This window comes from Rhamphochromis longiceps, linkage group LG10, assembly GCF_057381845.1.
Source record: "Rhamphochromis longiceps isolate RC_006_pf linkage group LG10, R_longiceps_female_GT1.1, whole genome shotgun sequence".
NCBI lineage: Eukaryota > Metazoa > Chordata > Actinopteri > Cichliformes > Cichlidae > Rhamphochromis > Rhamphochromis longiceps.
The window spans coordinates 1,792,233-1,864,321 of record NC_140566.1 but is presented as its reverse complement, the minus strand read 5'-3'; the positions used below and the strand labels follow the sequence as shown (position 1 = coordinate 1,864,321).

At 44.8% G+C, this 72,089-nt stretch overlaps 2 protein-coding genes across 3 annotated transcripts in view; both read right to left on the bottom strand.

Annotated features, from left to right (window-relative positions):
• Positions 1-10,971, bottom strand: part of camkk1a (calcium/calmodulin-dependent protein kinase kinase 1, alpha a) — a 54,172-nt gene extending 43,201 nt beyond the window's left edge. Inside the window, exon 1 of one of the 2 annotated variants that reach the window (XM_085419821.1) lies at positions 10,318-10,971. The gene's annotated coding sequence lies outside the window, so the exon portion shown is untranslated. The remainder of the gene's footprint in view (positions 1-10,317) is intronic. The other variant, XM_085419822.1, reaches the window with a different exon arrangement.
• An 8,078-nt stretch (positions 10,972-19,049) lies between these two features.
• atp2a3 (ATPase sarcoplasmic/endoplasmic reticulum Ca2+ transporting 3) lies at positions 19,050-66,080 on the bottom strand. The gene is made up of 21 exons (XM_085419819.1): positions 65,717-66,080; positions 56,012-56,029; positions 55,627-55,709; positions 49,732-49,836; positions 47,830-47,968; positions 43,751-43,831; positions 43,505-43,590; positions 42,772-43,236; positions 37,770-37,858; positions 36,793-36,895; positions 35,637-35,768; positions 28,659-28,775; positions 28,340-28,558; positions 27,723-28,058; positions 26,787-27,007; positions 26,491-26,693; positions 24,751-24,836; positions 24,299-24,432; positions 23,705-23,822; positions 23,145-23,262; positions 19,050-22,894 (listed from the first exon to the last, which is right to left on the bottom strand). Exons 1-21 carry the CDS (start codon positions 65,832-65,834, stop codon positions 22,851-22,853), a joined length of 3,015 nt encoding a protein of 1,004 aa, XP_085275945.1. The 5' UTR covers positions 65,835-66,080; the 3' UTR covers positions 19,050-22,850.
• Positions 66,081-72,089: the final 6,009 nt, after the last annotated feature.

Genomic DNA, 72,089 nt, shown 5'->3' with positions numbered 1-72,089 from the left:
TGACACTGCAGCAGCTTAAGGGCCTCTGGAAACAGCAAGAGTACTTTGTAGTCAGCCAACAACTGGGGGAACATTTAAGGGATATTCTCATCTCTATGACTGATGAATGTATTTGATGTCAAACACGACTTATTCTTGGGGGACAACAGCTAATGATGACAGTTTCCTACACGTCTCAGAGTCAGCAGTACTCTGCAAACCACAGCTCCAAATGCTGCAATGAGCCACCCCACTCCCCCCTGAGAAACTGTGACCTGATGAAAACTTCAATGATTACAGTTTGTAAATAAAAAAATAAAGTGTACATTTAGGCATGAATTAAAACCAGTGAAAGCACCAAAGGGCTGTGAGGTTTGTGTGTGGGGACTGAAATTGTTCAGTATGTAGATGAAAAAACATGATGGGAAAATGACAAAAAATAAACAAACATCATCTATAGGATGTAACTTATTACACAAAACAAAGACCTTTGAGACCACGTCCTCCCAAACAAAGACTCACAGGTTCATATTTCTGATATCCAGTTCAGCACAGGAAGTTCAGATGTGTGAACTAAAGTCACAGACTCGAGCTGCACACAGGTGCTGACACTTGCTGCACACTTTGCAGTGTGTTTGCCCGGCACAGACTAATCCCCGGAACTCTTTCATTCAATCCACAGGATTATCTGGCACCTGTACGAGACACAATTAGCTGGAACCATAAACCTGTTAAACACGTTCTTGTCCACCCATGCGATGGGCAGGAAGCTCCGCCCCTGGGATCCACGGGCGACGATCAATGTGAGTGGACAGAAATACACCGGGGGACAGTCCCAAACAAATCCAGGACACCCTCTCCAGTGTTGGTTACCTCAGGCATTATAAGTCCAGGATTACACGGGATATGAAACTCCAAACAGGGAAGTTGGATGAGCCAATTATTTCTCCTGTGCTCACACTCATGAGTCGGCACCCTGCAACAAGCCTGACCTTCCTGGAATCTTGAAAATGTTACCCGACAGGGGTTTCTCTAATAAGGACAGACGGGAATGGGACCACCCCGCCCTCCTGATCTGCAGAGTTGTGTTGTAGAGGACTTTTCAGGTGAGGCCGGCTCCACCCTCTGTCCTCGTGACACTGCTCAGGCTGACCAGTGGCACAACCTACGAGCTGGTGACCTACTTTTAGAAAGCGTTAGCACAGGCTTGAGTCCAGCGGAGACGGCAGGTTAATACAGAAGACAAACCGAGTGTTATCCATCTCTTGCAGACTCTTAAAATTCCCACTTACGGCTCTCAAGAGGATCCTGGTAATCTGTGATGATTTGAACCCGCAGAGGATTAATGTGTTGCTGCAGAATGAGAAGCCATCCATCCTTCCCATTGAGAGTGATACACTAAATCCCCCAAAGAGCCACAATATCCCGGTGATCTCTATCCATTCTCATTGCTGCTGGAACCCTGTGGTCAGGTGGAAGGGACGCTGCTGTGTCAGCTCTGATGCACAGTGGCTGGTGAGGCTGCAGCTTACAGTCAATAACGCATAAGACATGAGCAAGAGATAACCTAAATTCAGAAGTGTATATTGCCACCTCTGCCTGATATGCTTTTACTCCTTCACCTGCTGCTAAAACGGCTTCAGACCATTCAAGTCATGGACTGCTACAGCCTGGAAGGACCCGAACCCAAATCCCCAGTGCCAGGACGATCACAGGAAAACCCTTCCTGACAGCAGGTCGGCTGTTTCGGGGACAGCAGTGATCATATGACCTGTATCACTATGAGATAATCAGCAGTTACAATATACGACAACGTTATTCACTTACTTTTATCAGTTTATGCACTCTGTAATACAATGTTAGACTGCCCAACAGCAATGTCCAGCAAGACTAGCAGCAGTATGTCTGAAAGTAAGAAAGGTTTCTGTTCACAAGTTTATTTTGTTTTCCCAAAAAATTCAGGAAGCTTGTAAATGAATTATGCAACGTGTAAATACGTCTATTAGGTGGATGCAAAGCAAACTCACAAGAATCGTAGTTTCTGGGTTACAAAGCTTTTAATAAAATAAATCATCGAGTTAACCTCGAAGACCACATTTGAATGGATTCTTAACACGAGCCCACTCTGCACCATTGTAACAGGAATCATTCAACATTTTTAAGCTTTCGTGTTTGCAGACAGAATGTCACACACACACACACGCAGGTGAAAAGGAAACTGTTAGTCCACGTTTAACCAAAGTCAGGGAAGGGAGACTCGCATGCACCGACACGCACACTTGGTTGGACAGGCTACCAAAACAACACAAAAGCTGAAATTAGAAACACAATAAACACAAACAAAATGCTATTTGATTCTCAGCTAATAAAACTTTGCTGGATGTTTTCGTAGACTTACATGATGTCAGTCTGGCCGTGTCTGGCTACGCTGCTAGCAAGGCCAAAAATGTGCATTAAAATGATGACAGTAATCTGATTCACCCACAACTACAGGCTCCTGTTCCCTTAGAGCAAAGCATATATCTAGACGCTGACATTTCCATTTGGCAGAAAGGTTATCGTGCTTGTGCTGTGAATGGCTGTCAGGTGTGTAAATTTCATATGCGGCAGCCTGTAAGAGGTCTTGTGCAGGCTTGATGTTCTGAGATGAGACAGCGGCGCATTAAGTGAAGACAGTGTTCTCCTTACACGGCACACGGTCGCATCGATACGGTTTCACGCGCACGTGTGTCTTTACGGTCTAATGAGCATGACAGTGTGAACGGGTGGAGATTACAGGCGTCTCAGTGACAACATGACTTAACGTTCATGGCCTCCAACTGTGGATAATGATCTAATAAATGCAATTAGCTGCACATTACACTTGACATGTAACGGAGAGTAACGGTCGTTCCAGCCTGTGACCAGGTTTGGCTTTCTCTGCCAATAAGCTCCTTTGTGAAATGCATTTCAGAGAATTCTCGCTGGGGGAAAAAAGACATTTTTCCAAGCTTATATGGCCTTCACAGGATTGTAAGCATCGTAACAAAGGCAATTGTTCAGCTGTTATCTCTTTGGAACAGATTTCTTAATGTGCATTTGATGTGTGAAGAAAAAAAAGACGACCCCAGCTGGCCTGAAGATCCTTACAGGAACAAGTGGGTATGTTCTTTGTGTGGGGAAAGGTCACAGGCAGAGGCCTGCGACGGCAGCGCCACGAGCAAGCTGCTGATATCAGACAGGAAGCAAATGTTTAGCCCTCGATGACTTAATCATGGCGCGCCCAGAGAGGGTCTTTACAACATTTTTCAGTCTTTGTGGAAAACTGGCAGATAACACACATTATTTAAAAGACAAGAAATGACAAATCAAAGTCACCAAAGACACAGTTGTATGGTATGAACTCGAAACCTAGAAGAACCATCTGCAACGATTTCAACAATGAATCCTTTAAGTGGTAGTTTTGGGCAAACATACCTGAAGTGTTTCAGCTTCATATCTTTATAAACTGAATCTGTCAGCAGGTTACAGCTGCCACTGAAACACACACAGCCACTGTAATTAGGAAACCTCGCAGTGGAAAAAAGGAACTGGCAATATACATAAAAACAACATTTTAGAAGACTTTCTTTTTTACATTTGCTGATGGCAATCAGTGATGACTCCATCGTGCCAGCCACATCCTTCATCCCACTGATATCAGAGCCAGTTTATTCTCGAGAAATGTAAGAAACCCTATGGGTTGTAAGCCTTTCTCTTCCTTTTTAAGTAACGTTAGCAGCAGCATTGAAAAGTCTGCTATTCTCTACCCTTATGCCAGCTACAAAGAGAAATTTTGATGCAGTAGTCTGGAGAGAGGAGCTGAGGTTGGTCAATTCTCTGCAACTCTCACAAAAATAGGCTTCCCTCTGCCGGTGTCAGCTGGCCCAGGGTTACATGCTGCTCCTCCTCCAGGTTTTCATCAAAAGATTACCAGCTCTTTCATGTAGGTCCATCGTTCCTGCAGAATTATATTTATACAGCAGTACAGCAAAAGCACCAGAGCAGGAAAAAGTAGAGAGCATCATATAGAGAAGTTGAAGAGCAGCGTACTGTCAGAGGAGATCTTAAGCTGCCTTGTTAGAACTCGGCTGAAATCACAACTGTGATGGCCATGGGAATCGATTCCTCCACCTGCAATGCCCCCACCTCCACTGCTGTCTGCACAGATAATTTACAGCAGCAGGAAAGGTGTATACTTCTTCTGTAATGTGTTCATTTGTGATTTTGATGTTGTCATGCTGTGAGATACATTACAATATTTTCCACACTATAAGACGCACTTAAAATCCTTTATTTTTCTCAAAAATCGTCAGTGCGCCTTATGTGTGAATTCTGGTTGTGCTCACTGACCTCGAACCGGTTTTATGTGCTACACGGCGCTCAAAGATCTGACAAAAATGTTTTAGTACGACTTTGCTAAGCTATGAAGCCGCACCGCGTGATGGATTGTTGGAACATCACGGCTGTAGTCAGGAGCCTCGCAGAGGAATCTGGGTCCTAAACTCAGTCTGTTTCAGGTCCCAAAGTCAAACGAACACTGCAGCATCACTGAGAGTTAAAAACTGTCTAAATCCTTTCATCTTTAATAAAATCATCAGTGTTGCTGCTTTACCAGGTGTAACAATTAAGTTTAACATCCAGGCATCCATGAAAACAGGATTTATTACACTTAACAGAGTTGGAAGTTAGCAGGAAGTTAGCTCGCTAGCTTCCACCTAAACATGATATAGCATGTTCTGACTGAGAGGTTTCTGAAACAAATTCAAACGTACAGCTCTGCTATCACTTCCAACATAAATGAAGACAGGAAACTAAACAGCAGTGACGTTTGTAGGGTTACTGAAGTTGGGCTAGCTGGTATATAATGATGTGCTACGTGATCGCTAGCGACACAGCTATGTTAGCATAAACACAGTGAAGCTGGAGGATGAACGCTAACTTTTTTTCCACTCGATAAAAGTTAACGTGAAGGTTCCCGATGGTTAGAGACAAATGCAATCGCATGGCAGGATGCTGTAAACCATAGGTGTCAAACTCTGGCCCGCAGCCTAATTACATTTGGCCCCTGCAAAACGTATTTGAGTCCATAAGGAAAGATTCATTCTTATATCTGGAGGAAGATTTTTTTTTCAATAAATATTAATGTTAGCCCGCGACTTTGTTCCAGTTTTGAATTTTGGCCCACTGTGTATTTGAGTTTGACACCCCTGCTGTAAACGGACCAAACTTCAGTCAGGAGAACAACTGAGATAATCCATCCACAATACGAGGTTAGTCATTCATATACTGCAACAACATGGGAATAGAGCAGCTGCAGAGGATTCAGCATTAATGAATCAATGGTACAGAAGTGGAGGAAGCAAGAAGAATGAGTTGAGGAAAGTTTGACTTATCTGACTGTTTGGTTTTGTTTAATGCGCCTTATGGTCCGAAAAATACGGTAACTGTAAACCAAGTACTGCATCTTGGTGGAAGGGAGAATTACAGTATACAATTTATCTCACGGTGGATATGAATGTCTGAACCAAACTTCTGTGCAACCGTCGATTAGCAAACACTCGAATCCTCAGCAAGGCAGGAATAATTAAAGGAATGAATACAGCCCAGTCTTCACTGGTGTGGTGGACGGACTGACTGACATTGCTATCCCACGAGCCACAGTGATAGCATGACCAGAAGCATGTGCAAATGACACTATTACTTAATTTGAAAGATTGAAAATCAGATTACAGTTACTACACATTGGGACCGTGTATCTTAATATACTGTGCTATCGCTAATGATCAGGGACTGCAAAGCAGGCACTTCCATCTATATCGACATGGAACCAATCCATTTATTTAGGAGCTGAAGCATGCCAAACACCCCCTGTTTAGTGCAAAACATACCTGGTCCCAAGTCCACCCATGTATCACTTGAAAATTGATGTAAACAAAGACAATACCATCTGTTTAAGCCCGTCTCATTACTACTACATGTTTCACATAGCTGCCACATGTAGGTTGGGTGACAGAACCTTCTGCCAGTGTGTGGGCATTCACTTGAAATAACTTGAGATATGCATTAACTATTTTTATCTTTGTACCATTTCACTTTAAACGAGTATCTCCCTGTGTACTGTCAGGCCCTCTTTAAGGAAATGAAGTGAGCTAAAAATATGGAACAGGTGGTGAGTGCTCAGAGCAGGTAAGGCTAAACCCAAAGGTGTTCGCTGTGACCAGTGCTGCAGAGGGAAAGCCGATGTCGGGGTTTGCAGGGGAGTTTTCAGCATAGATCAGCGTCTCCAGAGGGCAGGCACACACTCAACCACACATTTATTTCAGTTAGCTCCCCGGCCCTGGGACCGTGCGAGAGAACGACGTTAGCAGGACATGAATACAGACACAACTTACAGGGATTTAAGAGCTACTTGTGTTATTTTTCTAGGAAACAAATTTATTGCATTGCTGTCATACTGCCAGTCTGACAACAACGTGTCTTTCTAAGAGTACTACTATATCGAACCGTATGGATTTCTGTAAAATCACAATGTGGTTACGCAGCCAAAGCTTCAGGAAAGCCACAGAAACATACTAATCAATACTTTAATTTTGGCCGTCTTAAGATGTGCCGCTGTCTCTCATACACAGACTAATGAGAACGAGCGAGAAGTGCAAGTGGGGTGGAGTACAGGCTAGCACTTGGATGAGGTTAACTGAGAGATCTGAGGACCCCCGGAGTCCTTACTGATCGTGCTTTGAATGATAAAGGCCAATATGCAGATATAGCTGCGTGCCAGGTGCAGAATGAACTAATGAGGATTCACTTTCTACACCTCTCGCCTCTAAAAAGTAAAATAACACAACTTGCTACCTGCACCTAAAGTTTCACAATTATCTTTCTGTTAGGTTGGCTGACATTTAAAATGTCATCTGGAGGATAAAGCAAAAAAAAGGGGGGGGGGGGGGGGGTGTCTCTTTACCTCACCCACCCTTTTATTCAGTGTTAGCTGTGTTTGGTTCTCTGACTGACTCTGTGCAGACCATCATGATCTGAGCAGCCCAGCTCGGCACACAAGAATGTAGCTCAGGCTGCCTGTAAGTTTGTGCTTGATGTCATCATTCACTGATTTTGAGCACTTATCCTAAATATGGAGATTCCTCGTTTTTAATCTAATTAGTTTGTGTGACAAACTGCAAACCCAGCAAGTACCAAGCTGTGGGCTGGAGCTACTCTGTTTTAGCATATAAAGATGCATATGGAACGATTTGTTTTTCAATATGATTGAATACTTCAATTTGACCAAACCAAACAATACTGCAGCATACACAGTTAGGTATAGAGAGTAAAAGTAAAGATGTTTTTCACTGCTAGTTTAGCCTAAACATGGAGTCTGAGAGCACTGACTTACTTTTTGTGGAGGAACTGCAGTCATTAGTGTTTCCATGTTGGCTTCATTGTTCAGACTTGTAAGTTGAATCTTCAATATATGAATTAGCAGGATATAGACCACGCCCTGCGTTGTACCGCGCTGATAAGTGACCAATATCCAGAAAGCACCATCAACAGGAACAGGAAACAATACATAAAACAGAGCGGGACACAGACTCGTCTTAACCTGCTTTAACTCGGTCATCTCAGCCCTGTTGGAGAGCTCACCTGTTACAATTACTTCATGCGTCTATTCATCCTACACCGCTAGAGTCGTTCTGACAGAGTGAAACTCTGCAACATTACACCGGGAGCTTCTACAAAGGAGGCAGAATCACTACAGCGAGTACAGCTGCTGCTCGCTCCTCACAGCTGTAACATGAAAGCCTGCGAGACATCAAATAAAGCGCTCTTTGGCGTGGATACAAATAGGCCTGAGCGTCACTCTCCAGACTGGAAAACACACTTGAGATGCACGTAATGAGTTGTCTTATATCTCTGGTGAGGAAGACTACTGTCACTATCTGTGACAGTATTTATACAGCTCCATCTCCTGCAAAATGACTCATTATGGCTGATGTCTCCTAAAAGACCCAACAACCCAAGAACAAAGGCTGTGTGTAACTGAACTTCTTCGTGTATTACATAGAGGCTTTATTTGAATATCAAAGCATCAAATCCCAAGAATAATGTCTCACCAGTCCAGGTCAAAGGTCAGGCACAGATTTCCAATTGGATCCAAATCTGTGAACCTTCATGGCTGACACACACAAACATGTAGAGGTGTAGCTCATCTCCACCTGATGATGATCACCGGGCTCTCTTACAGTGAGCAGCAGACACACCACCATGCAAACAAACAGAAAGGCCTTGATTTGATCAAACGATGCTACAGACACTTAATGACCACAAATGATCCAAAATGACGAGCTGCAGGGTCAAGTGGTCGTCATCTCCAACCAGCTGCGAGCAGTCACAGAGCGACGCAGAACGATGTTCAGGCCTTTATGTAAATCTTTTTAAGATTTATTTAAAACACTAATGGTAACACACACACACACACACACAAAAAATACATATTTCTTTCTCCTCCCAGCCTCATGCAAGTAATTTCCCAGAGGGGCTGAAGGAGCTGGGAGCTGTTGACATGTCCTCCTTTTTAGTCACTGAGCTGTGTCTCTGCTATGGTTCCAGTTTAAGCCATCGGCACCTTCAGTGGGGAAAAAAGCAGGGTGCAAGGAAAACCGAAGCAATCCATGCAAAAGCAAATAATGAAATAAGATCTTGTTTTAATCAAAGTATATCTGCAATATGCTTCTAAACAAACAACTCTTGGCAATGCATGGCTCATTTTTGGGCACATCACTTGACAAAGACCAAAATGCAGCCATCACCTGTGCACATGTTTTGTTCAAACTGGAGAACCATTTAAAAAGCTGTTTCCAGCTTCCATTCCTGGGATCCAGTGCAAAAAGTGCTGCATAGAAAAACAAACACTAAATAAGCCCAAAAGAGGGAAGCTGAGCTGCTCAGGAACCAAACTCGCAATACGTCAGCACCGCTGCAACAGAGCCTCCGGCCAGTTCAGCTGAAGTCACTTTAGTTACTGTGCCTGCGGGGATTCAAGTCATCATAGTGTCGACCAAGCCAAACAGAAACTGGTTTTCTCTGCGCTGAGTAAACACCATGCCTGACTAATTGTTTAGGCTGGGGTTAGGAAGGAAGTCAGAGACGACTCTGCAACTATTTGTGTGTCATTCAGCCACTCGCTGATTGTTTTTCCAAGGTGTACCACCGAATGAGTCTGTTCATTTGGAAGCTATCCTTCAAGCGACTTCAAAAATTCAGGTGCGTGCCTCAAAGCGTGAGAGCAAACAGTCCTTCTCCGGGCAAGCCGAGTGGCTCCCTGCTGTTAGGGATAAGATCTCAGAACAAGCCTTATGAGCTGGTACGACAGTCACACCGAGTGCAGGCAGGTCAAAATGAATGTGTCTAGAAAGCCCAGTCTCTGTGTAGCTCAAAGTTCCTCAGCTCTGGTTGAGTAGATGATTTCCCACCTCATAATTTGTCAATGCAAAGTGTTCTGCGCTCCAGTTGGAAGCTCCTTCAATCACACCCAACAAAACTGGGAGAAGTTTAACTCTGAGCTACAGGTGAGATTGAAATCTTTTAATGATCTTAAAATGAGATCTTCTGACAGTGGGGTCCTGTCTCATCCACGCAGACGTGCCCTGCTGAGCACCGTTCGTTGCAACTATATCATTAACCGCAGGACAAAGTTCACATTTAGTCAGCTTGTCCTTTCAATGACATTTGAATTCTAACATATGATCCTCGTATTTGAGAGGCTGCAAGCAGTGAAATTTAGTCCTTAAATTCCACAAATGAGGACTTCAAACTCACACGTGTTCATTTCGAGGATTCATCTTCTGCTGGCTCTCTAATCAATAAATAATTACAGCTTGTGGCTCACAGAGGGAAATCTGTGATCGCATGAGACATACCAGTGTGGAACTGGGCTAAAACCGGGCCCTCCACAGTAACCCTGGAATCTAAGTTTCTGGTTTGCACAGTTAGATTCTTGACAAACGTCGTGTGTCTGGTGCAAGGCCACATCATGTTCTGCCAGGTGCGTGACATAAATAAGCGGCACGTCACGCAACGTTGCGTTTCGGTGCAGCTTCCAGCTCGAGGGCGCAAAAGCGCTTAAAATTCAGTGCAACAAACTGCAGTGACCCACGCGAGCGATCCACTGAACATCATTAAAACACGGTCAGAAAGCACGTGCGGGGAGCTCCATCTGCATTGCACAACAACACCAGCGTACCTGTGTTACACCACGGCGACTGCCCTGAAACCCGACGGGAACACACCACGCGAGGATTTAGAGGAAAAAGTTTCACTTACCCACAAAACAGAAAAAGAGCGCTGGTGCGTGCTCGAGCCCCGGATTCAGAGGGTTGTCCCGTTCGGACGCGCGGTGCCTGTTCGAGTCGCTCTCTTCGCTGCCTTTTGTTCACAGACGGGCACCTCGTCGGGCTTCTGCGTGTGGCTGCTGACCCGAGGTGTGTCCCGTGTTTTGCACCATCGTTTCCGGAAAGCACGGGCGGACCAGCCTACACTCGCCTCGGTTTGTTTACAGTGCAGCCACAGAGTAGTGAAGACACCCCGCGGCAGATCGCGCACACAAACACACACGCAGCCCTGCAGCTGACTGCTGCTGCACCACTGCAATGGGAGCACAGCAGCAGCAAAGGGGCTGACCACAGACACTTTGACACACTCTGACTGCTGTGTAGCACGTCCACAGCACGCCGAGCGCCCCCCTAACTTTTTGTTATTCGACGAGGAATGAAAGCGCGGGTCCTAAGATCCGCCCTGTTCCCGCAGCGTGGCCAGTCGGTGCCGACGGCCGTGGAAAACTCCGATACTGGCGCTACTGGTCACTATTCACCTCACACAAAGCAGCCAGACTCCTGGCGTTATAGAATAAAGCGTCATGTGTGTCCCGGATTAGATCACCGGGTTTATAAGCACAGATGTGGAGCTGCCATAATCATCCATCCATCTAACACTGTGTGTACAGCAGTGTGATTAGCGCCTCTGCTGGCCATCCTGCTTCGTTTCCCCAGAAACAAAATTCAGGGAAGGTCTGACTCATTAGTGGAGATAAGAGAAGCAGTCGGTGAAACAGTCTAATTGCTGGCCCACATTTTCCACCGGATGCTGGTAAAACATCCAGCTCTTCTCATTTCTTTGGCTGATTCTATGAAATAAATGCCTCCCTATCACTAAGAGCACTTCAGTGAACAGCAGGTGATCAGCTGAAGGACTGGATGCTCTCAGGCTCTGTGTCCGGGTTTTTACCGGATGTTTTCCCCATTTCTTAAGGACGTGGCTTGCAGACACTGTTAAAGAGGGTTTTTTAAGGTTTGCCACTTCTTCTTTTTCTTCCTCTACTTGTCCAGTTTCCTCAACTAAAAAAAAAGACGCACTGCACACAGTGGTGAACTATGTCAAGTTTTCAGTTAATATAGGCTGACCAACCGTCCTCTTTCCCCCGGACATGTCCTCTTTTCACGTTCTGTCCGTGGGGATTTTCGAGACTGATAAAAATGTCCAGAGGACCCGTGTGTGACGTCATCCCCAAACTTGCTTTGTGGGCGCGTGCTCTGCGCTCACAGACAGCGCACAGGAACGCGCCAAATGATGTTTAAACGACCCCAAAGCGCAAGTCCTTCTTTCACTGCAAAAGAAATTTCCCTCCTAACGACCATAGCTGACATGGCCATCGGGCATACCGGTATAAACGGTATAAACAATGAAAGGTGGTGGATTGGCCAGATGCTCGCCGATGTATAAAAATAACTCAGAAATACTTTTCTTTATTCTCATTTAAAATGTTTCACTTTTGATAAATAATCATCTGAAAGTTTTTATCTGATGTAAAATGTATAGAAATCACACATATACCAACAAGACTGTACATCACTGTCACCACAGCGGGTTAGGGTTATGGCTTTCATACCTGGGGGGCCGGTCTCTAGTCAAAATGCCCGGAACGATTTTATGTTTCTTTAAGAAAGTTCTTCATGAGTGAGCCAAGTTTTCTCTTTTTTGGAAATCAAAATATGGCCGCCCTACGTTAATAGCTGTTAGAAATGATCTTGTTTATGCAAACATACTATTCGTGCCTGTTAACTGTGATGGTTGGCATTATCACTGGTTCATCCACTGAGTCTTACGCCTTTTGTACAATTCTGAAGTCAGTGTTAAGTGGATTAACAAACAACAGTAAGAACAACTGAAGAGCTTCAGCTCAGCATTAAAGAACTTACACGTCTGGCTCCTTGGAAGCAAAATATTAAAAAATGAGTTGGCTCAGTACCGCAATAGCATCGAATGGTCTCAAGGAGGTCAGGTGGCCAGTGGAAGAAGAGAGAGATGGTGTGTGATGTAGCACAATGCAGCTACCAGTAGGGAAATATTAGAAAGAAATAGTAAAATGCCATATGTGCATTTTATGTCCCATAAGATACTCCATATAATTGTTATGTAATGTCAAAAATAGTAGGGGTGAAGTATTAGTGCAGTAATAAAATCATTCCTAATATTTTGGTAAAAATTATATGGAGCATGTTATGAGGCATGAAATGTGCATCTGGCATAAGCACTCAGAGCCCAGCTGACCTTCCTGTTGAGACTCAAGGTGTTTAGAAAGCTTAGCATCACTGTGTAATACAGACTTTGAAAAGGTTTATTAAATGAAACACTTTGCAGTTGCTTCCTATGTGCACCCAGTGATCCTCCTAGTCACAGATAACGCCATAATCAATATATCTAATTATGTGCACTGCTGGCAGGGCAAAGCTCAGCCTTCCATCGAATTGGTATCAGGCCTTTTGCTGCAGTGGATCCATCATGTCCTCTAAGACACGTTTAAGCTGACGTAAGTCTTCATTTAATAGCAGTACTGGTAGGGAAATGCACAAGAGGGTTCAACTCAGCAGGAAACATTATTTTTGTGTTTGCTCGCGTTCATCTTTTTGTCGTTGTACCTCCAAAGGAAACACTAACAGGCAGCTTTTTTAGAGCATTTACAAACCAGGTCAGGTCCGACAAGGAACTAAACACAGCTGAAACTAATCAAGGACAGCAAGAAAGGGGGAAGTAAAACAAGGAACAAGACACAGGCGACGACTGCTAACAAAATAAAACAGGAAGTAACACAACAAAAGAAAACTAACATAGAGACAGGGACTTAACAAGAAGACACACGGGGGAGCAGGACAAAGTGAAACTCACGGAGTTAAAACAAAAACAGAAGCTAGACTGTAATACGTAGCAAAACTACACTGACAAAGTAACCATAAAGAAACCAGTCGAGAAATCTCTGCTACACAAAGAGAGTACACAGGAAACGCTTACAAAAACCCAGGATCCACGACACAGACTGCAGAAAACACAATTAAAAAATACATGACGTTAACAATTCTAAATAATCTTTAGTCCTGTCTTTGCAGTTGTGATGCAGATGTGCGCGTGGCTACAGTGCTGTGTGAACTTGAACCAGCAGGACTTTATCGTAAACCTGTCACACATCTGCTGTTGGTGATATCAAACGAGTACGCTCCACAGCAAAGAGGAACATTTCTGGATGGCTTATGAATTAATATGTTTAAGTCTAATGCCAAATACTGCACATACTGTGTGCCATATGCGTGCCGTACACCCTATATTACAGTCAAAGAGTCTGAATGTAAGAACATCTGTTTTTGAAGAACCTTTGATTACATGATCATAAAAGAGCTGTGGTGAGTGTCAGCGTGCCTGAGCTCACGGAGCTGGATTGGAGCATGGAATAAACAACATTTACACCTTTCTCCTTCTTAAAAAGCCCAGAGTGATGACACACGTATTTAAAAGACAAAGTGAAACTTTTGCACATCCGTCATTCAAGCGAGACATCAAAGTGGTGTAGCACAAAGTCAAACACACGTTTGAGGAGGACTTTAAATATTTATTATCTCAGTCGAGACACCTCGCTCAGGCTGAAACGTGTCAGTCTGATGAATGGATGTTTAGTTTACTGCAGTCTGCAGTAGGAATCTGTGTGACGTAGTTTGGCATCAGGAGGTGCGATTTCAAACAAGTGCTGGCGCCAACTTCACACTTTCATTTCATATCATCACTAAAATTCTTCATGAAGACACTCCATCAGGCAGCTTAAAGTCAGCTGTTTCTGCTAACTACCTACTAATAGATGAACACACAGTACAAACATCACCTCTGTGTTTGTCTTCACACATCACCAGATGTGTCCGAGTTGTGTGACAGCAGCGATGGAAGACGCTGCACGCCGTCATGGCTGACTACAGTCTCACGAGATGTGCACGGCACAATTAATGATTGTGATTTAAACATCTGCAGCAAGCATGAAGATGGATCACAGCAGATTAACAACATGCAGGCCCGGGTGGATGCGAGTCATTCTTTGGGATCGCAATCCTCATGATGGACTTTCTGGGCGTATCCCATCTCTCTCCAGTGTCAGTGGCAATAATCCCAGGGTTAACTGAGCTCACATGTAGCAGAGTCACATGTCCTGAATTTGCAAAATCTGTATTTGCAGTCGGCACATACATTTGACCAGGCTCTTCGTTTTGATAAAGATATTTTAATAGTTGTTTCATTTAGGAAATGTTACCCGCCTCAGTCGAATGCTGGCCTTTGTTTCACACAGTCAGACTACTGTAAGTCACTGTAAGGCGTTTTTGGTCCAAGTTACAGCTGTGGGGCTGCTTACTAAGTGTTCTCATCTGACACCTTTTTTGTCATCTTTGCACATCTGTTCCCATGAAGTTCAGACTTCAGTTTAACATCTTGGTGATCACTTTCAGGGCTCTGATCGGTCAAACACCTGCTTACACTATAGCAAACTCTTAGACCGGGGGTGTCCAACTCCAGGCCTCGAGGGCCGGTGTCCTGCAGGTTTTAGATCTCACCCTGGGTCAACACACCTGAATCAAATGATTAGTTTATTACCAGGCCTCTGGAGAACTTCAAGACATGTTGAGGAGGCAATTTAGCCATTTAAATCAGCTGTGTTGGATCAAGGACACGTCTAAAACCTGCAGGACTCTGGCCCTCGAGGCCTGCAGTTGGACACCTGTGTCTTAGAGCCACAGCTAACATGCAGGTCACTGAAATCTTTTGACCAAACCAGCTGTTGTTCTCTGTTCACTGGCTGAAAACTAAAGGAGAAAGTGTGTGTGATGATGGTGTCCGCACTATGAGACCTGTGAGCAGCTCAAGCTTTATTCGCACAGGCTCACTTTTGACTAGTGGATACTGTTTCCTTTTAATATTTGTGTTTTTATTGGTCGACTGTGGTGAAGCACTTTGTGAGCCTCATCTAGAAAATTGCTATAAAAATAAATGTTACTTACATGTATAAGATAGTAAATGCTAAACCTAAATAAAATCCACACTATAAATATGAACGTCACACTAGCACAGAAGCTTAACGTGTAGTTAAGAATTCATTTTTGCACGATGAGAATAAATCAAAACTTTTAGCTATTTTATACATGAATTGGTTAGTTCTTGGTTAGTTCAGTGATTGATGGGATTTACTGCAGGTAATATAAATGCATGGAGTCAGACAGTGTTAGAGGGCTAAAGTAAAATCAACACCATATGTTTTTCATCATCATCATCTTTATTTATAAAGCACTTTAAAAACAAACAGCTGACACACAGTACTGTACATAAATAATACTATCACATAAGACATAAATAAAAGCCAAATAAAAATAATTATTATTAATTCGTTAGTTAATAAATGATTAAATTATTATTATTTTAAAATAGTTTCAATTAAAAGCCACAAATTGTTACACCTGAGAAGCTGGAACTATTAAAACTAAACAGATATTAATTGTCAGTTCATTTTCCAATCTCTTATGTTTTCAGTGCAGAATCTTAAACGATCTTTAAACTGCAGCCGGCTGTATCGTACAGTACATTGGAGGCTTCTGAGTTGTAAAGCTGCAGTAAGTGGTGCACATGTGCCACAGCCTCTGAGCTCTTCACTTCTCTGTCACAGCCGCGTGGAAGTTCACAGCAAGTTAATTTGGTTTCTTGGCAACAGCTCCAGCCTCACAGCACAACACGGGCTGACACCATGGGATAAGGGGCACAATGTCCTCGCAGCGCAATCGCTCCTCAAATTTCAAGTCTTTCCCAGCCATTCCTGTTTTTTAGAGCCTGCTGGACTGTGAGCAGCATCTGCTTGTTTTCAAATGAGTCATGGTGCAAATCGGCCGCAGCACAGCCTTGTATGTGCATAACAGGACTGAGCGTATGAAACGAGTTCAAAGAAGGCATGTGGCATGACCAGATCATTATCAAAGGTCAGGGATCCCTGCTTGAGTCGGAGCTTGTTTAGCCTTAGCGATTTATTTATTTTTTCTTGTCTTGCATGGTTGCATTTTAACAAATATGGTCTTTTTCACAAAGACATAATCGTTGGAAACAGCTTCACACAAAAAAGAAAAAAGTGTGTGAGTCAGTTGGACATTGAAGTAGAATAATATTTAATTTCATCCTTCTTTCTGCTGATGCTTTACAAGTTAGCCTCAGGGGTGCTGTTATTTCACCTGCTTTTTCTTTCATAGACATTCATTTTATTCAGTTTTCATGCCGACATGTAGAATGAAAGCAGAGGTGTGTGTTTTCAGAGCAATAACGCTGTGGTCTCGTCTCACAGGACGTCTTAAACCACAGTTCGGACATTCTCTTCCTGCTGATATGAAAGCAACAGGATCCTGGCAGGATTCACTTTAAGCAAACGCAACAATTCTCCTCAAACACCTTTTGCTATCAGCTCTAAAAATTTGCAGTCTTTCCATTAGTTTTCCCAACTCCTATCTTTGGCCTGTGTGTTTACTTGCCTTTCACTGGGACAGCGTCTCTGCTGAATGCTGTCTTGCATCTGTCCTGCTGGAAAAAACAACCTAATACTAATGAGATCCTCCTCTGCGGCCCTTGAGAGGAACTTCCCCCTCTGGAGACAATGTGCGTGCATGTGTGCCATTCTCACATGGGAGGTCTGAGAAAGCATATCTGGCACGTGTGTGCAGGTGATTAGGTTTCCTGGAGAAGTGGAAAGTGCTGCTAGGCTGTAGTGTGATGGAGAAACTTAATTTCATCCTGTTGGGTCTTTTTTCTCCCTTGGTGTTATAGGACACAATCAGTGCAGCTGCTGCAGAATAAAAGCTACATATAGCATCTTGACAGGCCCACTTAGTAAACAGCACAGATGCACTAGGAATGCGATGCAACATCTCCCCCTGCTGGTCCCATAGCTGTCCTTCAGTTTTATTCCACTGATTTAAATTCAATAATAATAAAATCAGTGGATTTGACTGCATTTGAAATCATGGCCACTACATCTGTATCTTTGCAGAGTTGAACTGAACAAGAGCTTTCGGTTCACGGCAAAGAGAAAGCCGCTCCTGCTGGCAGAGCTCCTTCACTGTGTGAGAATGTGAAGCATGTGAAGGGCACACACGGGTTTATCAGAGCAGTGTTTCCAGTGTCATTGAAGCAGCATTCTGCTGTTGTCCTTATGTTCCTAGATTATGATAAGAAATGACCTGATAGAAATAAATACTTTTTGTTTCCTTTTTTAATTTTGTGACACGTTTAAAAGTAAACTGTAATAAATCACGACTCTTGTAAAGAGCTGCTCGTAAACTCAGAGGATTGACCGTACGGGTCCATCCAGGTCACGGTGCTCTTGACGTTCTTGAATGAAGGCAACTGGATTTGTTTTAGGTTTGTGAAGACATTTCACCCCCGTCCAAGAGGCTTCTTCGTTTCTGAACACTGGCAGAGGCCCAAGTATTTAAACTCGTTGTTGACCCATCCTGTTATAATGTGGCTGATTAAGGATTCTTCACACTGCATTTAATCATTAGTTGTTATTAATCTCTTTCACAGAGTGTCTTTTGTCCCATGTCCCTCAGCCAATGGCCGCCCCTCCCTGATCCTGGTTCTGCGGCAGGTCCCCCCCACAGTCACCGGGTGCTTGCTGATAGGGGGTCGTCTCATGGTTGGGATATTCTCCGCACGTCCGAGTGGTTAATTTGTCTGAAATGCACCTGTTGGCCTCAAACTATGTTGTCTTTACTATTTTGAAAATAAACATAGGCTGTGTCTCAATTCAGGGGCCGCCTTTGAAGGCTGATTACGTCACAGCGATGCGCCGAAGGCTGTCCCAATTCGAAGACAAATGCGTCCTCCCTTTCCCCAGATTTGGAGGATGGGTGGGGTGTGTCCTTCGTGGACCACCATATCCCAGAATTCATAGCACAGCAGCCAATTCCAGTTTCCAACAATGGCGGCCGCTACTTAGTTGTAATATTACTCTTTTCAATACTTTGAATAATAATTTAATTACTATAGTATTTTTATAATAATATAAAAATACTTTTCAAACAATGGCTGAGGAGCGTGGCTAAAAAGTTTGAAATATTATTCTTTCTGGGCCACAAAATAAACTTTTAAGATATTTTCAGGCGAGTATGTAGCTGTGCAAACTTCAAATATCTGCTCAGTTTATCAAGACATCGCACATTTGCAAAAGCGCTCCGATGTTTTCGGAGACGTCTGTTACCCACCAGCTCGATAGCTGACTGGGGTTCAAGGCTCACTGGAGCCGGCGAGAACAGCGACCTCCCGGCACAAACATGATATTTTTCAGTGTTTGATTTGTTCCTGAGTAAATCTGATGGTCAAGAGTTTACTCTGGTGTCCTGTTACATTTTAGATAGCAAGGAGCAGACGGCTGAGTTTATTAAACTCCACTGAGACAGCGGTGACGCAAACCTGAAGGTTAGACCGTCCCATCTCACAACCTCGCACTTCCGGCCTTCACGGTCTACGTGGGCCGGGTCCACCGAAGGATGCAGCCCCTGAAGTGAGACACAGCTATAGTATTCAAATCATCTGCTCATTATTGCCTCGTGCTTTCATTTACATATCGAAGACTGTCCCAAGTGTTGGGGGGGGGGGGGGGGGGGTTGCACTGACAATCATCCATTTAAACAAAAAACCCACAGCCTCTGAATAAATAACAAGATAAATAATCTTTATTTCCACGTCTTTGTCATTTATAAAATTATGTGTCCACAATTAATATTAACAAGGCAACACAGAGAATCCTTTTAATTTCTCAGAGGTGGAGGTCAGGCTCTAGAGGCACGTTCACTAGTCAGCTGTTATCATCTCAACCCGATCGCTCCTTCACTGTTAGTAAAGGAGGTTAGCCTTTTACAGACTGCGGAGGACTCGGAGTACCAAGCTGGAAGAGCTTTGCAACGTCCCAGATCTGAAAGGGGTCTCTAGAGCCTGCATCACCACCAAGCCCTTCAATGTACACTCATGAAACTTCATATCCCAGGATTCATCACTGCTTATCGCTCAGTGTAAACCAGACACTGTTCGTTCACAATTTCTTGAGTATCCTCACACCAGCTAGCTATCACTGAAATGTTCCATGTCATTGCCACTTATTAGCGTAAGCGTTAATCTCGTCTATCCTAAACACGATATCATCATATTCTTCTCCCTACAGTAAAAGACACAAAACCCCACAAGTGTAAAAACCAAATGGAAACATGAAGAAACAACCTTTCTATTCTACAAGGAAACAAATAAACCAAAACAGACAAGAAACAAAGGTCCTTAGATACCATGTGCTCCAAAGAAAAAGAAAAACAGGAAGTCTTGTAAGTCCGTCTCTTGTTGTAAGTAGGTTTTCATTGATGCAAGTTATCAAAAAATTAAATATTATATACTGTATAGGGTATTATTACAGTAACAAGGTTCCATGCGATCGTTTTCTCAGCGTCTGTACAGAGTTGAGGATTCAGTAGTAAATAACAAGGCTACGCAGACCTATCGTGCCAGCATGTTACAGAGCCTTGGAGATCTGGGACAGGGATGTGGAATCTGCTGGTCTGGAAAGAGGTGCCACATTCACACGGTGGTGACGGGAAATCATGAAACGCTCAACCTTAACATAAAGGCTGCTTTGTGTCAAGTATAGTCACAATCCAGCTTCTGGTCTATAGTTAAAGGACTAGTCTGCTCTTAAAACCTATTTTTTAATATATATATATATAGATAGATATTAAAACTGGTGAGGTGTTTTAACAAACTTTATAGTGTATTTGTTTTAATTTGCCTCGTCTACTTAAGTCAGTTTCCTACTGTGCATTCCAAGAATGACCCCAGAGAGCATGCGAAACTGGAAACATCTATACTTTGGCGAGCTATTCCCTGGAGCGAGAAAAAAACAACCCCATCACCAAGCAACAAAACGAGTGTGTAGCACAGCTGCATACGCCACAGTCAACAGCTGCAGACTGGATGGATTGTGTTGAAGGGTAAATTTCCTGCATCACACTGAAAAAAGTACTGGGTTTGAAATGCTGTCTGAAAAGGAGAAAGGGGGAAAAGATCTGCACACTGTGTTGATAACTCCCAGTTCAATTTAAAAAAATGAAACAAACCTCCTTAAGTCCCGTGCTGCAAGTAAAAGCCATTTTTAATATACCAGGTCTGCTGAATATAGTAATTGTTTGGTCAGAACACAAAGAAGATGACTGTGTTGCAGAGCTCCTGCTCCAGGATGAGGTTTACCTCCACTCATTTCTACCCAGCTGCTGTTTTTAGACAGCTCCCAAAGTCTGCACGGCCAAAACGCTTCTAAGGTGAGCGGCGGCACGAGCCTCGGCTCACGTTGTTTACCGTCCTCCTTCAGATGATCACCATTACCTCTCATCACCACATGTATATGACCACATACAAGTGGTCAGAAGAGCACCTCCAGGGACTGAGGTACGCGACAAGATGACCTCGAAGGGGAGCTCAGCTAAACTTCAAAGTGTTTGTTTTTTTAATGGCTGTAGTGCTTCAGTGTTTTTAACCAATCACTGCAGCTCTACCTTTAAACACACAACAGCCACAACATATCATTGCTTTAATAAGTATGAGGGACACAGTGTGCAGATTCCCATTTTTATTCCACCTATTCAAAGACTTTTTAAAAATGTGTACACGCTCTTCTCTGCAGCATGTGGAAGCAATAAGAGTCCAAAAACACAGCCGACCCCGTCCACAGAGCACCAGGGCCCCACACAAAACCCAGAATTAAGACTTAAAAGACACAATCCAAACCGTGCGGGTTCATTCAAACACATTATTATTATTAAGAATTATAAAACACCCAAATGAAATGCTATAGCACTGAGAAAGCAGGAGGAGCTGAGGGAGCAGCGCACAAAGCAGAACAAGAAAACCAAAAAACACGCCACATTCAGAGTCTTTAAGACTTCACATGATCAGTGTGAGAATCACGGTCCGGCCACGCGAGTGCAAAGTGGTAGTGATGGGTAACGAGCTCATTAAAGGTCAGCAAACACATTCATCGGGACCACATGTTTAATGTGGAGGTGCAGTGGGCTGTGTAAGGCATGGATGTGCTTAATATCTACACTGTTAATGTCCACGTGACGCTGGGACGAGCCACTTACTTCTCTAACTTACTTTAAACTACATCGTTTGTGCGATTCAGACGGGGGAAAAAAGCCTATCACATCAAATTAGACAACTTTATTCAAGTAAGGCTATAACGCACACACACCTCAGCGCTGGTTCAGGGTGTGACACAGCGGATTAAAGGCATGACGCAGGAATCCTGAAGCATCAGTTTCCCATCCACCTTTAACCTTTACATGAAATGACTCGCAGAGATTTTCCAGTGGCAGCAAAGAAGCAGAAGGACATTATAGTGAAGCTAAAGAGGGCCAGCTGAGTGGGCTGGATCACAACTACTCTACCGATTTGCTGGTTTGGTTGCTGTTTGACTTTTTAAAATTTCGTTTCTTTGCCCAGTGTGTGAGCCGACCTCAGCCCCTCGAATTTAGAGCCAAAGGAAGCAGCCAAGCAGCGTAAAGCTATTCACACCTTTAGGCGGAGCGACCCCAACCCCACCAAAGAGCCCGACAGTCACGACCCCGGGCCCACAGCTGCCTCCTCACACAGAGAGCGAGAAAGAGACAAAGAGAGAGCAGAGACAGGCCGAAGGAGAGGAACTGAGCATAAACGACAGAAGAGTGATGAAGGAGCAGCGCTGTGACAAACTGGCCAGAGAAACAGTTGTGTTGTGCTGATAAGGCCAGAGCTGGCTGGAATTCACTGCCAGTAGTGTGATGGCAGAAGCCTGGGCAGCGCCTCCTGATAATGATGCTTCTGTGGACACGCGTGGGTACCGTGGCTCTCTCCTCACAGCGCCTCCAGGCTGTTCTCACCTTCCTCGTCCTTTCCTTGATGCTTTTGCTTTTTTGTCAGTGTGTCCATCTGGTTCTTCTCCTCTCAGTCTCTCTTTCAGTCTCTGTGTTGATTTTAAAACCCCAACTCCCACCCCCACCCCACCCAGTATTATCAATGTCTGTTCCCCCATCCTCCCCTCTCCCCCCAGAAGTCCACCACTATGTTTGTACTGTACAGACAACAAAAAGATGAGCAGAAACCTTTAAAAAGCAGAGCCCAGTTGTATTTTTCTTTTCTGCAGTTGTTTCTTGCTCTTGCAACTATAAAGACAGGTCTGCATCCGTCTGTGTCCTCCCACACACACACACACACACACACACACACACACACACACACACACACACACGCTTGCAGGAGCACAAGCGCTCTCACTTTCTCACACTCATTCTCATGCAAGCCACCCCTCATTTCTAGTGGTGGTTTGTTGGACATGCAGAAGTGGGGAACGAGGGCAGGGGAGAGAAACGTTTCCTAGCTCAAAAATGGGAAGAGGGTAGCTGTGTGTCTAACTGTGTGAGTGTGTTGAGGGAGAGGTCTTAGTTCAGCTGCCATCTCCTCCGATACTTCTTCTCCTCATCACCTGCCAAAACAAAAACCCACAGGCTTAGAACACGTAACCATCGGACAGCAGGCAGGTTCGAATGGAGACGGAAGAAAGCAGCACAAAGAAAGTCAGGTACCTTTTTACAGAAGGTGAGATTAAAAGAGTTTAGGCTGATTTAGAAATGCAGAAGAGAAGGAAAAAAGAGCAGAACAAGCATCATTAGATTCGTTTATTGATTTGAAAAAAAATTGCTTATTAAATTAAAAACAGGTAGGACTTAACATACCTTCCAGATGGTTCCTGGATAAATATTTCAAAGCCTCATCCAGTAGGATGACTGGGAAGGAAATCTTCAGGACCACAGTCCACTGGGACCAATGCAGAGGGGTCACCTGGAAGATGAGCTGAAGGACAAGAGAAATCAGACGATGATGACAAAGCTGCAGCAGAAGCCTTTTCTAACATGCAAGCTTAATATTTTGTAACTATTTTGAAAAATGCAAAGACATCAGCCTGCAAGAAAACATAATCCAGTGGAGCCATGGAAACCTTTATTTTGTAACGCCTTCTGTCTGACTCACAGCATTTCTGTATCTGCTTTTTGCACGACGCTAGCTATGAACTTAGCTACTTATAGTTTCATTTGGCTGTTGCATTACATTACACCTACAGGGCCATCCTACTTTTTTTGCAGACGACAGACAAGTTGTGTCATCACTGGCAAAAGAATCGGACTCATAAAACACGGCTCGTGAATCTGGGCCACGATACAGTGCTGAGGATTATTAGCATGCAGTGTTTGGGTTTTTTTAAACGCTCAAAGAGCTGCGTGTCCTGTGTACTCACTGGCAGAGGCTCGACGTAGAGGATTAAGAAGTGGAGGGAGAGGGAGAGGATGATTGCTCCCAGCAACCAAATATTGACCCAGGGAGGCATCCTGAGCAGGGACTGGTTCTCAGACAAACTGTAAGGAGAAGTTTGAATAGATGAAAACATGCTAACATTTCAGGATCAGGTTGCAAAACAACAACTGATGAAAATATTCCAGCAAGCTGCATGAAAATGAACAGATGTGCCGGCGTTAGGCTGGACCATCTTTGGACTCCATCTGAAGTGGTGATCAGACCTCGTCGAGTTGGACATTTCTTTCAAAACAGAGCTAATGACCCTTCATAGCTCCGTTCAATAAAGTATAATTTCTCTTCTTAAGATGTGCGCTTAAGCACATTCTTCAGGTGGAGGACATAAAAACAAAAATCAGTCGTTCAAACAGTGAACAGCTGATGTTTGCGACGGCCGTGGCCTTTCTGGCACGGATCGTTATTCCTCAAAGGGAGCTCCGTCTCGTCGAATGACAGCGTCGCTTTCTTTGAGTAAATTTCTGACGTTTGTGACATTTAAGGCTCGTTTACTCTGACACCAGCTCTGAAGCCGACTGACCTGTTGAGCGCGTTGAACATTTCGATGGTGACCAGCACAGACAGCGCCATGGTTGTGGGGTAGCGAGATTCAAACACCTCGCAGTCTATTTCTTTGAACATGGGGTTGTCCTCAGTGCACTGCATGAAATGTCGCTGTGAAGAGAGAGACAGGCGGAGTTAGCGTGCGCTCGTGCATCGTGTTGCGACCTGGTTTGATGGGACTCTGCTCAGATTGGGTGGGGGGCGGCTGCCAAACCCTGGCTTCATTTCAGCTCTGCATGCAATCAATCCACAGAAATCTTAATTCCCTTTCTATGCCTGTCTGCTGCTGGGATCATCAAACGTTACTGCATCAAATAGCAGCGAATGAAAAGGATGCATAGAGGTGGGGTAAACAGTATAACAGGAAACAATGCAGCTCATGTTCTCCTAGGGCAGGAGCTACGTCAGATAAACTGTTTTACAACTCACCAGCTGATAGAAAGACACTTGTGGGCCCTCCTCATCAAACAGGTACCACCATGTGGCTGCACTCACTGTTCCCAGACCCACATATCCTGCAAGACAACACAGACATACATTTATATTTATACACACAAACAAGAGCTGCCGTTTCTTGCCTGTGAGACAAAACCAGATATTGATAGACGCACAGTCACAAATTTAATATTATACAGACAAAGTGTAAGGTTACAGTTATTCAGTGTGCGAAGAATAAAATGTAATAACCTTACAAAGGAGAAGCTGTTCAGGAAAATAAACATGCTGACATGAGTGCTTGATTAGAAAAAAAAAAAAAAAGATGCTAGGCCTACTGACAGTCGCCGTTTTACTAAATACATCTCAAATCTTGTTACTGTATTTTTCCTACCATAAGGCGCATTAAGCAAAACCAAACAGTCAGATAAGTCAAACTTTCCTCAACTCATTCTTCTTGCTTCCTCCACTTCTGTACCATTGATTCATTAATGCTGAATCCTCTGCAGCGGCTCTATTCCCATGTTGTTGCAGTATATTAATGACTAACCTCGTATTGTGGATGGATTATCTCAGTTGTTCTCCTGACTGAAGTTTGGTCCGTTTACAGCATCCTGCCATGCGATTGCATTTGTCTCTAACCATGAGGAACCCTCACGTTAACTTTTATCGAGTGGAATAAAGTTAGCGTTCATCCTCCAGCTTCACTGTGTTTATGCTAACATAGCTGTGTCGCTAGCGATCACGCAGCACATCATTGTATACCAGCTAGCCCAACTTCAGTAACCCTACAAACATCACTGCTGTTTAGTTTTCTGTCTTCATTTATGTTGGAAGTGATAGCAGAGCTGTACGTTTGAATTCTTTCAGAAATCTCTCATTCAGAACATGCTATATCATGTTTAGGTGGAAGCTAGCGAGCTAACTTCCTGCTAACTTCTAACTCTGTTAAGTGTAATAAATTCTGTTTTCATGGATGCCTGGATGTTAAACTTAATTGTTACACCTGGTAAAGCAGCAACACTGATCATTTTATTAAAGATGAAAGAATTTAGACAGTTTTTAACTCTCAGTGATGCTGCAGTGTTCGTTTGACTTTGGGACCTGAAATAGATGGAGTTTAGGACCCAGATTCCTCTGCAAGGCTCCTGACTACAGCCGTGATGTTCCAACAATCCGTCAAGAGGTGCGGCTTCGTAGCTTAGCAAAGTCGGACTAAAACATTTGTGACAGAGTTTTGAGCGCAGTGTATGACATACAACCGGTTCAAGGTCAATGAGCACAACCAGAATTCATACATAAGTTGAACTGACGATTTTTGAGAAAATTAAAGGATTTTAAGTGCGCCTTATAGTGTGAAAAATCAACGTTAACTAAGGTACCATCGATAAAGTGTTAGAAAATGCATCAAGTTGTTCTGCTATTAGATTTTTAAAAATGGGCGCAGGTGCACAGAAGCTCTTTAGACAGCCCTGTCAGCCAATCAGCAGGGCTAACACACAGACACAGTCAACCAGTCACAATTTAGAATCACCAGTTAATGTTAACTCAGGCATGTCTTTGGACCGTGGAGGGAAGCTGGAGTACCCGGTACCCATGCAGCGAGAGACTAAAAGAACCCTGACTGGATTCAAACCCAAGACCTTCTTGCTGTGAGGTGACAGTGCTAACCACCGCACCACCCCACACAGTGACAACTGCACAATAATTTATTCACGTCTGAGTGAATAATACCTCCAATGGCCAGGTATCTAAAGAAGAGCCAGCCAGAGATGAGTGGCTCCTTAGGGTTGCGGGGTGGTTTATCCATGATGTCCAAATCTGGGGGGTTGAAGCCCAGGGCGGTGGCAGGCAGGCCATCAGTCACCAGGTTAACCCACAGCAGCTGGACTGGAATCAAAGCCTCAGGCAGACCCAGGATGGCTGTCAGGAAGATGCTGCAGACAGACACAGGAGAGACCCACAAACGTCAGCCGCACACGAAGACAGTCCCCGCCCGGCAGCTGCGTCTCACGGCGCTCTTGTCTCACCACACGACTTCTCCCACGTTTGAGGAGATGAGGTATCTGATGAACTGCTTCATGTTGTTGTAGATGGCTCTGCCCTCCTCCACAGCAGCTACGATGGTGGAGAAGTTGTCGTCAGACAGCACCATCTCAGACGCTGACTTTGCCACAGCTGTACCGGATCCCATGGCGATGCCGATCTCTGCCTTCTTCAAGGCCGGGGCATCGTTCACACCATCACCTGTCTGCAACCAGGAGGAAATACCTGGATTATTACGTGTCAAAGAACAGAGGGGCACTAAAGGAAACGTCAACAGTATTGTTTATTAAAAAGCGTCTCTCAATAAGACTTGCTTATCCTTAAATAGTCCTTACTTAGAGATATAAGCTGAGCATTGAAACTTGGCCCTCAGAGTCCAACACTGTGACAGTACATGTGTGTCAGAAAAGAACAAGTCCACTCTCAAATACCGAGCCCACACTCATTTTTCATGAAGGATGACTCGCTCGGGAGCCCCAAGTTTAACAAGCAACGACTCTAACTCACTGTGCAAAGGCTCATTATCTTTTCACACCATGACGGGATTAAACTAAAGCTGTGCAGAAGCGATATTTATCTGTCAAGGCAGGGCCTGAAAGCAGCTTCAGACTGATGGGCAAATGGTGATATTGTCGTTTCCCTCCCGCGGATCAACTTCTCTTCTGAGACGCATGTCAGATAAGAAGCAGCCGAGCAGACCAGAGATGACAGCTCGTGATAGCGGCGTCTGAGAGAGCAGCCTCACAGAGACCTGGAACATGTCATGCCTCACTGGCTTCTCCTCATACATCTTTGACAAGTCATTCAAACAGCGAATTGCTACAGGAAGGAGAAAGGCAGCAGTGCTGTGCACTGCCACAAAAAGAAGAAGATGCTGGAACACGCAGGTGTGTTACTTGTACGGGGATAGTTTTCCTTACCATGGCTGTAATCTCGTCAAACGACTGCAGGTATCCGACGATCTTGGACTTGTGAGCCGGCTCCACGCGGGCAAAGCACCGTGCCCGTTTGACGGCGTCTCTCTGCACCTCCTGCGGTAGATCGTCAAACTCGCGGCCTGTATAGGCCTTTCTCGTCACGTCCTCGTCCTCTTCAAAGATGCCAATCCGTCTGCAGATGGCCACGGCCGTGCCCTTGTTGTCCCCTGTGATCATGATAACACGGATACCTGCCTCGTTGCACAGTTTCACCGAACCGATCACTTCCTTCCTGGGTGGGTCGAGCATGCCCACACAGCCAACAAATGTGAGCCCCAGCTACACGGAAAACAAACAGCATCAGGGTGGTTAGGTTACGCAGGACCACATCAGGAACAGCTTTCTACTGTTACTGCTGCCAAAAAACATCCGATCCAAATTCTTCCTAAAGAACAAAGAAACTATTGGAGCGAAGACCAAAGTGTAGAAAGTACTAACTACTACTAAGCAAACTAGTACCCAGTCGTCTCATTAAACTTAACAAAGCCTATTTCAATTCAATGTGGGAACAAAAGGACTTCTAAGCTGTGATGTTTGGATAGAGAAATCTTGTGGCGAACCTCATATTCTGCAAACTTGCTGGAATTCTCCAGCTCCATGTTTTCCTTGCGTGGCGGAGTATCGTGCGTAGCCAGCGCCAGGCAGCGCAGGGTGTCCTTGCCCGTCCCCCATTCTCTGATCTTAGACATGAGCTGGTCGCGCACGGCTGGTGTCAGCGTCACTTTTCTGTTTCCCACCCGTACGTACTCGCACCGCTCTATCACACTCTCGGGCGCACCCTGAGGGGACACAATGCAATTGGCAAAAGAAGAACATTAAAAAAATGGTTCAAATGAAATGAAATTTGTGATTATTTGAGTTCGTGTTATTCAGCCGTGCCTTGATGAACATCTTGCTCTGGGACCCGGGCTTGACAGGGGTGCAGTAGACAGACATGGACTTGCGGTCACGAGAGAACTCCAGGGTGAACTCCTTCTTCATCAACTGTTTGATAACCTGACAGATGAAAAAGAGGGCAAATGCTGACATGGCAGAAGAAAATGATTGATTGATTGATTGATTGAATCTTTATTTTGAACATGTTGAAAAAGTATAAAAAAAAAAAAAAATAGAATTAAAAGAGACAAATGAACAAAGCAAACAAAAGGAAAACGAGCAACCACAACTCCAAATAACGTCCATGTTCAAAAAGGAGCAGGAAGAAGCATAAGCTTATTTAATCCCACCCCTTTTCCACTATCTAGTATCAATAGACTACAGAAATACCTCCTTGTAATTACATTATATGTTATGTGTAATTTTTTTTTTTTTTTTTTTTTTAAATATACACACATATATGTTTCTATCTATCTATCCATACCTACGTATATACACACACATACGCACATATACACATTTTCAATAACCCCATTAACACCTGAAGGATACACAACCTACAATTTTTTATTTTTATTTTTTTATACATATACACACACACATATATACATACACATATATATATATATATATATATATATATACATACACATATATATATATATACATATATACATACACATATATACATACACACATATATATATATACATATACATACACATATACATACACACATATATATATATATATATATATATATATATATATATATATATATATATATATATATATATATATATATATATATACATACATACATACATACATACATACATACATACATATACATATACATATAAAAAAAACACCCAGCACGCCCCTGCGGGCGGTTTATCCTTCAAGCTCGGGTCCTCTACCAGAGGCCTGGGAGCTTGAGGGTCCTGCGCAGTATCTTAGCTGTTCCCAGGACTGCGCTCTTCTGGACAGAGATCTCCGATGTTATTCCCGGGATCTGCTGGAGCCACTCGCCTAGCTTGGGAGTCACCGCACCTAGTGCTCCGATTACCACGGGGACCACCGTTACCTTCACCCTCCACATCCTCTCCAGCTCTTCTCTGAGCCCTTGGTATTTCTCCAGCTTCTCGTGTTCCTTCTTCCTGATATTGCTGTCATTCGGAACCGCTACATCGATCACTACGGCCGTCTTCTTCTGTTTGTCTACCACCACTATGTCCGGTTGGTTAGCCACCACCATTTTGTCCGTCTGTATCTGGAAGTCCCACAGGATCTTAGCTCGGTCATTCTCCACCACCCTTGGGGGCATCTCCCATTTTGACCTCGGGACTTCCAGGTTATACTCGGCACAGATGTTCCTGTACACTATGCCGGCCACTTGGTTATGGCGTTCCATGTATGCCTTGCCTGCTAGCATCTTGCACCCTGCTGTTATGTGCTGGATTGTCTCTGGGGCATCTTTACACAGCCTGCACCTGGGGTCTTGCCTGGTGTGATAGACCCCAGCCTCTATGGATCTTGTGCTCAGAGCTTGTTCTTGTGCTGCCATGATTAGTGCCTCTGTGCTGTCTTTCAGTCCAGCTTTGTCCAGCCACTGGTAGGATTTCTGGATATCAGCCACCTCCTCTATCTGCCGGTGGTACATACCGTGCAGGGGCCTGTCCTTCCATGATGGTTCCTCGTCTCCCTCCTCTTTCTTGGGTTTCTGCTGCCTGAGGTATTCACTGAGCACTCGGTCAGTTGGGGCCATCTTCCCAATGTATTCTTGGATGTTCCTTGTCTCATCCTGGACTGTGGTGCTGACACTCACCAGTCCCCGGCCCCCTTCCTTCCGCTTAGCGTACAGCCTCAGGGTGCTGGACTTGGGGTGAAACCCTCCATGCATGGTCAGGAGCTTTCTTGTCTTTATGTCAGTGGCTTCTATCTCCTCCTTTGGCCAGCCTATTACCCCAGCAGGGTACCTGATCACGGGCAGGGCGTATGTGTTGATGGCCCGGATCTTGTTCTTACCATTCAGCTGACTCCTCAGGACTTGCCTGACCCTCTGCAGGTACTTGGTGGTTGCAGCCTTTCTAGCGGCCTCTTCATGGTTCCCATTTGCCTGCGGGATCCCCAGGTACTTGTAACTGTCCTCTATGTCTGCAATGTTGCCTTCTGGTAGTTCAATCCCCTCAGTTCTGACTACCTTCCCTCTCTTTGTTACCATCCGACTACACTTCTCCAGTCCGAACGACATTCCAATGTCATTGCTGTATAGCCTGGTAGTGTGGATCAGTGAATCGATGTCTCGTTCACTCTTGGCATACAGCTTGATGTCATCCATGTACAGGAGGTGGCTGACAACTGCTCCGTTCCGTAGTCGGTATCCGTAGCCAGTCTTGTTAATGATCTCACTGAGGGGGTTCAGGCCTATGCAGAACAGCAGTGGGGACAGAGCATCTCCTTGGTAGATCCCGCACTTGATGGTAACTTGTGCTATGGGCTTGGAGTTGGCCTCTAGTGTTGTACGCCACATCCCCATTGAGTTCCTGATGAAGGCTCTTAGGGTCCCATTGATCTTGTACAATTCTAGGCATTCCAGTATCCAGCTGTGGGGCATTGAGTCATAGGCCTTCTTGTAATCAATCCAGGCAGTGCACAGGTTGGTCAGTCTGGTCTTGCAGTCTCGGCTGATTGTTCTGTCTACCAGTAGCTGGTGTTTTGCGCCTCTGGTATTCTTGCCAATTCCTTTCTGTGTCCCGCTCATGTATTGACCCATGTGCCTGTTCATCTTAGCCGATATGATGCCTGACAGGAGCTTCCATGTAGTACTGAGGCAGGTTATTGGTCGGTAGTTGGAGGGGACCGGTCCCTTCTTGGGGTCCTTGGGGATCAGGACCGTCCGGCCTTCAGTTAGCCATTCCGGGTGTCTCTCGTTAACTAGCAGCTGGTTCATTTGTGCTGCCAGACGCTCGTGGAGTGCAGTCAGCTTCTTCAGCCAGTAGGCGTGAACCATGTCGGGCCCTGGTGCTGTCCAACTCTTCATACTGGAGACCCTTTCTTGGATATCTGCCACTGTGATGGTTACTGGACCCTGTTCAGGGAGGTCGCTGTGGTCTGCCCTCAGATCCACTAGCCACTGAGCATTGCCGTTATGGGTTGCATCCTTCTCCCATATGCTCTTCCAGTATTGCTCCGTCTCCAGCCTTGGTGGTGCTGTTCTCTTATTGTTCCCTTGCCACTGAGAGTACACCATATATATATATATACATATATATACACATATATATATATATATATATATATATATATATATATATATATATACATACATATATATATATACACATATATATATATATACACATATATACATACATACATACATATATATACATATATACATACATACATATATATATATACATATATACATACATACATATATACACACATACATACATATATACACACATACATATATACCCATACCAACAAACCCGTGCATGCGCACACACATGATAATATTAGACAAGAACACCCTATCAAATCTCTACCTTTTCCCTGTACCCTGTAAAAACCATATCCTTAAACCGCTTTTTAAACTGCACCATGCTTGGACATTGCTTCATATCTTTACTTAGTCTGTTCCACAGCTTCACTCCACACACAGAGATGCAGACACACACACACACACACACACACACACACACACACACACACACAGAGACAGACACAGAGACAGACACGCAGACACACACACACGCAGAGACAGGCACACACACGCAGACGCAGACAGGCACACACGCAGAGACAGGCACACACACGCAGACGCAGACACACACACACGCAGAGACAGGCACACACGCAGAGACAGGCACACACACGCAGACGCAGACACACACGCAGACGCAGACACACACGCAGACACACACAGAGACGCAGACACACAGAGACGCAGACACACAGAGACGCAGACACACACACACAGACACGCAGACACACACACAGACGCAGACACACACACAGACGCAGACACACACACAGACGCAGACACACACACACACGCAGACACACACAGAGCTTCTAACAGCTGACCGATGTTGAAATCCCTGAGTGTGCCAAGCAGCTTCTCTCTGTCAGAGTTCGGCACACTGGCCTCTTTCTCGGCTCTCTGGTTCTATATGTGAAAAAGTTCAGATCGTCTCATCTAAAAGTTTCTGCAGATTCCTGCTATTGTAAAGTAATGGTTCACATTTATCCATCTACTAACCAAGACAGCGCAGCAGCTCGTTTCAGAGTTACAGGTAAAAGGAAGATAAAACCCTGTAATGAGCTCTGCTGTTTGCTGTTGTTACGTTTAGACTAGCTTTGTGCAAAGCTGTTTTTAGACTCACAAGCAAACACTCACACCCTGAAGTCAAACATTTGTTGATCATCAACTATCTGCTTTTTTTTTTTTTTTTTTTTTAAATAAATGGGTCGTCCTTGTGTGGGACACTTAACCATAACCTGCATCGTTCATCATATATATGACGTGGCACAGGTTTATAAGCAGGCTCCTCATAGGCAGTGCAGCAGTGTGATTACACAAGTCTGTACAAATCTTTGACTGGACATTTAACCTCCTAGGACCTGCGTCCACATATGTGGACATCACATTCTTGGTCATTTAGACCCAAATACTCAATTTTGCTCTACAAGGGCCTGGTATCCACTTACGAGGACGTTATACTGCTACTGTTCTACTGAAATTTTAAACAAATACCCTCATTTGTGGCTCTCATTTTTCTTAGAAACAAAAATTGGGCAAAAAAAAAAAAAAAAAATTCCTGTAATTGTTTGTTTTTAGATTCATCAGGTCAAATCAGCCCAAATATCAAAGATAAATTAAAAATGCTGTGAAGAGTTCGGGTCTTAGAGGTTAAAGACCAGTCCACTGATTTGCTCACCTGTCTGACTCACACTGGGCACTCCAATACATGAATATAGAGCTGGGCGATATGAGATTTTTTCATATCACGATATGTTTTTTTCATTTCAGGCGATAACGATATCTATCACGATATAAGCCAAATAACTATATTTGTAAGATTTAAATGTGCCGTTGCTCACAAGTAAAATGTGAAATAATCAGCAGCTTGTTTTTATTTAAATATTTATTTCCCATAATAAGTTCAACAGGGTAGATGTACTTAAGGAACATGAGACTTTTTCAGATAAATAAAGGCAAATATTGCAAACTACACAAAAGGCAGCCGCTAAAGCGTTTAAGTTTCAAAATAGAACAAACGAAACAGACTAAATTGTCAATTCCACTTAGAAACAAAATATTAATTCTAAAAATAAATCTTAGTTTGTGTTACAGAAGAACAGACAAAACTGACTAACTTTTGTCAATATCAAATAAACTGAGAACTAAAAGGAAATTCTCAATCTCTCCTTGTTGTATAGCTGAGCTTTTTAAACAGTTTTAACAGTTACTTTAGTCTGACAAAAGCCGAATGACGAATCAGTGCTTCCAGTCAGAGACTGAGGCTACGTCCACACGTACACGGGTATTTTTGAAAACTGAGATTTTCCGTTTTCGTTTTAAAAAATAATCCCGTCCACACATAAAGGCAGAAATGAAGGAAAACGCTGCTATGAACATGCCAAAGCAGCAGGTGGCGCTAGATTCCTAACCGTGCAGAAATGTTGGCCAATCAGAAGTCTAGAAGCCTCGGTGGGAAAAAGTAAACAAAGCTGGGGCATAGAAGCAGAACCGAGTCGTATGTGTGGAGGGACAGTAACTGTGTGTATATGTAAGCATTTAAACACTGCAGAGAGTAGAATTAACAGTATTGTAGAAATTCATTTCACCGAAACAATAACGTGGCGCACAGTGTGACGCATGCACCAGTTTATTGTATTTCCAGACTTGCTTTCGGCACAATTTACAGTGCACGCTACTCTGTTTTTGTCAGACTTGAAATAGCCGAAATACCTTCACACTACGGAGCTTCTATGGCTCTTCCGTTCGACAATCTCTCCGGCATTGGAACCATCATCTGTTTTCTCTTCGGTCACGCTCGGTTGATTTTTCTAGTCGGCACACTCATTTCCTCCATTATGCGCTGGCTGCTTCCCAAACAAACACACGTGCGGCTTGGCACTTGTGCTGTACGTAACAAGTCACGCGACGTGACGCTGCGGCTGTGATTGGTTCGGCTCTGCGCTACTTAATTTGGATTGGCTGACCTTTTTTTTTTTTTTTTTTTTTTTGAGGACAAGAGCGGCGAGGTCTATCGCGATAGCTTAATTTCTCTATCGAGTAAAAGTTATATCGCGATACATATCGTTATCGTTCTATCGCCCAGCTCTACATGAATACATAATTAATTGAAAAAAATTGGGTTGACTGCCTTGAAAAAAGTAAAGTGGTGTCAATACTACTTGAAGGGTAATATTTGTTCTTCTTTATTACTATAAAACAGGACGGTCCCTAAAAACTAATCAGATTTTACATTTTCCGAGTGTTGGATGCTGCACATCTGGAGTCAGCCTAAAACTGACTAACTTAAAGTGTGAGGTTTTTGGCAAACCCACGTCCCCTCATCAATATGGAAATTCATGCAAACGTCTGCTCCAGAATCTAATTGGATCACCTACTGCATATGGACTGAGCCGTAAGAAGCCTATGAAGTTTGTATCGTGTCAGACATGTTCATAAGAGCACGCCAACAGCTGCACAGAGGCAGGAAGGAGCCGCACTGCTTGTGAGTTTGATATCAGGTCTACAGTTTGAGTAGGAAGTCAAGCTTAAACAGCTTTAAGCAGAAATGAAGCGAAACCTGCTGAGGTCTGGTTAGCTCACCTCTTTTTACTTGTTTCATCTCAAGTCAGCAAGACTTCACACAGCTGACTATTAAACCACCGTGTTAGCTTCATGTATGCAGCAGTACTTTAAATGCACACTAGGATCATGCAGCAGTGGCAACTTACTGAGTTGCAGGCACCGGCACGCTCCACCTTGGTGAGTCCAGACAGATCCGTCTTGAAGACATTCATCTTCTCGACCAAGGTGGTGAGAGCTGTTTCTGTGGCCTCGCCCACCTTCTCATAAACCCCTTTGGCCTGCGAGAGAGAAGAAATTCATCAAAACACATTGATCAGCTCTTCCTTGGACTGGTTTTTGTCCCGTCTCCCTCTCCTAACCCCTGACTGGTCACGGGAGTTGGCCCCGCCCCTCCCTGAGCCTGGTTCTGCTGGAGGTTCCTTCCTGTTAAAAGGGAGTTTTTCCTTCCCACTGTCACCAAGTACTTGCTCATAGGGGGTCATATGATTGTTGGGTTTTCTGTATTATTGTAGGGCCTTTACCTTATGGTGACTGCTGTTGTTAGGATATGAATAAAAGAGCACTGAATGAAACTGAAAAAGTTGGAGTGTTCAACATTTGGTACACTTGTGTTTATTACAAGCATTAAATGTTTAATATTTGTAACTATTTTAGAAGCAGACACTTGTTTGGCTTCATGTTCGTTTCCATGGAGTCAAAATAGCTCAAGACTGACTGGACAAACATGCTGAGAGGATATCTGCAAGTCATTCGCCACGACCTCCACCATTGCGTTTGAGTCATGCATGCAAAGTGGCTTGTCCTCGCCAGCAGTAAGCCGGCAGTCGAGATGAAGCAGTAACGGCACATCGCACATCATTTGCTTGTGCGACTGGCCGTAGACGGGAATTAAACACCTCGCTCCCCTCCAGCATCGGCTCCTCTGCAACTCTCCTGTCTCTCTCCTGGTTTGGCTCAATCAGACTCTTTATCCAAAGTGTACAAAATTAGCAGAGAAACAGCCATTTATGAGAACAGACGCAGATACGATGGAGTTTAGAAGTGCTGCATGCCTGGCCTCTATCCTCAGCATGGTTACCATGATACCATGGTGATGACAAATAGGTGAGAAAAGCAATTCAAACCAGAGAAAAGAGATCATACCAGAGTAAAATTAGCTCAGTTGGACAAAAAGAAAAAAAAGCAGTGAGTGTGATTAAGGGCTAATAATTATGGAAAATATCATTCGTGTAATTCTACGTAGAAAGTTAGACTGATGGATCTGTTTGGAGCTTAAAAGTGTTCAAAGTGTGTGCTAATGACCTCGTTATAGTCCAGTGAAGAATCATTGCACATCGAGCACACGGTGGCCAACTCCACAAGTCCATCATAGTCTCCACACTGGACAGGCTTGTTGTCTTTGAGTCTGAAAGAACAACACACACACATAAAACGTCACACTTCGCTTCACTGCACACACGGCAATCTCACGAATACCCATGAATGGGGTTCACGTTCCACAGCTGATGGAGAAACCGTGCTCGGACGGCAGTAAGGAGTGTATCTGAGTGTGTGTGTGCTCACTGCATGACAACCATGGATCTCTTCCCAGTAGAGACTGCAACCGTTGCTAGCGAAGCTCCCACACAGTAACCCACACTCTGCTGTTATGAAACCGTAGGTTCATCCAGAGTCACAGCGATGTAGTCAGCAAACGGCAAAACAAACAGCATGTATATACACAATGAACCGCAACACCCTGCCCCTGTCTGCTGAACGCTTGTGCTCAGAGGCCACCTGCCTTCACTGCTGCACAGTTTACATCTCTGAGATTTCAAAAGTGTCACAGGCAACGTCAAAAAGGGTCAAAAATTCAGTTTGTCCAAGTTTGCATTAACAATAGTCGATCATTAAGGTGCTTACTGGGAGTAAAGTACAACTGAGACTTATGGGGCATATATAATTAAAGCCACATGTGCTGTAACACAACCAACTGGGACTGCTCGCTGTTTTTATGCTGCACCAACTGAAGCAAAGCTACTCAAACTATTCCTGCAAACTGACGGTGCATCAAATCTCAGAGCACATCGATTTATTGCATTTATGTTTTATCTGGTTAAGAAGAAAGGAGGAGCTGGGAAAGGAGAGAGAGACGCTTTAACTTGTTTTTCATTCAGTGTAGAATCTGCTGGTAAAAAAAATGAAAAATCTGGAAGGCTTAACAGCAAACATTTTCCATGTAATGAGTTATTAAAGCACAGAGGCAGAACAAGTAATAAATCCAGAATGGTGGTACTCACATTTGTCCCTCAGGGGCATACGTAGAACCAGTTATAGAGAACTCGTGCAGGGTGCAGCTGGAGTCCTCCACCTTGTCTAGGATGAACATCTGGAGAGAGAAAAAGACCAAAGCAAACAGAGGTGGGACCTTTAGCCAGTTACAACTGTGGCTGCTCCTCGTTTCGCAGCTGTCCACTGCTGTAAAAGATAATGACCGCTCAAATTGTGTGAGATTTTGGAGCAGTAAAAAAAAAAAAAATAATAATTTCATATTTTCAGTAGCTAATTGGATCCACCCACTGACGAGGTCCTGTGGACCAAGAGAAACCGGCTGGCGATTACTGTAAGAACTGAGTGAACTAAGTCAAACAGCTTACTATAATAACGAACACGTGACTTAATGTGAATAACAAAAAAAACACTGAAAGCACAAAGCAGTCACACTCCTGCTTTTTGCCCCTTTCAGTTGCATCACAATCAAGAAATGTAGCTGAACTGTAATTGGTCGGCTGTGGCTCAGGTGATCCCTGACTCATACTGAAGTTTGAGATGAATGCATTGGAGGCAACCTGGGAACCGATTACATACCTGACGTGGACCATTGCAGCGCTTTGATTCGTTTCCTTTTCTGTTGCAGATTTGTTTCTTGTCTCACGCACAGTTGCTGAGCCGTTTGTGCTGATATGCTGCGTTTGGTTGTTCAGACTCTTTGGTCTCATATGTGCAGACGTTGTTCCAGGAGCCTCGCGGTTTGATCAGACGCACGGTCGTGTTCCTTCTACAGCGAGCCGGCTTCCAAACCCTTCCAACCAAGCCGTACTTGTTCAGGCTCTTTTCTGACTGCACTGTTGTAACCTTTAACATGCTGAGGCCTGCAGAGTCTGTAGCTCTTGGGCTTTTTTCAGTGAGAACTGTGGGGTCTGGGAATTTGCTGGGACGTCAACTCCTGGGAAGTTTGCATTGTGTTAACACACACCTAAATGGTTCATGCCGGCAAACTGCCAGAGCTTCTTCTTTTATAGATGCACAGCTGCTGATCAACTAATCCAGTGCACTTGATTAGCAGCTGGCTGCTAACGACTGGGATATAACTGTAAATATTAGACTATAGTGTGAAAGCAGCCAGAACAGAGAAGTGTGCTGGTGAAGTAACTTAGTAATGGCATTTACAAAGTACATTAGGCTAAAATTAGCCACCATCAAGGCAAAGCAGAAACGTACTGAACATATTAAAGCAGTAAAAAGTAAATACTTGCTGTAAACAGGAAGTCTTTAAGGCTAAAACACAAACGAGGAGTTCTGTTTATCAAGTGTTGCTGTGATCCAGAAACATCAGCCCCTACTGCATACCGGCGTCTGCACCGTACGGGCACTCCTTTCTCCAATTTCTTTGTTTCTCTACACATGCAAGCAACACGGGAGTTGCAGTTGGCTTCATCGGTCCCGGTTACGAAACACGCTGTAGTGAACTGATGGAAAAGAAGTCAAGTGAAAGCAGGAGACAGAGCTGCATTCCCAGAGCACTTCAAGGACTTGACTGCTTTGTTGACAAGACTTCCCCCAGGAGGCGCAGTTCACGATGTACTGCTAATGCATCAGTAAAAACAGAAGGGAGAACAGGGGCCAGGATACGCCATCGCCCATATTCCAGTGACTGTGTCCACGCTGCTCATTTCAATGGGACAGACATTAGGCAAACAGACTTTCATTGACCTCAAGTCGTTTAACAATATTCTGTGAAAACTTCTAAAGATAAGACATGCATGGACAACATGCCCAGCTCGACTTAGTTTGAGACTGAACAAAGTCCTTTTCTTGCCTCTCGATTCTCCTGTAACTGCGAGCGTGTACGAGTCGCTGACTTAAACCCACCGATTAGTGTCAAAGGAGCTCTTGATCAGCAGCAGACTTCACCTGAGAGGAGACCGCCGTTGTTTGCAGAAAATGCAGTTTTTAAGCTATTATTCACATAAAAACTCTCCATGACAGCAGAGTGGTACATTTACTCAGTGGCCCACAGACTTTACATGCAGCTCTTTGGCTCTGAAAGTAACCCTGGTCAAAGCTGCCTTTAACCTTCTTTTAAACTCCTGGCCAGCAGGGGGCAGCTCCTCTTTAAAAGCCAGTCTGGGAAAGACTTGTCCTGGACTCATGTTTACTTTTGGACTTTGTCACTTTGGATTCAGATATCAGCATTAAAAGCTTCCTTTTTGTCTCCACTCAGTGACTGTGACTGTGTGCAGGGTGGCCGTTACCTTTATCATGTGATGGAGCATGCAGCGTCGGTTTCTCAGTCAGATCAGCTCGAACCAGTGAGCAAAACTGTCATTTTTATATATTTTTTAATTTATTTTCCTTGTATCCAGTCGACACTCTTGAAATTTTCTTCATTTAGCAGTGATGTTTAAGAAAGCGGTGTTGTTTTAGCAACACACACACACGCCCGTTCAGCTATCTTAGTGAGGACCTTCATTGACATATTGGTTTCCCTAGCCCCTCACCCTAACCATTAAAAATGAATGCCTAACCCTTTTTATGACAGTTTCAATCACAAATGCAACAAAGCTCATCAGAGGGAACCAGGACGAGGGTTGCTGGGTTTAAAAGCTGCAGACAGCAGGCTGCAAACTTCCAACTACAGTTTGTAAAGGGAACCTTTTTGCTTTGCCCTGCTGCATTTTTGCAGTGACTGTGAAGGACCTATTCATCTGGCCACTCTGTAACCTGAGCCAACAGTTGTATTACAAATAACAGAGCTGTCCTGTTACAGTGGCTAAAACCTTTAGCCGGGTTTATACAACACTGTTGTTTAAAAAGTGGGACTTGTTATTCCAAGATTTTCCATTTCATTTTGGGAGGTAATGCCCTTTAAACAGCGCCGACCTTCTGTTCACTTCTTTATTTCACAAAGGTCAGCCGTCAGACTTTGTTCCTTTCTTCTGTAATAAATCAACAATGAGCACAGAGCGACACAATAACTTTCACAAAGCAGAGGCGAAGGAATAAGATGAGGTTGCTCTTTCATCCGTGGTCAGTTTTCACTCACGATCTGATCCGCTGTGGTCTCCAAGGAAACACGGCACAGTGAGATCCACCACTATCAAACGTTTTTTTCCATACTCATTTCCTCTGAGCTTGCATGGGGATGAATGGTGAGCAGCTGTTGATGTGCATTTGTGAAAGGCTTTTTAGTGCGTGCCGGTCAGAGTGTGAGAGAGGAGGGAAAACAGAGGTATAACGTCAGGATGCAGAGGGGAATCCCTGGAAATCCTGCTGATATGGGGATACCCCCGAGGCCAGGGAGACACATGGCATTATCAGGGCCACTGGCTGCAGACCAGTACAGGAATAAGCACAGATGGATACGCCTGAGCAAACAGAGTATAAATGGTGACGCACAGAAAGCATTAAAAAACAGACGGAGGCAGTCTTGGTTCAGCATACAAGCACCACGAAGGGGGAAAGTGAAGCTAAATATGAAGCGGACCTATCACCAGGAAACAAGTGGTGCAAGAAAAAAAAAAAAAAAAAACCTGCAAAGCGGAAGCTTGATTCATCTTTGCAACAACGCAAACGTGTATGCTCCTTATCTCACGGCAGAGAGCTGAGAGCAGCAAGCCGGGGAGTATAGGTGGAAGCAGAAGGTCAATATTTACCAACGTCTGCCTGCCTGAGAGCATTTCAGGGTTGTGGTGAGATCACTCCTCCATGTCCCTGCTGCCAGAGGGAACTCCCTGCAGCTACGCATTAATCACTCAGACGCTCCACGTCGACTCGTGGAGAAAGGAGGGGCGAGCGTTCGTACGACAAGAACAGAGAGTCGGCTCTGAAGCCATTTTGAGGTCGAAAGGAATTCACAGAGACGCCGATTATACAGCAGCTACTGTTGCTTTTTCATTTCCTGCCTATAGGAAGTCATCCTGTTGGGATATTTATAGAGCAGCATTTCATCTTGTTGATCGATAGCATCTCCATCTAACATAAAGAGCCAAGCTCTTCTTGTCCCGACGTGGACCTCCGTGGGTCCAACCTGACTATCCACCAGTATCTGTGGGTTCCCTTAATTTTTGCTCTTATTTGCCTGTTGCATTATTCTTAGGACACCATTAAGCTTTTTTCCCAAGATATATAAAAGGAACTGGTTAATTAGAGCATAATTTTTGATCAATACAATCAATTCCTCTTTGGGAAACCAATAAGCGGCCAACAATATCTCGTCTAAACAGGGTTTTGATGCTGCCCTGCTCGACTAACGAGGTCATCATTGTGGTGAGATGGGAGATCGTGAGGACAAGAGGTGTTAACTGAGATTAGGGTGTGCATGTGTGCAGAGCTCGAACCAGGAGCCAAGTCAAACAGCAGTGCTGGTATTTACTCTGCGCTTACAGCAAAGTCGGTTAGCAAGCGACACACACACGCACACGCTAACAGACAAAGGGAAGGGTGAGGCTGTGCACCATACGAGCACTTGTGAATTGTGAACAGTGGATAAAATCTTTCAGTGTTTATCACGTATACTGAAAGCTAGAGAAAGGTTCAGGGCCTTGTGTTTGTTCAGGTGACGTTCTGGAACCCGTCACTGCTAACCGCTAACAGCCCGCGCTGGTGCTGCTAGGTCATGCCAGCCTGTGCTGCTCCTGCCAGCTGCTATCTCGAATCTGCCAAACGGAGGCAAACATTACGGCACCACAGGGATTTCTCAGCATTCTTTAAGCTCCACGTGCATGAAAAGAAAACCTCAGAGGGGGGAAAGAGAGACAAAAAGATCAGGATTGCACAGACTGGCAGCAACAATCCCAAAGTATTCACCTGGAAAACATTTTTTTTTGAGAGGGAAGACCCAGAAGTGCCGGGCACTATGATAGAAGGTGGAATTAATTACTCTACTTTGGCTGAGTTGAAGAAATCTCAGTCAGAAGCAATATCGTCACAGAAGATTTTCATTTCCTTCCGCAGTATTCGACAGCATGCTCGGCGTAAACCTGGGAAGCCTGAAGCACAGGAGGACTGTTTGTCACTTACTCTGCACACAGACATCTGGTTGGTGGTGAGGGTGCCCGTCTTGTCAGAGCAGATAACGGAGGTACAGCCCAGGGTCTCCACAGACGGCAGGCTCCGGACGATGGCGTTCTTCTTGGCCATGCGACGCGTGCCGAGGGCCAGGCAGGTGGTGATGACGGCCGGCAGGCCCTCGGGGATGGCGGCCACTGCCAGGGCCACGGCAATTTTAAAGTAATAGATGGCCCCTCGAACCCAGGAGCCCCCGTGGACCGGGTCTCCGAAGTGGCCGATGTTGATGACCCACACAGCCACGCAGATCAGGGAGATGACCTTTGAGAGCTGCTGGCCAAACTCGTCCAGCTTCTGCTGCAGCGGTGTCTTCTCTTGCTCCGTCGACGCCATCTGATTACGGATCTTCCCGATCTCTGTCGAGACACCCGTAGCAACGACGACACCTATGGCACGACCGGCAGCAATGTTTGTGCCCTGAGAGAAGGACAGAGACATACGCACAGGGAAGTCAGCACAAATCCGCCGTCATCTGGGAGAAAACAGACAAACTCCGTCACCAGCTCACAAACAGCAACATGGCCGATTACTACGAGTTTGGCCACGAGACAAGTGAAAGAATGTGATAGCTGCCATTACTGCTTTTGACTACGTGACCAAATGTAAGGACTAATGTAGCTTTGTCTGTGACAACATGAGTTTTTGATTTGAAAGCTGAAGATAAGCACGAGTCGGGGGTTCTTACAGAAAACAACATGTTCTTTTTGTCCTGGTTGACGGCTCGAGGGTCAGGAACAGGGTCGGTGTGTTTGATGACAGACACAGACTCTCCTACAGAAAACAAATCGAGACGGTTGGAGGTGTAGCAGGTGATTATCAGACCGTGCTTCAAAGCAAACACAGTGAGGAGAAAAACATCAACGGAAATCTTGGTTGCAACCAGTTACTGGGAAGCCATGGAGAGGAGCTTCTGGTGAGATGTAATAAATACCTGTGAGAATGGATTGGTCCACGCGCAGGGTGGTGGACTTTATCGAGGTCACTCTGATGTCAGCAGGCACCTTGTCACCAACTAAAAGAAAAATATTAAGAGATTTAAAATCAAATGTACAAAAGCAAGCAGCTCTGTTGGGCTACATTTAGACTTCCTGTGTTAGCACCTTTACATCACTCCATCAGGAGTTACAGGTAACTGGAGTTAGGGGTGGCTGCAGCTCAGAGTGGGTCACCTGCTAATCAGGCGACGACCGATCCACTGTTAATGTGTGTGACCGGTTTATAGAAAGCAGTTAGGGGTTAAAAACGCGCCTGTATGACAGCGTGTGAAAGAGCACCTGTAGACAGCTCAATGATCATTTCTCTAACTATTTGAAAACCTTGATCTGCTCGTGTTCTCCTGAAAATGATTCACATTCTGCTCCCATCACAAAAGAGCCTTAATCCTCAGACGACTATAATCGATGCAGTATTAGTACTGTACAAATACACACACGTCAGTAAAGGGTGTAGGGGCAGCTGCAGCTCAGGAGGTAGAGCGCGTCATCTGCTAATCAGAAGGTTGGTGGTTGGATCCGGTCTGCAGGACAAATATTAGCATCTTAGTGGAAAGATGGCCAAGATGCTCCCGAGGAGCTGGGAAGTGTTCGAATGTTAGACAGGAAGCACATGTAGAAAAAAAGTGCTGAATGAGCACGTTGCATAAAGCACTGAGTGCTCAGAGTGCAGAAGCACCACATGAGAAGCCATTCATCTACCAGTTAAAGAGACAACAGGTAACAAGTTCTGCTCATTTCGGTGTTTTGCAGATGGGCACTCAGTTACGTCCCTATTTAACGTCCGTGCTGAAACAATAAATCCTGAAGCATTGGTGGGTTCAGTCCAGGCTCGGGCTGCAGGTAAACAACAGCTCGATACAACCTTGATGGAGTCGCGTAAAATGATTGATTATTTCCTTCTGTGTCCTCTCTGTTCCTCTAACACAAACCACACCTGAACCCTGCGTTAAAGGCTCAAATTAATTCCATCGCCAACGGTCTCGAGTCTGCTTATTAAGCCTGCATATTAAACTCATAATTCATAGCCAAAACAAAATGGTTATTACTTCCTCTGTGTCAGGGCCTGACAATGAACATTTAACGGAAATATTTTCATAATAACAGGGCAGACTTGTGATTAATGGATCGTCTGATGCAGTCAGTGACAATGATGTCAGTGCACAGGAGTGGGAAGCTGCTCCAAATACTCTAGACAGATGTAATATTCTTCAGTTGTTTCCTTCCAGCAGGAGAGAAGAAGAGAAGGAGCTGCTCATTACTTTGTGTAATAAGTGACTCATTAATGCCAGCTCAGAGTGCTCAGCTATCACGACTTCTCAACGTAACGGCACCAAAACTCCTGCTTTTCCTCGCCAGGCAGCGGCACTGCTGTTGTACGAGCACGCTTACACGTGAGAGTGGTCTCGCAATTCTGGAGCTTTTTTCCATCATCTCTTCATGACATTTGTTCAGCGCTCTGACACCTGAGGTGATGGCCTTCATCTCGATGGGACGGAGGTACCTTTCTCCACCTCCGACACGGCTCAGAGAGAACGCGAGTGGGAGAGCGTGTGTGTTGTTGTGTTTGTGTGGGAGATGGCTGGGGGCTACAGGTGGCCGAGGGCAGGAAAAGAGAGACTTTTCAAACGCCCACCCACAGACTCCTGCTCCCCTCACTGCCACAGCCTCCCACAGACACTTTCCATGTGCTAGAAATGTAAATCCTAATACGGCTTTTATACATTATAAAAATCTGATATTTGTCTGGCTTTTATCGTTAGCCGTCTTAATAAATCTGAATCCAACACATGCAGCTCTGAGGCGGTGTTCTTGCATAACATCCTGGTGACATGCAGGATAACCGTGACTTGTTACTGGGAATGGCTGGTTGCAGGTTTCCTTTTCTTCGGGTTGTCTGTAAATCCTGGAGTTCCTGACAACCTGACCGCGGCAGTTAAGTCAAAGAAAGAGGAAAGTTCCAGTGGAGGCGCAAATCACAAATGTGCTGTAACCGTGGCTGGCACTGGCAGCAGGGAGCAAGAGGGCAGGCGGGCACCGGCAGTGGAAACCTGAGTAAATACATTTATGCTCTTTTCTCTCCTCAAAGGCACTTGTGGTCTACAGCGTCTTTTTCCAATACCTTCATACAGTTTACTTCAGCCCCTCGCATTAAGCTAGCATGGAATAACCGCTGGCTGATACAAAGTCCAGGAAAGCCTGAGAAAACTCACTGGAGAACGGGATGAAATATCCCGACATGCTTCCTTTGGAGCGATCCCCAACAAGCATCCTTTCTAAAGAGAGCGTGCTGCCCTGCCTACCTCAGCTGCCTAGCAACAACATTATGTCAAAAAAAAACAAAGCACTGAATGTATGAATGTGTATGTTTAACAAACCACTAGTTACACCCAGTTAACCAGTGCTCTGGAAATGTATTTGATACTTGAGACAAGTTACTGTAACCCGTGAACATTTTAAACCTTATATGGTTCTTAAACATATATTTGAATTTTCCCTATAAACTTCTATGTGTTTAGATCAGACACTTTATGTACGCGTCCGTCTGCTTATCCAATCAGCTGACGTGCTTTGGGGCACATCTGTAATGAAACACTCACAGGCGCCGCCCTCACTGTAGGCGCCTTCACTCACCAGAACATCAGAGTTCGTCAGAGCACATTTGATTTTATTTGACCCACCGACAATTAAAGAAAAACGTTTTTGTCCACCGTGTTTGTTTGCAGTTACTAAACAGTCAGCCTAAAAATAGTACAGATAACACGGAAGATTAAAACAAACAACAACAACAAAGCAAGCTCCTCTGAGTCGCAGCATGCCCCCCCCCCTCCTTTATGGGAGCTGCTGACACTCAGCAATAATATCAGAGGCTTTATTCAAACAGCAGATGGGAGTCACATCTCTCCCTGCTTCACGCTGTCATCAACAGGTGTCGTTAAAACCTCAAGCTCTTGTGAACTTGAGCACCATGGAGATGAGTGGAACTGAGCGGGGGGGTTGTCATGGCGACACTGTTGGTGTTGACAGTGACGGTGATGGTAGTGGCGGTAGGCGGGAGCTAAGCGGAGTCATTGCGGTCCTTGCTACCTGTGTGGGCTTGCCTGCGTCTGGCTGCGAGGACGCTGGCTGCAACAAGCCCAAATTCCAAGCAACTGCTATGAGTTACAAAAACAGCACGCTAAATAAGTGCAACCGGTAAATAAGACATGGAAAAGAAAGAGAACATTTATTTAAAGAGAATGTGAACTGTAGTGTGGCTGTGGGTGACAGTTAAGCAAACGGATGATTGATTTCGCCTCAGTTTTACAACCTCGCGTTGAAATCCGAGGCTTCGCTGCCACCAGCACAGCACGTATAATCTCTCTGCGCTTCTGAATGAAGGCTGCCAGCTCCCTCCTTTCCCACACATTGCTCCGAGCCGCCTGAGATAAATCGCCAGTCACGCAAAGCTCAGGATTACCACCACCACCCCCCTCCGACCCAAAACGGCCACGTCGGTGGCAAAGCGGTCTCCTCCATCCTGCGTTTGCAGTTCAGCTCTGGCATTCACAGATGTTTGGGAGCCAGAGCGACAATGCGGCTATTTTTAATCAGAGGCTGCCCACACATGGGCGAGTTTACAGCAGGGGAATATTGTGTGTAAGCGAGGAGCTGACAAACATCAGGCAGCCTCCAGGTGGTGAGACTGAGAGCATGGAAAGCAAAGGGGAAGCGGAAAGTTGTGGAAAATTCAACTGGGCCTTAAATATAAGGAGTGACCACAGCCACTTGCAAAGAACCAAACACATGCACACACAAACAGACACTGGACAGCAGCCCTGGCACCTCCACATCCAGAGAAAAGACTCTTATGTAATCTGCATTGAGTGTTTCCACGCTCACAAAGGTTGTGCGAGTGTGCGTCTGTGTGTGCGAATGTGTTAAGGAGAGCATAAAAGCAGCTAGGTGAGACAAGCCAAGCATAAATTAGCCCGAGTGAGTGACAGTAAGAGTTCGGCCCGGTGCAGCCGCAGCTAACCTGCCACCTCCACTATATCTCCTGGGACGATGTCTCTGGCTTTGATCCTCTGGACCGCCTTGCGGTTCATGCGATACACCTTTCCCATCTCAGGTTCGTACTCCTTCAGAGCCTCAATGGCATTCTCGGCATTCCGTTCCTGTGAGATACGGAAAAGAAAAGAAAAAAGTTAATTGCAAGAACAATTTGATGTCCTTTTGATTTGACGTGATGTTCAGTGAGCAAACTCTGCTCATTGCAAAGATGATATCTCCTAATGTGTTGGTGTTTTGCATGGGCTCTGTGGTTTGTTTATGTTGATGAACAGCCTGATCCCTCTGCAGTGTGCTATATGGATGCTAACACGTGTCACTATGGTGTCAGTTTGATTAGTACACACACTTATATATATATATATATATATATAAAAACACCCAGCACGCCCCTGCGGGCGGTTTATCCTTCAAGCTCGGGTCCTCTACCAGAGGCCTGGGAGCTTGAGGGTCCTGCGCAGTATCTTAGCTGTTCCCAGGACTGCGCTCTTCTGGACAGAGATCTCCGATGTTGTTCCCGGGATCTGCTGGAGCCACTCGCCTAGCTTGGGAGTCACCGCACCTAGTGCTCCGATTACCACGGGGACCACCGTTACCTTCACCCTCCACATCCTCTCGAGCTCTTCTCTGAGCCCTTGGTATTTCTCCAGCTTCTCGTGTTCCTTCTTCCTGATATTGCTGTCATTCGGAACCGCTACATCGATCACTGCGGCCGTCTTCTTCTGTTTGTCTACCACCACTATGTCCGGTTGGTTAGCCACCACCATTTTGTCCGTCTGTATCTGGAAGTCCCACAGGATCTTAGCTCGGTCATTCTCCACCACCCTTGGGGGCATCTCCCATTTTGACCTCGGGACTTCCAGGTTATACTCGGCACAGATGTTCCTGTACACTATGCCGGCCACTTGGTTATGGCGTTCCATGTATGCCTTGCCTGCTAGCATCTTGCACCCTGCTGTTATGTGCTGGATTGTCTCTGGGGCATCTTTACACAGCCTGCACCTGGGGTCTTGCCTGGTGTGATAGACCCCAGCCTCTATGGATCTTGTGCTCAGAGCTTGTTCTTGTGCTGCCATGATTAGTGCCTCTGTGCTGTCTTTCAGTCCAGCTTTGTCCAGCCACTGGTAGGATTTCTGGATATCAGCCACCCCCTCTATCTGCCGGTGGTACATACCGTGCAGGGGCCTGTCCTTCCATGATGGTTCCTCGTCTCCCTCCTCTTTCTTGGGTTTCTGCTGCCTGAGGTATTCACTGAGCACTCGGTCAGTTGGGGCCATCTTCCCAATGTATTCTTGAATGTTCGTTGTCTCATCCTGGACTGTGGTGCTGACACTCACCAGTCCCCGGCCCCCTTCCTTCCGCTTAGCGTACAGCCTCAGGGTGCTGGACTTGGGGTGAAACCCTCCATGCATGGTAAGGAGCTTTCTTGTCTTTATGTCAGTGGCTTCTATCTCCTCCTTTGGCCAGCCTATTACCCCAGCAGGGTACCTGATCACGGGCAGGGCATAGGTGTTGATGGCCCGGATCTTGTTCTTACCATTCAGCTGACTCCTCAGGACTTGCCTGACCCTCTGCAGGTACTTGGTGGTTGCAGCTTTTTTTTATATATATATATATATATATATATATATATATATATATATATATATATATATATATATATATATATATATATATATATATATATACACACACACACACACACACACACACACACACACATACGTGTGTGAATTCTGCAACAGCTGCATGTTTATCAACTACTACTGCATGTTTATCAACTACTACTAGCCTTTGTTAGCCTGTGTGTGTGAAGACCAAATCGAATGAACACTCTGAAAAGAGACACAGGACGAAGAACACATCTCACCTGCCAGACCCCAATAACAGCATTGGCGATGAGGATAAGAAGAATAACAATCGGCTCTACGAAGGCGGTGGTTGTCTCCTCTCCTTCTTCAAACAGAGCTAACACCTATACGAACATACAGTACAAATTAGCTTAGCCAACATAATAAACTAGCACTCTTTAAAACCTATGTTAGCTCGCGTACATTTTCAGAAGAAGCTCGGTGCGACAAAATCATAAAATCAGGACAAATAAAACGAAGCAGTATTTGAACAAAGCAGCTGTCACTGTTTGAGTGGGCCTGTGCTATCCTGTCTTTAAGTCTGACGTTAGCCGTTTCCGGGTCCAAAATCTGCTGCAGGTCCATAAGTCAAGCGATCACTGCGGCATCACTGAGAGTTAAAAACTGTCTAAATTCTTTCATCTTTAATAAAATCATCAGTGTTGCTGCTTTACCAGGTGTAACAATTAAGTTTAACATCCAGGCATCCATGAAAACAGAATTTATTACATTTAAGTTAGAAGTTAGCAGGAAGTTAGCTCGCTAGCTTCCATCTAAACATAATATAGCATGTTTTGACAGAGAGACTTCTGAAACAAATTCAAACGTACAGCTCTGCTATCACTTCCAACATAAATGAAGACAGAAAACTAAACAGCAGTGACGTTTGTAGGGTTACTGAAGTTGGGCTAGCTGGTTTAAAATGATGTGCTGCGTGATCGCTAGCAACACAGCTATGTTAGCATAAACACAGTGAAGCTGGAGGATGAATGCTAACTTTTTTTCCACTGGATAAAAGTTAACGTGAGGGTTCCTGATGGTTAGAGACAAATGCAATCGCATGGCAGGATGCTGTAAACGGACCAAACTTCAGTCAGGAGAACAACTGAGATAATCCATCCACAATACGAGGTTAGTCATTAATATACTGCTGCATGGGCTGCAGTTACATCCTAAGGATTTAAAAACTGAGCTTTAAAATGAATAGCGGTAATAAAAACCGAGAGAGGCCGACAGTGATCACTGACTGTTTTTAGAGGCTTGTTGAGATTAAATAGAACAAGATACAAAGCATTAAAACATGTTAAACACACAACAGACTTAATAAATGCAGAGTAGTTTGGGCCCGGAAGCAGGATTCATCAAGTCATCACTTAAAGGTTAGCTTGTGTAGCCTTTAGCATCTTTTGGTTTCAGGTTCCTTAGACAGTCCTACAAGATAAACTCACGCTCACTGCAAGTTTACATTCACACGAGATTCCTAACTTGGAAATTCAATCTCATGTCTTTGAAATAGACCAAACCACCACTCAAAATATTTATCCGCTACTTTGAGTTTCACATTTAGCTATTTACCTTAAAAGTTTAGCTAGTTAATCATCTTCTACTGGTTTATTACTTTAACCAGCTATCAACTAGCTCACTTTATCCAGTTATTTGAACTACAAATTGTTTCAATCCTTCAATTATTTTGTGCCATGGCAATCCTTTTTATTAACAGTTTGAACATTCATTTTGGCTATCATTGAAGGCATGACTACGATACTTTTTTGAAAGCAGTTGAAAATCTTGTAGACTCGATAAACACGCCCATCAAAGCCACATCAAACTCACTTCCATAAAACCTTTTATGAAAGTTAATGATACTAAAAGTAAGGATATTTCCTCTGTATTTTTATTTTATGTGACTGCAGTAATATTCTGACCTCCAGTGTATCTGAAGTCAGGAAAGGAGAGGGCTGCTCACCGCCTGTACTATTAACAACCGAGGCACTGAAAGCAGAGAGGCTGGGAAATGGCCCGAGGGTTCAAGCCTGTTTCTCTGCAGTTAGAAGCTGCAAATGACTGCAACAGCGAGGTACAGCACAGTGCAATGAAATCACGGGAAAAGCTAATATTTCTCACACCCGGCAGAAAAAGCTGTCTTCTTTACTTTTTTAAACAATATCTGTGTGGATTCATGATTGTAATTACTCTCGTGTGCATTTCTCAGAAGACTGTGCTCTTCACTTCACTCTGCAGGTTTTGCAAGTCCAAGATTACATCAAATGAAGGGTAAGTTGTGCACACCGAGTAATGGCAAAAACATGTAGCTGCCTTGCCCAGAGCATAATTATGATGTATGACAAGCAAGGGTGATAAAAACTCAATAAATTATGAGATCACTGAGTAATTTCAATGATTAGGATTACAAAGAACAAACTGGATGAAGTCAAAGCTGTGTTTTTTTAACCTAGTGTTGTATTCACAGCATATCTGCGACTGAACTGTGTTTATGAAAACATAGTTTGCTCATTTACCTGTGTGACATTTTACAAATGCCTACCAACATCACACGACGTCCAGTCCACAGCTCCCTGATGAATGCAGACTTAGAACATGGTTTATATCTTTGTCTCAAACTGTGAAATTTTCATTATTATTATTCAAACAGCTGAAACTATAAAATGATAAAGACTCTTAAACAGGCTGCCCTTCACATCAGTGGTCACGGGAAACAATTATCCACTAATAAACACATATTTAACTTTGTAGAAACTTTGAAAAAACTAAACTTATCATTTAGTACCACTCAGTATCTATTAGTCTTTAAAGACACGTCTGTGTGCGTCAGGCAGCTTAAGGATGAAAAACATCCCTGCACTCTGATATTTGTGATCGTTTTTTACCAGATATAGTTTATTGTGGCAAAAGCACAGTCACCCAACAGCTGAGCTGTAGGTTTTTGCCTAAAGCTGTCTTTACACATGCACTGTATGTCCAGTTTGTTTCTAGACTACATCGTGCCTTTATGGTTCATTATAAAATAATAACACAATAAGATACCCCAGAGGAACAGAGAATAGTTTTCACATTATTTTATCACTGGTGAGAGTAGAAACTAAAATGACTGCAGCAGAGAGCAGCACAGACAGCAGTGGGTAAAGTGGATCTATTTTTCGATTATCTGATGGGACTTATCAAAGACAGAGGACAATTTTCTCTGCAGAGTATTAAGAGCCAGCGTATACGTCACGGCAGCCCGAGCTCGGTCGATAGCTCATCATTCCCCATCGTGTGGGACGGTAAATCTCCCTCCTGTCTGAGCGGAGAGTGGAGGGCACCAATGTCAGTCCTCCGAGTATGGATGGCTCAAAAAACCAGGACGCGTTCAGAGAGCGGACCGAGTACCAACGCCCACCTTCACGGCGAGCAGGAGTTCAAAAGCTGGAGATTTCTTTGGCTTTTTGAACTTATTGAGGGATTCTGGTGGAAATTTCACTGCATGCATTTGGCAGTCTGAGACAAAATTAAGCTCAGTTTCACTGATGGGTTTGGAAACTCATGCTCCATCACCAACATCAGCATACAGCTCGCGTTCCTCAGATCCCACACACACAGCGACATGCCACAGAGTTTCAGAAAAGCCTTATTCATAAATCATATTGATCAGAAAGGAGAACTCATGGAACGTCGTGTAGTGTGGCCTTCTGCGCGTCACCTCCTTTCTTTATATTGTGCTTCCAATGAGCCAGACTTTGTCTGAGGGTCGTTCATAGTTTCCTTTGTCTGCCTTTCCGCTCATTTTCAGTCCAGTCAGGAATAAAGTAATTTCCTCGGCATGCTGTGCAGTGTGCCGGGTGAGTGCAAGACAAAAGAAGAGGTGGCAGGGAGGGCTGTGCCGTACCGTCCACGACAGAAAAATGTCATATCACTATATTATTGCGATATCATCAACAGGATGCGTTTATGTTCCAAGACGAGCCCGGGCGTGTCTGAGAGCCGCGGGAGCCGTGTGGAACCTGGTGATGCGTGACCCACACATCGCTCTCCACATGACAGGAAGAGCAAACGGTGGATGGAAAGCACTGAAGTGGTTGCATAGTGGAAAAGCAGGGCTTCGGGCAGCTGGTTAAAAAGCTCAGCCCAGACGGAGAAAACATTTTCAGCTTTGTTGTGTGACAGTACTGCGCAGCTCCTGAGGAGTCACAGGGTTCAGTTACTTTAACAGATATCTGCTGCTTTTACTTTAAATGTGCCCCCAGCTGCCTTTGTGCTGACAGGCACTGTGACATAATGCTGAGTCACTACTATTACACTACCGTGGTGCTGCTGCCACCTCATTTCAATACACACACACTGCAAAACAGGAAGCGTGTCATCACTGACACAATGAAGCTCACTGGAAAAGAAAGATGGAAATGACCTTCGCTCACTTCCACTTACAAATGCTGATGTGTGCAAGCATCAAACAATACTTTCTTAACTTCCACAGAAACATCGTTATCGCACATTTGATGTATCCTAATATCAGGCTACATCTCTCTGCCTAACATCCATCAGATGAACAGTATGTGAAAGTCACGTCCTTGAGAAATGGATAAACAGGAAAAATGCATCTTCAGTTGATCCACCTACTGTTCACTGAAGCCTCATCGGGAACGGCATCAGTGGAAGGGTGGATGTCACGAAGCATTTTATAAGGAAGGGGAAAAGGCTGAGGTATGCCACGTCACACAGGAACTGAGCTGAGAATCAGTGGCAACGTCTGATGGAGCCACGGATCCAAGTTTACATTTTTTGGGCTGAAATCATCGTCAATGTCAATCGTCCGACAGGGAGTCGATATCTACATGGTGGAGGCTGCGTCAGGGTTTGGGGCAGCAGTGGTGTTGGATCCAGATGCAGTTTTCAGTTTTCATCTTGACAGAGAAAAGAAGAAAAAGCAGCCGAGATCCAAAGAAGAGCCTTCAAGAGACCCAGAGAAAAGTACAAGAACACTTCAAGAGTTCAGGCTGTTCAAGAATAAAGACGCACACACCAAATATTGACTTTCCAGCTGTTCCATGCCTGTTTGCACAGTTCAATAAACTGCTGCACCCATTCTCCAAGCACAGTCTAAAGAAATGAGGCTTTTGCACAGTCTGTAACTGTAAGCTGGTGCATAACTAACTGTTTGTGAATTCAGTTCCTCATTTATTTGCTGTACATTAATAGCATATTTTATAAAATGTCCCAACTTGCCCAGTTTCCCACTGGTGCGTCATGGAAAGGAACCAGGGAATCTAATACTGTCAATTTGAATATATTGAAATTAGCAGACAAATAAGTCCGAGATTAGGGCTCAAGTTCAGTCCACTGAGAATCAGCCACACCCTGGTTGTAGTGGAAACATTCAAAACAGCAACAAAACAGCAAAATAGCTGTGAAATAAGAGTTCTAATAAAGTCAACTCTCTGGGCTGGATGACTTTGGATTTCAAGTTGAATCAGGTCACAAGGAAACTTGAGTTTCTGAGCTGACACCACTCCAGGCAACGGTGACACTGTAAAGTGTTCGGGTAGTGTAGCAGTGGAGCAGGTTCCACTATAAACAATCTGGTAAAAGTAAGGAAAGCCTGATTTGCATGAGGAAATTTAAGCCATGCTTCAAAGTCATGGCACCAAAGCCCACGCCTGCACTCCGCGTTTGTCACTAACAGAAGAAACAGTAAAAGATAGATTGGGTCGGTTTTTGTGCCGTTTTCCTACTTTCAGAAACAGCTAGAGCAATTCCATCCCAAGTCACCAGTGCTGTGCTGTAATAGATGGAAAAAGTTATTATGCAGTGAGGATTGCACCACTCCACCCCTCTCTGACCTTCACCTCCCTCAAACTGCAACCGGGGTCACAGTCTGAGGGAACGGGAGCTTTGATTGAGAGTTTTGTTTCCAGTTTGGCACAAGCAAGGAGACTGCACTGAACGCATATCAGCACTGGGTGGAAAAGCCTGCGACAGACACGTTTCCACACAAACTGGGTAACCAGAATCCTAACAGGGGAATAACAGTGCAGTCTATTAGGTGGCGACTTCCTGGACAGTTAGGGTCTCAGATCCCCGAGCGGTACATCTGAAAATGGAGACTGACACATTTTAATTAGCAGGGTCATACTTACAAAGGAGACGCAGGCAGCCAGCAGCAGGATCCTCACCAAGAGGTCTTCAAACTGCTCCACCACCAACTCCCACAGGGACTTGCCTGAAATGTTTAAGTACACATTGCACACCTCGATGCATCACACTTGATTTAACGTTGAAGGCTCTCGCTGTAAAGACGTGTGTCCTGGAAAGACGTGTTGACATTAGCTCTCTAATACTGATAAAACAAGACCAATGCTGTATCTACAGTGTTGTGTGTCCATGGGTGGGTAGCTGCTATAGTGGACACTGCCAAGATTACCCCTCAGTCAACAACAAGAAAGAAAGAAAAGATCCCGGCTCAGGATACTTCATTAAGCACAGAGAGGAGGATCACAGCTCAGTGTAAAAATCAATATTTACCTTCTTCAGCTGGGAGCTCTGTGGATGTCACGCGGTGCAGGTCGTAGAAGAGTCGAATCGGCAGGGCCGAGGCGGAGGAGAAAAACAAGAAGAGAGCAGTTAATACGTTTGATTACCTCAGTGTGACTTTAAGATGCACGGACACGCACAAATTGCTCTGTTGAATTGTTCCGCTTGGTTACGATGATTAAACGCTCCACGCAGTGAGGCAGGACAGCGACGCCGTTGTTTTTCCAAGCCGAGGACTACAGGACGCAATCACACGTCTACTGTTGTGATGACCTGCAAGTCCAATTCTAGGATCAGCCACTCATGGAAGTGCAGCTCGGGATGTTTTGCACAGCGAACCACAGACCACCAATCACCTTTGACTGCTCGTGGTGATGTAACGGCTAACCAGACTCAGTCTCGCCACCTCACAGATGTTTCATGACGAGCGTTTCTTCACTAAGACTGAAAAGCCAAGTTATAAAACTTCAGTTGATATTCTTTTGGAAACCCATACCCACCGCCTGTTAATCAGATATTTCTGAAGGCCCGGGCGACCTCTGACTGACCTCATTATCAAGTCACTGCTGATTGCAAACAGGTTATTCAGTAAGCTGACAGTCGTGTATGGGAGACACTTTTTTTGCTCAAAACTAAACTAAATTTTTTAACTAACTTTGTTATAAACGTCCAACCTCATGAATCCCTGCAGCTTCCATGCTGTTTCTGAGCGCGGCAGCAAAGCTCCCGATGCTAGTGTAAGTTAGATTAGACAGAGTGATTGCAATTATAACGAATCTATCCAATGAGCCACTTCAGTTCAGAAATAAGATTAGTTTTATAATAAAGGTAATCTGTGTTAGTTTATCAAGGCAACGGGTTGCTCTCAGCACTGGTGCACATTCTGTTTACTGCACCAAACCCTTTTGTTCATCCACGAGCTAATATCCCACAAAAACAATCACCAAGATTTCAGCACGTTGCTCCGTTCTGTAACATTTTCTTGTCATTTTCAGGCTTAATCAACATTTCAAAGGAGAAATTGTTTGTTTTTTGGCATTCCGACATCCCCCCACGTACATGAGTCAGCGGCAAGAGTAGAAAACACATCAGTCATGTTCTAAAAATTCTCCAATTGACAAGCACTGTTGATCAGTGTCACCACAATGAGACAAAAGCATAGTCGCCGTGTTTGTCGGGCCCATATCGGGTCCAGTGCAAAGTTACGACTGAACAGGTCGGACGTAGCAAACGACCTGAGGATGCATCACTGGACGCGTTTGCTTCGGCGGGATTAGTTATGAATTCTTTCCAGGAGAGTGTGCGTGTTTTCTTACCGACTAAGGGAATCAAAAAAAATATTATTCTTTAATCCACTCCTTTTAAGTGAAGCTTTTTCTGCATATAAAATAAGTAAAAGCTTGAATTACAGCCCTCATTACAGAATGACTGTGGAAAAGCAGCTATACTTAGAAGGCAGTGGGCTGCAGCTCTCAATAATAGCAGCATTCTCCTTTAAGCAGTGGAAACCCCGTGTTTCTCTGCATGCTCTGACCACACTGTGCAACACGTGTGTCTAATGTGTAGAGAGGAACTGGAAAGAGGCCGTGACACGAGGCCTCGGCACTCCTTCCACTCGCTGGCGCAGAGAGAAATAAACTGTGTTTTTAGGTGGAGAAGAGATGCTAAAAGCAACCGGGGAGCATGCCAAATTAGATGAAAAGGCTCCTTTATTTACTTTAATAAAACTACACACAGGCCACCACTTCAATGTCCACTTGATAAGGTTTGATAAGGTCAAACATGCAGCTGATCTGTTAGCATTTCTGTATTAGAAAACAACCATCTTGCGGGGGTTGACCCTCACACTGTGGTCAGCTCTCTCCGCTCCACAAAACACCCTCCTCAGACTGTGTATTAATAGCTGATGAGTCACTGTGAATAGCTTTTCTAACCTGCCATCTGAAGGGTTTTCTGAGTGCACTCTGCCAGCAGCAGCAGAAATGTGGAGAAGTGGGTTCTGCTGTTTTCCATGCTCCACCAGTGTGACATAAGCCTCTTTCCCCATAACTGTGCCTCCCCGGTTGTATAATGTTTTTATGGCAGACAGGCTGGCTGTGACCCGACTGCATGAGACAAAGACGGGCTGACTGAAAGGACGAGACAGACACGAGGGTGGGGGATACAGCGAGGAAAAGAGATGGAGGTGTTGAACGGGGTTCCCCGGCTTCCCTCTGCCAAGGATTCCCTCCCAGTCATCCGGGCTCTGTCAACGCGAGGCTTGCCCAGGCACATTCCTGAATACTGACTTCACCTCTCTCCTCATGTCCCCACAGCACCTCCCCACCTCCTCCTCCCTTCTCCCAGCCCAGACAATGAATAAAAGAGGCTGTTTACGCAGAACAGAAAAACTGAGCAGTGCCTAGAAGAAGGGAGACACTTCCTGGAGACAGTTGCCAACAACAGCAACAGTGAGATGCTCTCTGTGTTCAGAGCATCAGGAAGCAAAGCAGGAAACAGTCCGTCTTTCTTTCTGCACTGCAAACAATCTGCCGATAAAGGATCTCACAGTCCGAGCTGCCCCCCCCTTGCTCTGAGTCCATTAACAAATTACAGGCCAGATCATTAAAACCCCCAGTAAACATCACATCTGAGTGTGTTAAGCAGTGTTAACAAGCCAGAATCCAGGCTGACTTGTGAAAACTACAAACACAACAAAGTTTTCAGCAGTTACCATGGCGACTTGACTCATGAAGACTCCTTGAAAACAAGTGCGTTACAAGGTAATGTGCAAGTGTCTGTCAAAATTGACCAAGAATAACTATTATGCAATCAGTGGGACCTTGATGTAGCATGCAGGCACCAAGCCCCCACACATTCTCATGTAGATAAGCTCACTGCTGGCCTGCTACTAAAACACCATTAGCATGCAGACAAGCAGACACACCTCCGAGCACACAGCTTACAGTCACCCATCGATTGAGGAGGAGCACGGGGGTGAAGGAGAAAGGAGGCAGTGTGGTGAGGCGTGTACTAGCTGAAGGATTCGGCTCCATCCACTAACCCTGAATGCAAAACAGGTCTATAAATAGCATGATGGTAACCCCTAATGATAGCTTCCTACATCCACTAAATGTGTTGTCCCACTGGAAAAGGTCTGAATGCATTAACCGTATCAAATGTGAATGATAAATGTACTTCATTCTCCACCCTAACATCATTATCTCCGCTGCACAGAAAACACTGCAAGTGACTGCAGAACAGACATCCGCAGTCTGATAATGTCAAAGTTTCTCTCCTTTACATAAATATCGACAGAGGGCTTCCCTATTCTGAGGAGCTCATATCGAACTACGTTACGTGGGCGAGTATCAGCGACCATCTTTAGGAATCCCTGACCTCTGCCAGGCAACCCTAAAGATCTGCTACCACAGGAACAAGAGCAGTGATGCTAAAGTTACTACAAGAACATCAAGTCCTCACATACGGCCGATGTTCAGTCATTTAAGCCCCAGAAATCGTTCATAGTGGATTAAAGCTGCTCCGCTCAAACAAAAGAAGATTAAGTCAACACAGCCAAGCTAACTGTGGTGCTTTGAGCTAAACGCCAATGAGAACACGAGGATTCTAGTGTAGCATGCTAATGCTATTTAGCAGCACGCAACAAAGCTGAGGGGAGCAGCTGTTTAGTCACAAACAGTGAAAGTAGTCGTAGAGTGTTGGAGCTGCAGAAATGGTGACCGTGTAGTTAGAGGAAAAGTCTGATGACTTCTGAAGTGACAACAACTCAGTTTGAGAGAAGCATAGAAATGTTCACTGGTGACCCAGCCAAAATGTGGCTTTTCCCCAAAATGCAAATTCCCACACAAAGAAAAAGCTAGAAGAGAGGGATTCCTGCTACTGGAACTGGCAACATCTTGTCAAATTTTGAGCCAACCCAAATTGGCTCAATGTCACATATATTTGATTCAGTTATTTGAAACAGTATTGGACCAATTTCTGAAGTAGTGAATCCTTTAGCCTGCAGGCATTCAAACATCAGTGGAAGCACAGCTCAGTTTCTGTAAAGTTTTTATTGCCGGCAAAAATTCTGCTGTTCTTTGAAATATTTCAGGAAAAATCCTGAAATATAAAGTTAGAATAAGTCAAGATTTCTTGAGCAACAAAGGACCAAGTTTTCCCTAACAGCAGAATAAGAACAGCATTAACGTTTTCCCAGTTCACATTATACAAACTTTGTCAAAATAAGTTGGAACAATGGTTTCATTTTGGTGGAAGGAAAATTATATTAACATGCACAGTGGGGACAAAAAGGACGTAGGATGTTCTGCTCAATACAATTTGGCATTAGCTGCGATGATATCGATTAACCGATAGAGTCGTGATTCTTCCCCTGCTGAGCCCACAGAGGAGAAATACCATCAGCTGTCAAAGCTGAAAGGAGATTGGCTCTTTTGTGCAGCTTCTCTCTGAAAGTCTGCGTCATTAGAGAGACTGAATTTAGTTTCAAAGTGGAGATTTTCCTCTTTTCGAGCCAGTTACGACATGAGATTGAGGGTAACGGCCGCTGCAGCTGTCCATTGGCTGCACTGTATCTGACGTCATCAAAGCTGTGGTCAGGGAAAAAGAGAGCAAGTTTTTTCCCTTTGGTTGTTGCACAAGATAGAGCATGCTAAAATCAAACTGTAGCATCATTCTCACGTTCTAAATGCACGCATGCAAGTGTCCTGCTTATTTTACTGCATCGATCATTTGCACGCCATGCTCGACTGAGCCACGAAAGAGTGAAAGTGCTGATGAAGACCAGAGATACGACATCTATATTTAGGCCTTAATGTAAAGAACACTGCTCTCTAACTGTTCACACCCCACGCACACTGCACACTGCTCTTTCTACATCAGATGCAAGTTTAAATAAGCATCCAATAAAGTGCTTTTCCCCACATATTGCCACTAAGTATCTTCAGCTCTGCTGTCAAATTATAGAGGAAAAGGAAGAGGGCCTGTCAACAGAGCAGGACATGCTTGAGGTGATTAGCAAAGAGCCCGTATCGCGTCAGGGCTCAGAGTTTCCTCTTTAAGGTCACAGCTGTGCAAAGAACCATTTTTCGAACATCTCAACAGGCATCTGGCCACCAAACGAAGACGCTGTGGAAAATAGCCAGAAATCCCCAAACGGACAGACTGAAATATCTGTGTATTTATAGAGTTTCTTCTAGGTTTGGAAACCAGAGCGCCACTTCTGTCCAATCACGTGCCTGATAGATTACAACTTCACTGATGTGAACCCTGAAGCAATGGAGGCCACTGAAACTAGTTGAGCGACTTCTATAGGCTGTGTGAATACTTGTGCCCTAGCATTTGAATATATGCTTAACATTGTAAAAGCCCCTTCTCAGCCATGTCTGTGATCCTGCCATCACACCCACCTGCTAACAGCTCATAATCACAGGGACACGATTGTTCTCGACGTCTGAAACGAACCCCAAACAACTGCTATAAATGCACTATTCTCTTCGAACAGTGTGTGGTTATTTTGCCAAAATGATCGGTAGTTTTAACCATCGTATTCAGAAAGGGCCAAAAACAGCTCCTAAAGCAGGTCTGCCTGTGAAGCCAACACTCTGTACTTCCCTTTCCTTCGTACAGCTCCGTTGTTTGGATTGTGGGCCACACTCTGGAGGGTCACGTGCAAGCTGAGCATGGTTATGGTGACATTTTCTTTTTTATTATATACAATATGTAGACAGATAAGTGATTGAGACGCTGGCTCGATGGATGGGTGCATAAAGTGTTGCTAGTAAAGGGCAGAATCGGTGACTGTAGAAACTACTGCAGTCATTGGGTGGAATTAACACAAAAAGCAAGGACGCTCGTTGCATGTGCGTGCAATCACAACTTGTAGGCACACTCAGCTTCATCACGTTTTACTTACAATACGAATGATTTTCTACATGAACGTTCTGCGGTACTAAACTTGAAACTAACGATTAGAATCACAAACTCATCAGGAAAGTGTTTACTCAGATCACAAGCTTCAGCATCCAAACCAGAGGAGGCGCCCCCTGCTGGCCATTGGCTTCACCTTTCAGACTGGGAACTGCTGCCATCTTTTAGATTCAGTCTGTTATTTAACCATTGATCCAACTGTTAGGTTCTAGTGTTCCAGCCACTAATGATCATTAATTGACATGCAGCTGATTATCCATAACCCACGCTGCTCTTGGACGTCTCTGAATGCTATTTAATGACTTTCATGTGCTCTTTACCTCTTTGTGGTATATTTGAAGGCAGTGTAGGCTACAGCACACGCTCTGCATACTGCCCACACTTTGGAACACAAACTCCGTGCATCTCCTCTGTGGATCGGACCGTGCTGTAGCAGAGCATCCAGGCAACGTGTTAGAGCCTCATGACTCAATATCATGTTAACATAAGGGCTTGATGATGAGTGACACATGCAGGGGTGGGAGGGAAGAAGCCGAGACAAGTGACAAGCTAGAACAGGATCACAGTCCCTTAGAAGGCAGCTGGGCAGGCACGCACAGAGCCACTACAACAGGGAAGTGACTCAACACCCCGAAGACTTCAAATTACTTTTCTACAACTTCTCTCAGCCCACACAACACCAACACTGTTACCGCAGTTTAAGTCTCAACTGGACACTTTTCAGTGATCGAGACGCGCTCTGCAAAGCGCCATGGTGAGTGTGCCGGCAGAGAGGAGGAGCAGGAAGCAGCGTGTCTCTCACATTTCAAATGGAGGAGAGATTAAGTCAGGCAGCTTTTATATTGATCTGCAGAACAGGAAGAGAAACAGCCCTGTGTGAGAGCGAGATCCTACCAGAGGAAGCTGTAGTTATTATGTGTGGCAGAAACCAGACTGAAGAAACAGCTTAGATAAAGACAGAATCACCTTAGAATAACAACAACAGGCAGCTTCCATCAGTGAAAGTAACCAAACGCTTTAATTCAAACAACTTCAAAGAAGAGAAGAAGTTCAGTGGCATTCATGACAGTTTATCAATCGAACACTTTCGGTTTGCTGCCACCGGCAATTTGACTCGAAGCATTTCCATCTGCGAGCCAGAAAACGCATGTCATTTTGGACACGGAGCAATGGTGGCGCAATGACACGTCATACCAAGTTGTTTAACCTGTAAATGTTGCACAACTATACTCCAGGGAGTGTCGAGTGACATCCTAACACATTCAGGCTATTCTGAAGGCTCTGCACTTGTGCAAAGTAACTGAAAAAACAGAACCCATAAAGAAAGGAAATAGAAAAGCCTCACACTGTAAATTAGTCACAGAAGGGGCCTTTGTTCCAAAACAGGAGGATATGAATGAAATCTAATTATTTAACATGCTCCGAGTAAGAATCCTTCTCAATTTAAACATCATTTAATATATTCAATTCCTAAGAAGAAGACTGATGCCATGAACACTCGTTCATTCATTCGAGTGTCAGCTACTTTAAAATGTCGGTTTTTTAAACAAAGAAAGTTTAGAGAGCAAACGTGTCGTTTTTCTGACTCTTCCTAACAATGAGTGCAGCACACAATCACTGAGCACCACAAGTGTGCACCCACACACAGGAGAGACAGACCTGCGACTTCCTCTCTCCTGCTGCATCACAATGATGAAAGTGATAAACTGTCTCACAAATTGAGGTGCTTGCAGCGCTCAACAGTAGTTTAGCTGGATGCCTGTAGTGTGCGTCTCTGTGAATGGAGTTGCAAATAAGCGAGCTGCTGCTAGACCATAAACGGAAGGTGTGAATAAAAGGCCCGCTGCCTCCTTTCTGCAGCACAGACTGCTGTGTAGAAAAGGCTCTCTCCATATGTGGGAGCTAATGTTCCAACAAAGCCTGAGGGCGGCTGCTCCGATGGAGCGCGTTTAAAGTGCTGATAGAAAGCTCACCTGTATTTACGTTTCAGCAACAAGTTACAAAGAAAGATGATATAAATATCAGTAAGGTTTGAACCTGTTGCCATCTACACCACAATCAGGGGAAAAATCTCATACTAGGCCGATATTTAACCTCATGGTGGTTTCCCTTTATTTGTGACCTCCATATTATGCACCGACATAATAGTGCAGGACACAGTCTCATCTCAAACAGCAGAGGCAGTGCAAGAGGATAAAGTCCCACCAGGCCCACGACAGTGTCATCTCGGAGTCAAACAGATCATGTAATCTTCCTAGCGTGTCGTGCCTCCTTACACAGACAGCTGGAGCGACACTTGGACAGCAGCTCGCGTCATTTTCACGTCCTATCTGCCTCCAAACCGAGGCAAACGCTGAGCTCAGACGAATAGTGGAGGATCTCGCATGTTTGGGGTCCCCTGCTAACCAGACAGTGCACACATGTCAGTGGAGGCAAGGTAATCATACCAGCCGCGAGCTGCTTTGAACCAACGTAGCCTGGAACAAAACAGCAAGGCGCATATGAGGCCCTTGCTTCATCTACAAAGTCTGTGGTTTGCGAGCAGAGGGGAAGCAGCAGTTAAGCAGCCGTATATCACTTTGCAGGGACATGCACTAAAATAGTAAACAGACCCGTCAACTCTCCTGCTGTCATTTTTCAACAGCTTTGACTTGGGAAAAAGCACATGATAACCCTTTTGCAGGTAGCCCCCAAAAACGGGGGAAAAAAAAGGGGGGGTATTCCCTCCCTCCAGTGTTTCTCTGCAGCGCGCTCACACAAGGCAGGAAGTTCACAGCTCAAAGCGAAAGAGATGTTATCTGTAGCAAGACGTTGCTTTTTTCCATGAAGTCATCACGAGCCCCTGGGTAGAGTCGGCTGGCTGCAACAAAAGGGCTACTGTTCGACTGGCACAACAGCTTGGCAGCACATGCAAATGACAGGCCAGGAGCGATAGGTGCGTTGGTGTCAGGCCCAAACTCCACACAAAACCACGCAAACACCAGTATGTGTCGGTGCATGTACGCGATGAGGTAGACCTGAACAGGCTTGCTCATGATCAGCATCAGTCCAGCTGAGAGCCTCAATTGAAAGAGGCTTTGACAGGCAGACCTGGCAACCCGGGCCTGGTCCAGTATGTCACTCTGAAACGTTACATGACTTGACCCAGCTACTCCCTCTGTTATCGTGTAATTTGAACTGCAAAGTAGAGGCCCTGTGTAAGAACCACTGTTGAAAGTGAAAACAGGTTGTTCAAGATTTTCAGTGTGATTATTTACGGCACAGACCATGCCCCAAAGCCCGAACTCTGCAGGACAGCCGAGGATGCCCGTCCTCACACAGCTGCGCATACTGTGTCGGTATTTGGTCAGTGGACCCTTCTTTGGTTTTGGTGAGATACAAGCGCGCTGTCTGTCTGCTCACTAAGCCACTTGACATGACTTCAAACCAGACCAGACACGAGGCGACCTCGGGGAGGGGGACTAACTCAAACACAGATGTAGCTGGATTGGTCAGGCTTGCATTACACCTTTCCTTCCCAGACGGGGCTTCTATGTGCTCGCTGCGAGGTGTTTCAACACGGGCATGAGCATCAATGAATGTGCCTCTGACATTTCCACTGACTGTGCGCCTGAGGGAACGGGGCTGTTTTTTACGCGCACGATCTGCCTCAGCTTGAAATATAACGGCTGCTGAGGGATTTCCTGGGAAATGAATCGATATACATCATGACACGCAGCAGCCACGAGCCGCAAATTTAAGAGGGAAATGATTTACAGAGCTACTCACCGTTCGGTCCATATTTCTCCAGGTTGGCTTTGACCTGTTCGAGAGTCAGCCCAGTGTTTTCGTTCACACCGAAGTTGTCTAAAACTTCAGTCGCCGATTTAGTGTGCGCATTTTCCATGTTGGTGTGCCGGGCTTAGATGATCAGACAGAAATGTAGTTCAGTCACATCTATTGTGGGAATCGGAGGGTGCGCGTGCCTGGAGGGTGTACGAGCAGTAATTTCCACCGAAGGACGCGGGAGCGGTCGGTCACCTGTCCCCCCCCCAAGTGAAGAAAACCTCCGGATCCGCGGTTCAGACGCTGCTCTTTCTGTGTTGCTCGACTGCCGCTGCTACTTCATCCCCATCTGAAGGTGTGCTGTGTCTGTGCCGACGCGGACCGCCTCTCGGTTGTTGTGGGCACTCCCTCCTGCCCTCATTGGCTGCGTGTACCTGAGCGCAGACCCCCCCGCCCGCAGCCACCTCAGACATATCCCCTTGAAATAGGACCCGTGCTGTAATGGTGTAATGCGGGTTAATAACTTGTACATACTCTGTCATGGTTGCTGCTCCTTGTAGGGGGTTTGTCTTTTTTTTTTTTTGCCTAAACTTCAGCTGCTCATCAGAGGCTGAGTTGAACTTGAACAAGGCGCTGTTCAAAGCGCAGGTTTGAAAGCACAGCACACAAAACTGCTGCTGCTGCGTGTGAGAGACAAGTGCACATAGGAGCCGAAGACTTGAAGTGAAGGGAACTCAGCCCGGATGCAGCTCTGATGCCCGCTGCGCAGTGAGCATGTAGATGCGGTCATTTAGGTTTTTAGCTTAAAGACATGGCTGCCCTGCGCTCCAGGCTCATCCACCGTGGAGCCGAAAGCTGAGATAGAAGAGTGAAACATGTGCAGGTTCATCTGCACATGTTTCACTCCAAAGTTTCTGTTTCACGCGTTGAAATTATTTTTATTTTCTTTTTTTCTCCTTTTTTTGGAAATGACTGCAGCTCCAACTAATAGCTTTGTCAGCATGTTTGGAAATAATTAACTGAAATAGAAGCAGGAGTAAAAAATTAAAGTGTGTTCATATGGATATTAGTTACTACGAGAATGATGAGACAGGAGATAATCTGAATGTGCTGTGGTTTCATTTTCAGGGAGTTAACTGTGAGAAAAAGTTATGAATGAGCAACATTTTCCACATGTTGCAGCTAACCGGACTAAATGAGGTTTCGACTACATTTACCACACAGGAACCCTCTGAAACACAGCTGTGGTTTTATTCGGTTTATTTGCAAGATAAAAATGCAAATGAAACAGTGAAAGAAATCATTTGACCACAATGAAGCACGATGGCTGTGGCGTCTTTTCAAAAGCGGGGATCACACTAACAGCTAAGCAGAACAAACGGTGACAGCTGTTCTTCGTCCTTGCGATGGTGCCAGAGTGTTCTCTAACGGAGACTTGGCTGGAGTGTCCTTCTGAAGTCCATTCCTGGCTGCACCGGTACTGAGAAACAACCTTGAGTCCTCAGGAACGAGGCTGAATGCTTAAAAGGAAGATTTCAGATGCAGGCTTGAACTCATACAAGAGGAGAAAGCACATTTAAAGTGAGAACACATGCATACATTTCAGCTTATGAGGAATAAATAATAAATGTAGCATATTTGTGGCAACTTGTTTTTGGTATAAAGCATCTTATTTTGCAGCTGATGCAAAACCATTTAAGGTTAACACACATAAACCTGCAGCAGCAACACATTAAAATGCACCTAAAACACTTGCTTACATTCACTTCCTTCAGATAAGAGTGCAGGCGATCCTTAGTGCACACGAAAACAGTATTTTGCAAATCATTTAACAAGGCCCCACCTGAACTTCCTGGAAAATTGTCTTTTGCAATGATGCTCTTACATAGCATGGCGAGCAGACATCACTAAAACATTCAAGTATCCCCGCCTGTTGGCCAATTAAACTCTCTTTCACCCTCTAACTGATATCTCAATGGTTGAGATGTCATCATCAGCCTGCCTGAGAAACATTACTGTTCGCAGTGCTTTACAGTTTCGAGTCGATGCTTATGGGAACAGAAGACGTTTTCCAAGAAGTTTCAAAAATTCATCGTCATCTGGGGAAGAATCAGCCAAATGAATGCTAGTAAGGAAACGGGCGTTCCAGATTTCACGTCCATCGCTTCATTCCGAGTGTGAGGCTGCAGCACAATCCCCCCGCAGTATGTGGACTCTGAAGTGGGTCTGCTGTTGGAGATCACAGGCACCGGACTGGGACCTCGTTGGGCACAAACTATAAAAGGAACAGGGTGCTCCAATTCTGTCCCTGCTCACAGCTGGCCTCTTCTGTCACAGCAGAAGAAAAAGTATATTTATATCTGAAACTTACGTAACTTCCAGAACTGCTGTCTGGAGGATGGCAGCCGCTACGTGAAGTTCTGGGATGCTAAGTGCCTGGTAGTGTCCTCGCACTTGATTTGGAGGGCCTGTCTTTGCCTTCGTCTCCATGCTCAGTCCATTTCTGTTTGAAAAGACAGACCTCACTACAGTTATCCACACGTCCCAGCAGACAATATGACCACAGGTTCCACTTGGGCTGCTCGCTGCCCACTCACATGCACAGTCAGTGGGATTATTACTGACTTACAGCATCAAATTCTTTTTAAACTTGTGCTCGTGTGTGTGTGTGTCCATCCTGCTGTGTGAGCTAAAAGTTTTGCATCAGGCCTCACGGTGACATAAATTTCAAGCGAACCCCTCCAACACCAAAGCTCTTATGAAAAGGAAATCCCCACCTCCCCCCACCTCCACACACCCCTCTTTTTGGCTCGCTCCCTCTTTCCCTTCTGTGGCACACACTGGGGGACTGTACTAGTCTCAGTGCCAGTCACACAACATTTTCCACACACCACTGTCAGCCTTCCAATAGCATTTGCTTTCCCCTTTCGCTTGCAGGGTCATTTGCATGAGGGAAATGAGCCCTGCCCTTCCAAGCATAAAAAAAGACGTTCTCCTCCATCTCGACAGAACCCACGAGTGCCCACCGAAGATGACACACGCCACTCTCTGTGCGCCTGTGGTTTAGAAATCGATGTGAACTCCAGACTAATTTAAATTTAACTGTGAAAAACAGCCACCATTGATGTTCGCCGTAGAGCTCTGTCCCCAAAGCTGTGGGCCAGGCAGCTGCTGCTGACGCTGACTTTGACTCAAGGAGACGATGATGTCGTGAGGTGACCGCATTTTGGAGCAGGTGTACCTGACAGGCAGCCCAAGTGGGAAGTCATTCCCGCCCAGCCACTTTGCCATTAACAAACCTCTCTACCCCCTTTCCCGTTCACTTCTTCCCCATTCAGAGCTCTGCACATCTGTGAGAAATCCATCATTGCACAGTCTGCCGCGGCAGGATGCTGCGCCGCCCGTCAGCCCGAGAAAATAAGAGCAATGGTTTAATGTCAGGGGAGAACTGGCTGCTTTCATGCTGCTTTAATATCAGCTCAACACTTTACATTCACGTCTTGATTTAAGAAGCAGCCTCTATTAGGGAGGTGTTCACTTTTCAGATCATCAGAACCAACATGCTCCAAATCCTGGTAATCATCCTATTCAGAGTGGACGGTTCTCGCACCATCTACTGTTGCGGGGACCTGCAGGAGTTGCACACATTTCTTATATTATTCCAAGTCCTCAAACCTTTCCCACAGCACCATTTCCACATTTTAAAAGCTTTACTTAGACATAATTTCACAAGTCGGCTCAGTATTTGCTCTGAAATCTTTCATGAAAAGCAGATATAGAGTTCAATCTGTTCTATTAAAAAGCTATGTTTCCATTTTCTCCTGCCGTTGTTAGTTTCCCACGTCTGTGAGAGCTAGTCAATAAGAGTCAAGTTGCACTTTGAGGTTACTTTCCCATCAGTAGATGCTGCCTGCTCGCACAGAGCCCCATGGATGGAGCAGAGTGATTACACCACGGTCCATGCTCCGTCTTGGCTTTGTGACAAACAAGCACTTGACTGGTAGGATTGCAGTCACTGTGGTTCAGCCTGGAGCTAGGCTCAAGCAAAAACGAGGAGGTAACGTCTTTTTAACTCCCTCATTTAACTTGTAGTCTTCAGCCCTGACCACCAATGATTCAAGTTACGTCGTGTGTGGCTACTTTAAAGGTTGCACAGCCTTTTGTTGAGACATACCACACCTTTTCACATATGCAATAGTACTTTCCAGGCCCTGTAAACCAAATTTGATTAGTTTAATGAGCAGTAGGCAAAAATGTGCAAAAGGAAATGTAAAACAGGCAGAATTGTAAAATAGAAAATAGCCGCAGCTCTTCCCTCGGTGGTCCACGTGTCATAAGCTAAAAAAAGATTTCTGAGCTTCATTTTTGCATAAATTGACTCTCACCTTTCAAGGCGAGCTGTTCTGCTGGAAATCAGATAAAAGACTGGATCTTAAATACTGTCTGTCACTCACCTGAGCTGGAGTGGAAAACAAAACCTGTGATTGGCCAAAGTCTCCAGTCAGAGCTTTAGGAGACTGGTTCCCTTCCACAATGTTTGTCTATGTTTATTCACATGACACTAAAACCGTGCTACCCACTCCAGGTTTAATGCCCCCCATCCAACTAGTGTTCCAGGGATACTTGACCCCATCCCAGTCCAGCATAGGTGGACTCAGTTGATTTCAATTTGGATATTTCCTATTCTCAGTGTCAGCTGGGCTCTAGCTGCAATCACATAAATACTGGTTCACAGTGGAGTATGAGACCAATGTGGGCAACATACAAATAAAGGCAGAACCATCCACATCACACTGAAAGACAATGTTGAATCATCAGTTAGCATCGGATGCAAATCTTTGTATCGGGGGAGAAAATCTCTGCAGGCACAGGAAGCAGAAGGAGGGTTTGAATCCATTCCCTAAAAAGGAACCCGTCCCATAACAAACAAACCTTACAGCAGCGCGAGAACACAGAGCCACAGCAGCTACTCTCGTTACCCAATCACGTGGCCGGTTACATGTACACTGATGATTCAAAGTATAGTTGTCTTTTATGTCTGTGATTTCACCTCCTTTGTAACTCAGAAATTAACAGGAGTGATTTCAACACAGCCGGTGTTTTAAGACTGTGGTTAGTCCGTCTGCCTTTAACCTGTTATTCTGTGTTTGATGTCAGTAACCTGCACAATCTCTGACAGCCCACTTTCTACACTTGTCACTACTCATTTTCCCTTCTCCCCAAAGTCAACATTTTAATTGGCAACTGGCACATACACGTCATCATCATCATCATCACCAGCAGCAGCACATCCAGGCTGTTTGTGGGCTCGATTGCTTTGGACCGGATGAGTCACTGTGTGATGACGGGCTCATCCTGTCACTCAGCCCCTCTGTAATGGAATCAGATGCAGCATATGAAGCAATTACCCGACTCGCTGACGACGTGCGTTTAAAAGGTGCTGTTCTGTGCTTTTTGCCACACAAACACAGAGCTGGGCTGACAGCATGAGATGCTCCTGACTATCAGCAGTAACAGCATCATCTGTGTCTCCCATCTGTTGCTAAAAGATACTGTTGATCATTCACCAGCCAACAATCCAACTTGTGACAGGATTCATATTTGCTCTAATGAAGTCATTTATCACAGGATGAAGGCTGAGTTTACTCCACAATCGATATTATTGCTCAAAACAAATTTGTCCTTTAAGTAAGTGTTGGTGCTGCAATCCTTAAAATATTTTACTGCAGTGCTTTGGCATCATCAGAGCAAAAGGATCGTCATCAACATTACATGTATGTGCCTCGGAGCTCCCGCAATCCACAATCAGAGGCCGAAGCAACACACAGCACGCGAATGGGAACAGCTGCGCGTGGTGTCTGTGGGTCCGGCTCAAAGATGTTCATCTTTCTGAACATGTTCATGGAAAACTTGTTTTTGTCCCCTGAAAAAAAGAAAAGAGAAAAGTGCTCATCTCACCTTCGTCCGAGTTCCCCCTGAGCACGAGTGATTACCCGGCACCGAGCAGTTCACTCGCTGACTATGAATCTTTGCAGCTTTACAGGCTTTCATCTAATTTCCTGATGTCACAAAGACATACAGCTCTGGAGTGATCCCAGAATGGGAGAACGACTTTGTCTGTGCGCGGTGCATTAACATTGAAATGCACTTGATTTTTATAGTGAGAACAATTCGTGTGACACCAGTGTACCAACAGTGTCCAAACTACAGAGCTGTAAGTCACCAGCAGGGCGGATTGAATCAGACATGAGTAAAATGGACGACAGGAGACAACACGCTGTCTCAGGCCGCAGGAAGGACGTGGCTTTACAATAAATGGTGCTTCTCTTCTATCAAGAGGCTGGATTGAATTTCTGGATCTGTTCCTCCTGCTGTC

What these genes read in the sequence shown, in the direction of transcription:
- atp2a3 (XM_085419819.1), bottom strand. Translation starts at nt 65,834, where the DNA reads ATGGAAAATGCGCACACTAAATCGGCGACTGAAGTTTTAGACAACTTC. An exon ending in GCAAGTTTGCAGAATATGAG is followed by an intron (nt 28,059 to 28,339) that starts GTTCGCCACAAG and finishes TTTTCCGTGTAG; the next exon opens with CTGGGGCTCACATTTGTTGG. An exon ending in TAGATACCTGGCCATTGGAG is followed by an intron (nt 24,837 to 26,490) that starts GTATTATTCACT and finishes GTTGTCTTGCAG; the next exon opens with GATATGTGGGTCTGGGAACA.